Below are 67,757 nucleotides of genomic sequence, written 5' to 3' on the forward strand. Positions count from 1 at the left end.
CTGTTCATTAAATTAAATCGTATACATACTACTAGTGCAATTACAGGGTTCTAAAACTGCAATTGCTATTCAATCCCCGTGTTTTCAGTTTTTCAATGTTTATTTTTATTATGTCTGAACAGTGGTGCCTTTTTTCAATTCAAAATTCTACCCATTCGCATTGGTTTAATTTGTACTCCCTCTGATCCTAAATTCTTGACTCAAATTTGCCCAAATATGGATGTATCTATTCTTAAAAAAGCGTCTAGATACATGTAATATTTCGACAACAATTTAGGATCGGAGGGAGTAGCTTTTAAATCTGTGAATGCCCTGTCTAGGGATGTTTAACAGCTTCAATCTTATCTGTGTACAATCTTAATTTTATAATTTTTCTTTTTTCTTATTTATAGTTAATTGTGAGCAATCCTATTAAAGACCTTATATCATAGCTGGGCACTTGTAATTTTTTGTTTCTCTCTTTTGTTTTTTTTTAATATGCAGCCTTCAGTCCGTGTGCAGCCTAACCAATGTGCATGGAAAGAAAATTTGATGCAGTTTCTAACAAGCCATTGCCTGAACAGTCAGCTATGCTAGTGGCAAAAGCTTTTCAGCCAATCAAAATCATCGACTCGGTGATTTTCTTTCTTTAGTACTCCCTCCGTTCCATATTAATTGGCACGGAGGGAGCATTAGCTAGCTAATTTGATCACTCCATTTATGACTATTGATCTTTGCCTTTTATTGTTGCTAGACTGTGCAGTCAACCCCAAAGTCACCTGAAGTTGTGTACTGTGGACAAAGGGATTTTAATTCAGAATGTAATTCTTATTTCAAGCGAATATCATGAGGAAATCGACGATCTTATTGTGAGCCCCCTGGCCCTTTTCATTATGCCTACTTTTTCCACTATATCTTTTAGTAATTCTGCAGTGCGTGGTGCAAGTTATATGTTGTTAACTTTAGAACCTTTATAAAATCTGCTACTCTAGTAATCGGTGAGTGCTATTTTTTGTACTAAGTATGTAGGTGCAATTTTTGCTCACACCTCCATCTGTATACTGTAATCGATATATGCGGGTTCTAATTTCCATCTTTTTTATGTGCCCTTTCTGCAGTTAAATTTGCATTTTTGTAAACATCGCAATCACTACACGAGTCTGTTGCAATTGCTTACACACACTCATTCGATTGCTTTCTATAGCTTTGTGCAATCCCAGTAGTTATGCACTGCAATTGCAATAAATTTGTAGGCTTCTTGACTTTTCCTTCTTTTTTTAATCTGCCGGCTAGCACTAGCCTGTAGGCTATAGCAGTGCAGACTCATATTCCAGTGGTGCTTTCATTCAGTGCATGTTTCTCTTGTTCATCCGGATAGCAAGAATTAGGAAGCAAGAATAAGGGAGTGGGGCGGTGGGGGGCGGGGAGGAAGCAGGTTGTACCTTTGATGGCTGGTGATCTTGTGAGTTTTCTCACAAATTCACGTCACTGTACCTATACAAAACAATGAGTAAATTTCAGACAGCACTTCTTTATCTTTTTTCCTTTTTATGCTCTCAATTGAATTGAATTTATGCATTCCCTATTCTCTGTCAACAGGAATGACTGTGGTATATTCTGTATGAAATTTATGGAGTTGTTCGGACGTCGGGTGCTGCTGCATGGCAAGTTTTCTTATAGGGACATTATATTTTCCTGTCAAAATTGCGAACGACATGCTCTTTTCTAAGTTCAGCTTAGTTCATACAGTTAAGGAAATGATTCTTCAGTTGTCTCAATAGGTACTAGCTTCTTTATCCGGACTATATTTTTGTTTTCGCGTTATGCATGATGTCACATTTTTTATCGTTGGTGCTTATTATTGTAATTTTATCTTTTTGTAGATTGATTTGTCCAAGAGGAGACATATTTGAACAGAATCGTCTTCATTTTGCCCTTGCCTTGTTAGCTTATATAAAATTTGTTTTTAGATTGCTCCATATTTGCTCTGTGGCAATGCTTGTGAACTTTGTAAGGATAATGGATCTATGAATGGCTTGTGTGCCATGCCTCTGTGTCAAATTGCATTGTATTTGATTTTCAATTGCAGTGTCTTAGCTTTTGCAATCCCAAGATAAGCAAGCTGCTTTTCGTATCTGAAGGTCTTATTTTTACAGATTTGCAATCTGCAGTGCATTTTATTCGCACCAATTCCCACTATTCATGCCACTATTATATTTGTTATAATGTGTATCTAAGCCATGTTTATTATTCTTTTGTCGTAGCATTTATGCTTTAGTTGGTTTTGTTTGATTTGTAGGATTTGAAATCATAGATTTTTTCTTTGAACTAGTACTTCGCATGTGTTTCCATGGCTACCACCTAATTCGCCGTTTTGAATTTTGAAAAAAATTCAACATGGCATGACATTCAATTCCACTGTTTTTGAAATCATGTGAATAAAAACTGCTCTCGAAACAGTGCAAATCTCTACACCATGCCTCTCATCCTTTTAAGGACATACATCTTCGACCATGCAAACCAATGCATGTGTTTGGGACAGCTCCACCTCGACGGATTTGGTGGAGCTGGTTGTTCATAGCTTCACTTTTTCGTGGAGCTAGACCTTTGATTATTTTTGTCGCACTAGTGGCATCTGGGGTCCTACTGATGCTGGACGTGTGGGTCCCATTGGAAGAATCCCGGCCCGGAAGCTGCAAAGGTGTTGCCGGCATTTATCGGCTTCCCCCCGGCTACACTCCAGGCGAGTCACCTCGGCAACTCGCCCCGGCAACGCGCCCCCGGCAGCCCGACCTTCGAACCAATGGTGCGGTGAGCGCAGGGCGCCCCAGGGGCTCACCGGTGGCATTTAATGCACCCCCGAGGCAAGGTAGCAAGACAAGGCAGCTCGTCCAGTCCCATCAAGCACACTTGCCAGGGGCTGCATGCAAGCCAGCGAGGGGGAGCCCTTGCCACCTCACTTCCCCACCGACACGTAGTTAGCCCGCCCGCGTGTCAAGCATGTAATTAGGCCACTGTGGTATCCCCTTAAGCTATAAAAGGAGGATCAAGGCCATCGTAGAGAAGGATTCGACTCCTAAAGATTAGATCCTAGAGAAGACTCACTCAATCCGAGAGAGAGGGAGGAGAGAGAGAGAGAAACCCGGGAAGCTCAGCTTGAGCCCCCGGCAACCTGTAAGAAGTTCCACACCAAATAATACAGACAAGCAAGACATAGAGTGTTACGCTCCCGAGCGGCCCGAACCTGGGTAAAACTCTGAGCGCCGCTTCTCGATCATGCCGGTGTTCGCCGTAGGAATCCCCAACCGAACCTAAAGGGGGTGCCGAACATCCTTGGTGTCAGAGTTTAGGCGCCGACAATTTGGGAATGCAAAAAGATAAGACTATTAAACATCTTCCACTCATTCTCAGCTTCATTTGTGCCACTGGCTCCAAACCCTATCGCCTCTTGACGCCAATGAGATCAAATCCCGACTAGCTACTCCACGAAGAGCATGAAATTCGATTGAGGAGGACGAAACCACCGCCAGGGCACGATGTGTCGACAACCCTGCTTGACAAGCTGACGCTGCGCCAAGGGGCTGCCAATTGTAACGACTGCCCGTTCTGCATAGACCTCGAAGGACACCCGTGCCATTATAGAGGCGATCGATCTAGGCACACCGCCTCGGCGGCATCCGGTGGCGGCGGCGTGGAGGGTCAGATGGGAGTTTGGTGGCTAGCTCACTACTACAAAACACAACATAAGTGATGGGCTTTTCTCGACCGCCACTGATAACCCTCATCAGTGACGGGCGCACAAAACCCGTCACTGATGACCCCTCATTAGTGACGGGCTCAGGACGCCCGTTACTAATGGTCCAATGCGAAAAGTTGCAAAATTCACCAAAACACACATCAGTGGCGGGTCTTACGTCTGTGCCCGCCAGTGATGTCCCCTGAAGACCTTTGAAAATTAAAAAATCGATAACTAATTCATAAAAAATAAAAAATGTGATTCTTTTTTCTAAATTCTTATTTTTTATTGCTTAACATTGTGGAACAATAATGTCTGATGGCAACATTTGAAAATGAACTATGTAGTACAATCTTGTTTTCCCATAGTTGAACTTTAGTTTTTAAACCAAATGACCAAAGGTTTGTCCATTTCTATGCCATAGTTCTTGATAATTATCCATTTCTTGCACAAGTGTTGTCACGGAAGTAATATTGCCAAAGAGGTTTATAATGTTTTGGTTATAAAAAATGACTTTGGACTATCAAGTATATACGAATGTTTAATTATGACTTTCAAGCCAAATGATAAACTTAATATGATACATATGAAGCAGTTACAATTAATATGGTTCAAAATGGCACCTATGCAATTTTCACACAAATTAGACCACATTGATAAATTTATGAACCAATTTTGTCATATTAAGTACTTGTGTATGATAAAATCTAGTTTGGCCTCATCACTGGCGGGCTTTTTATTCATGCCCGCCAGTGATGTATTTTCTCGGCCCGGCCAAAGGCCCAACCCAATCCATTCCCTATATAACCCTTTCGCTAACCCTAAATCCGACCCTCACCCTCCCTCTATTCCCCTTGCCGCCGCCTCTCACTGCTCTCATCTCTCCCTCTCTTCTCTCTTCCCCTGCCGACCCCAACCAGCCCCTCTCCCTCCCTCCCATGGCGCATGGTGCCGCCTCTCTCCCTTCCTCTCCCATGGCGCATGGAGCAGCCTCTCTCCCTCCCTCCCATGGCGCATGGTGCAGCCCCTCTCCCTTCCTCTTCCATGCGCCGTGGAGCAGCCCCTCTCCCTTCCTCCCATGGTGCGTGGAGCAGCCCCTCTCCCTTCCTCTTCCATGCGCCGTGGAGCAGCCCCTCTCCCTTCCCCTTCCATGCGCCGTGGAGCAGCCCCTCTTCCTTCCTCCCATGGCGCATGGAGCAGCAGCAGTGGGGATGCATGGAGCAGCAGCAGCGGGGCGCGGTGCCGCCGGATTCGTCGGCCACGACCCAGCACGCCACCGAATCCGGCCACCCTCGGCCCAGCAGCGGCCGGATCCGGCCTCCCCCGCCGCCAACCGCCGATTCCGGCCAAGACCGACTTCCCCGCCGCCGGTATAGTTTCTCTCTCTCTCTCTCTCTCAGCACCTCTCGTTCTCTCTCACACCCTCTTTGTTTCTCACCGTCTTTGTTGTTGGTGTCAGGCTCGGGGAGCAAGTTTGGTGGCGGCCACGACCATCGCCGTGAGATCTGTGATTGATTGATGCAGAGACTCCTGCCTTTTTTGCAATGTGTAATCCTCGATTGATTGATCTGTGAATTGTAATCCGTAATTGATCTGTGATTTGTAATCCATGATTGATTGATTTGGAATCCGTGCTTATCTGTGATTTGGGGAAAATATTGTAGGGGTGCCGTGTGGATTTAGGGCAGGCCTGGGGCAGGTCGCTTTTTTCTTCTCCAAATTCCTATCAGTGTCGAGCGTGGGGAGTGACCGCCACTGATGATGGCATCATCACTAACGGGTGGAACAACCGTTACTGATGATGCCATCATCAGTAACAGGAAGTTAGTGGCGGGCGGGACGTCCGTTAGTGATGTACTTTTTCGACCGTTAGTGATGACGTTTTTGTAGTAGTGGCTATGGCTTTGGTCACCACCCGGGTCACAGAGCGGTAGTCGGTACGTACGTGTAAAAAAATATACCGCTCATTATGTTCCAAAATACAAGATGTTTTAACTTTGTCCTAAGTCAAAATTCCGAGACCAGGTTTATAGAACAATCTGCCTACATCTACAACCCTAAAATAGTTTTATTAAGTCCATCATCATATATATATTCATTGTATACTAGCTTATTTCAGATTTTAGATTTCAGTATATTTTTGTATATAAACTTCGTGAAATTTTAATTTTTTTGACTTAGAAAAAGCTGGAACCTACTATATATAAATATTGAGAAACAGAGATAATACTTATCAAAATTACTTGCTGTGCTTGACTTCAAAAGCCTTCGCTAGCTCAGCTAGCTAGCTATAAGTTACTATCTTTTACCTAGATTCCTAATAATAACGAAACCATGGCTGACGCTGAGATTCTTACATCTGGCACCGTGATCTTTAAAATGCCAATCGACCGTTGACTCCGTGACACTCATTTTTTCTTCTTTCCATTTTGCATTTGCAGCTATCCTTCCTTCAAAACTGGAGAGCACGGGATCGATATATATATACTGCGACTGTACACGAGCGATCAATTTGACTTGTTTCTTTTGTCTGACAGCATTTAATTTGCGAGGTCTTAAAACTAAGTCTCCGTCCAAGTCTACATTAATTTGTGAAGCATGAAGGAGATCTCAGTACGTTGGCATTGCAATTGGCATAAACTTCACCAACTAGCTACCTATCTAGGCCGCCATGTATAAACTTCATCAACTAGCTCGCTAGCGAGGGGGAGAAGCTAAGCTTGTCAAGATGCCGAATAAGAAGATCACGCAGAAGAAGAAGCCAAGCACTACGAGTAAGTGGCAGCCGGGCCGCTAGTGTCATCTGATTAAGTTTTCATTGTTTTTCCACCAAATATAGTCTCATCGATGTTTTTCAAGTTCTCCCAACTGAATTTTCTGCATGTGTATTACTAAAATAATTTACCCTTCTTCTCCTTTTGGTTTCCATCTATGCATGGGACTTCAGTTCTTTCTAGACATTATTTTTCTGGCGAATCATTTTTTTTTCACTTACAATGTACGGTTTTTGCGTCTTACAACAGTAAAAGTAAATAATGTTATATAAATATAGCACATTTTTGATTTTTGGGCCCTGTTTTCAACAAAATCTCAGGATGTGGTTTACCTGGCTATAATTTCTTGAGTGCTTTCCTCGAAAAAAAAATCTTGTATGCTTCTAGAGTTCTAATACTTTTCCTTTAAAGAGAAACTCAAATGGTTTTGTGTAAACTTGACTACCGTAGTACCCTTGTTTTTGCAACACACGCACCCTTTTGTACACATAAAAATGGAATGAAAGATATGTAACAAAAATAATATACTACTTTCTCCGTTCCTAAATACTTGTCACTATTTTAGTGCAAGTTTGAGCTAAAACAGAGACAAGTACTTAGGAACGGAGGAAGTACAATGAATTTGTTTCGTGCAATTCACTTTGGAGTACCTTATAGTGATTAGCGGAGTATCTTTGGAGTTTATAAGTTTTTTTAACATATAGTTTCTCAAATGCCTTTCAATTTATCTGAATTAACATTTTCTTTTTTGGGACTCGACGTAACTTCTTGTTTATCGAAGAAGGGGCAACGGTAGGTGGCAGCAGCAGTAATGATACGATGAGGCCGCATTCTCCTTCCACGGGCACAGGTAAGAAAGTTATAAAAGCCTTTTGTCCCGGAAGAGGTTCGTTTGATATTCTAAAACAGATATGTAAGAAGCAGATAGAGCGTGCAATTTTGATTGTAATTGTTGAAAACTTTGAAGATGCTCAGCTTATAACTATGATTGGTCCTAATTAAGTAAAAGTCAGAATGCGTGGTAACATAGATAGTACTCCCTCGGTCCCATATTAAGTGTCGATCGAAATATTACATGTATCTAGACGTATTTTAGTATATAAATACGTCAATATTTAGACAAATTTGAGTCACATAATATGGGACGGAGGTAGTACTAGCGTTTTGTCTTTCACTTTGTAGCGCACGTTTTGAACTAAATCCAAGGAGCAGATATACATCTAAATACCCTCTATCCAGATTGGATACGGATTTTATTGCTGTTATCTTTCCAAAAGAAGCTAGCTTCGACGCCTCGATGGTTAGCATAATAAACTACTCGCTTTAATTCATATTAATTGTCTCGAATTTGTCCAAATCTTTCTATGCCTAAAAAGTATCTAGATACATGTAATATTTAACATCTTCACATGTCTTTTTTCAATTTATCTGAAAAAAGCACAACACAAGGTAGTCGAAATTGTTATACTTTGTTGTCCCCTTGTAGACTGTATATTTGTCTTTTTCTTTTTCGCAAAAAGCACGCAGGTTCACCAGAACTACAAATCACCTCAAACATAATGAAAACTGCACATAGATCTCTAGATCACTGGACGACTACTACCATCGCTAAAACGAACCGATGATGTGTTGTTGTCGCCGCTCGCATACCGGAACCGTCCTGACCTTGTTGATGATAGCAGATAAGTCCTCGTGCACGTGCCCCTGAGGACCAGCGTCCCGGAGCCACAATCGCCATGTCGAACACTTGAATCGGTCTGAATAACCTGATGTACACCATATATTGCCGACATGAACGCATGCAAGAAACCCTAACCTCGCCGCCTGAGGGAACCATGCACATGAATCTACGCCAGTGCTCCGCCGATTTCATCCTAACAGACGAACTCGAGGGGAATTGGGGCCCGGAAGACCATCTCGACAACCAAATGTCACCATCCGCTGAGCGCCGCCTCCACGAGAACCATGACATCTTCCACATGCCTCCCGATGGTACGAAGCACCACCGGAACAAAGCCAAGGCGGGGAGACCTTATTCCATGTTGCCGCCGACAACCTTGTTAACATTTTCTTTTAACTCATGAAAAAGGCAGAGGTAGTTTCTCTTTGTACAAACACCATGACACAACTTATTTGTACCCACAAGGTCAAAATTAACAAAGAACTCAAATTATTTAGCTTATCATTAATCCCGGGCCCCAATTTTATCCAAGATTAACATTTGTAAGAATTTATCTATATATGCATGTGCTATGGTTGAGGAGTGATGCGTATGCAGCCAGAAGCAGCTAGTCGTCGGCAAACTAGTGCCGCACACTTGAGGCTGGCAGAGCTCTAGGTTCCTCTTTTGAATTATATATTCAGAAATGTCAACCATCTTCCTCTCCTCGCTTCCTCTCTCTCTGGCCTTATCAGGTACAGTACACAAGTACTGCGGAGCAAGACTTTTTAATACACCAGCAGAATCACCGTGTGCTGCCACGGCTCAGGCACATGATGGTCATCAAGACCACTTTGAAAGTTGGTCACATGCATCACGCCACCGAACTCCGACGCTTGGTGATCAGGACATCATTGCTTTGGCACCACAACACCACCACCATGTAGCAAAGCAAGTACATTTTGTATTTTATTACTGGTCAAGGAGAATCATGCATCATGCAACATTAGGGATTCATAACCTATGACATGCAAAAATTAAATCAATTTTCTGGATTGCATAATTAATCATCTTCTTGAATAAAAAAATCAAGGTAATACTGGTCATTCGTTTTCTTTGCCATCCAAATTTTATGAGCAATAAATGGAATTTAATCATCAGCTCTGTTTTGTGTCCGACAAAATCTTGTTGTAGACAAAGTGTATACCTTAACTAAACAAGCCAAACACATTGAAGGCAATCTATATCCTTTGTTTCGTCTGTACGTTTCAGTTTGAAAATGGCAGGCACCAAAAAAACAACCACGCTGTTGGAAACAAAATCTACAACCAGATAGTTCTTTCTCCTTCTGCATAGAGCTGATTAATATATCGATTGAATCAATACCAGATCATTCATGAAAATAAGAATTATGACCATATATTTATCTACCACAGTGATGCTTAATTTTGTGATGTTAAATTTATGCACAATGTAGTTTCCGTAATCAAATCATCAGGGACAATGATACATGATAGGTTTCAGCATTGACCTCTTGCAAAGCAACGAGCACTTCAGGGAGTCCAGCATGCATGACCCATTGCTCGAGAGAAGAAACTAGTGATCTCCTTAACCTGCAAATTCACCAACAATATAAGTTCTCAGCAAACGCTCTACACTCCAAAACATCCATAGTGGCAGAAAAATCAAGAATGATCTGGTTGGACAAAGGGTGCAAATGGGAGGTCGGTGAATTGCTGTCCAGTGCCAGCGTTGCCTGGCCGGAATCGTCTCAGCATCAACTTCTTTGGTGCAGATATCGAATAGATAATCCAGTCGATCACAAATCAAAATACTCCCTCTGTTCCTTTGAATACCAAGGAAAAGTAGTACCGATGCAAATGTACACGGCCCAGTTCGCATGAAAAAAGAGTTATAGATTTATCCCCTCAAAAAAAAATGATACGGCCGGTATGACATTCGCATGTGATTGTTTAGATGTGGAGAGGACCTGTTGGTAGCGATGGACGTCAAACGCAGAGATTTGCCTAGGTTCGGTCCCCCTTGGATTTGAGTAACAGTCTTGCTCCTGTCTTACTTATAGTCATCCCGGCCGCCGCCGCCATTAATGCCGGAGTGCGAGACGACGCCGTTGGGCCGGGGCCAGCAGCGGGTAGGTTACCTCCTTCTGACCCAATTGCCGACCTCGGAAGAGAAGCAGAGGAGGGTGATGAGCAGCGGCGGCGACGAGTAGGCCACAAGCAGCAGAGGCACAGGGATGGCAAGGAGACGGAGATGGAGATGGCGGTGGCAGACGTCGCGAGGCGAGGAGGCCGAAAGAGATGGAGTCGGAGTCGAGGAGCCCTAATAGCGATTGGGCCGCTTGGGACAAACGAGAAATACACAGAAAAAGGCCCAGATGACCGTGGGCGAGCCGAGCCCGAAGGCCGAACGAGCCTGTTTTACCAGCTCGGCCCGGCTCGAAAAACAGTTGGGCTCGCCACAGTCGCAGGCCCGCTCGCAAGCCAGAGCTCGTTAAATGCCCCCGTAGAACATCACGATTCACACGCACAGCACACGACAAGCTCATCGTTTTGCATTTTGCCCCGGAGACGTCCCTTTATTTTACTATCTAAAACCAATAAGCTTGGTACTACCCCTACTTGTACACAAAGACGACGATCGCACAATGGTCAGTGTTACTCATCTCTATCCCAGGTCGAGGGATTGATTACTCGCTTCCAAATGTCTGTCTTGCTTTAACGAAACAGGGAGGGATCTGGCGAACCGGATGGTAAAAAAACCTTGGTATTTAGGAACCACGACCACGACAAGTATTTAGAAAGAGAGAGAGTACTAGATACTCATTTCATATTTCAAAATACATATATGTACGCGAGAAGCAGATAGGAGTTTTCTGGGTGCAATTTTTATGCTCCTCCATTTTTAGTAGAAGTAGATGTGTTAGGGCTTTGAAGACGCTCAACTCATTAATTACTAGCAGTACCATTTTATTTTATTGGCTACATAAGCTCATATGATTTGCTTAAGTTTATAAAATTTTAGTCTTTCATGCCTTTTGGTTTACCTACTTTCTTTTTCTGACTTAAATGTAATTGTTTTTTTCATCCAAGCAGGGGAGAATCCGCAGCAAGATCCTCCTGAAAGTATTAACACAACGCCACAAATCACCACTGCAGTGGGTGAGCATACATAATAATGTTATAGGTTTAGTTGTCCCAGTATTGACTCGCTTGATATTCAAAACACATATATAAAGTAAGAAACAGATGCAGTTCCAGGGTGCAAATTTTATTGTAGTCACTCGTAAGTAAGAAGCAGATATATTATTGTGTTTTAGAGCTCTGAATACGCTCAACTCTGTTTGTGCTCACATTGGTGCGGTGGCCCCTGGTCAGGACCTCTGTCTGCTCCTGTCATCAATGTTGCGGCTGCGGGTGAAAGCTTTTCATCAATGTTGTCGGTGCCCGCGACGACGGTGTCCGTGGACGTCGTTTTCCTTGTTGAAGGCGTCGTTGTGCAGCTCCGACACATCCCACTTTTTGCAAACAAGGTGCCTCCGAGCGAAAACTCAGACTCGGTGTCCGGGTCGGGTAACGACGACGTCCTCGGACGCCGTATCCTCCTTAGAGGCGTTGCTTTTGGAGCTCTCTTTTGGCGGCGGAGTTTGCTCGCTGCGGTTGGCCTGGTACGAGTCCTGGTTAAGGAGGGCGACTTCGTGCTACGTGGGGTTGCTGATGCGCAAGCCGTTCCTGTCGGGGCAGCCTCTTTTGGCTGCAGTCGTCGAAGAAGCCCAGTTCTGCGTACGTTCTTCTGGCGCAAGGAGCTGCTCGGCGTCGTTGGAGCGGGAGTGGTTTCGTCTTTGCGGTAGCGGCTTGTTTATTTGACTTTGTCTTGCGTGTGCTCTTTGTCAGGGGTTTTCGCACGGCTTTCCTTCAATAAGCCATGCATTGTATCGGTTTTCAGCCCCGATTTTCTTTATAAACGGAGCCAACTCTTTCTTCTAATCGAACCGCGGTGATCGACCGTTGTGTCCTCGAAAAAAAATACGCTCAACTCATAGCTAGTAGTACCATTTTATTTTTACTTTTTTTCCGACAGAAGCTCATATGGTTTGCTTAATTAAGTACTCCCTCTGATTCTACATTCTTGACTCAAATTTATCCAAATATGATGTATCTATTCTTAAAAAGCGTTTAGATACATGTAATATTTCGACAACAATTTAGGTTCGGAGGAATACCTCTAGAAAGAAGGCCCAGGTATCAAGTGGGCTAAGAATAGTGCACCAGGGGCCCATCTGCCGACTGCAGGCCTTAGCTATAGACATTTTAAAAAAGGACTGCACCTACACGTGGATCATGTTTAAATTTTTATTTTTTTTGAGGGGAGTGGATCGTGTTTCATTGGTTGGTTGCGCGTCGACAATTTGCCGACCTTTTTGTGGCGAATAGCGAGTGCATCGCCCCGTGAGTGCAGTCCTTGGGCCTTGGCCCATTAGCCGATTAGCTGGGCCGCCTCCCGCACGGTGTACTACTGTGGACGAGGAGGAGGAGGAGGAACACCGTGTCAGTGCCTCGCCGGAGCACACAGAGCAATGAGTCAGAGCGGGTGTCGACGAACCACTGGAACCAAAAGCACACGAGCTCGTTTTGCCGTGTAGAGTTGAGTTGTCTAGGAAGTGAACATGGTCTGGATGCACATCTTGTCGACGAAGCCCCAACCAAGGTTGCCGGGGCGCAGTAGAATTGCCCTCGAAGATGGCCTTGAAGAAGTTCATTCTTCACGAATCACGTCCAGTTGATGGACGACGGGCCAGATGTACGAAGTCCACGACAGGACGGAGTACATTAACCTTGGGAGCTAGGATATTCATTTTATTCAAAAGAAGGTCCAGCTTGGCAGCTTGCATGGTGAGTTCCTTCTTCCTTGTGCTTCGCATTCGGACAAGCCAGCAATTCATCCACGTCATCGGGCTGCCTACAAAACGATCCTTGAGGATTTTCGTTCGTAGCGTTCCCTGTACCCACAGTCCTCCTGTACACGCTTCCACTTTCTCCTGCACATGTATAAGTACTTAAGTAGTGATGTACACTACCAATGCAGAATGTTGAATCTTTTCCGACACATGTATATGTTTGTTTTTGGTGTGTATCTCCAAAAGGCAGAGCACTTTGTGGAAGCTTTTCGTTTCGAAATTCAACATGCATCTGCAATAAAACTGATCACCAGTGTTGAGTTTCTTTTTTTAAACAAAGTAGAAGAAGCAGGATTGCCAGGATATATCGATCTAGTGAGAGCGAGAGCATATTGAGGAGACTAATAGACTATCAAGAGATCGATCGATGAAGGTAGTACTACGATATGTGGATATTTATAACAGCTGAATCACTGTGCTGATCTGAGTGATCGATACTACTTATGCTTGTGCATGTGGACGAGCGATATATGTGTTGTGTACGGATATGATGAATCAGCGACTGCGCATGTGTGTGTTTTCTGGTCAAGGCACAAAATAAGAATTAGACATGCATGGTTGCTTTCTGAAAAGGTTGTCACATGCAGGTAATTAAGTATCCAAAGTTCTAACCGGCCCTCACAAGTCACATGTCCCGCAATTATTAAAATGAGATAGTAGCAGAGTTCATGAAAAAGAAAATGTAGCACGCATAGATTTGTTCTTTCTGCTGGTCTAGCTGCTGTCGAGGCGTGCAAGAATTCAAATAATAATTGGTTCAACAAGTAATGTTTGCAAGTTCAAGCTTCACAAAGCAGTGAAATCATGCATGCTTACAAATCATACAGCTAGCGCATTACTCTCTCTCTCTCTATATATATAATGGCTTTTCTGACTCTTTGGAGCCCTTTATTTTTCTTTTAAAAAAATTAAAAAAATCATATTTCTGAGTTTCAAAAAATTCTGAAATTGTTTTCTACTGTAAACATAGATATATTCTCCGTATCAAAAAAATGTTAACGCGTGACGTATGCATGCAGAAAATCACAAATTTTACACTGAAAATGTAAATGCAAAAAATCACTATCTTTCGATGAAAATGTAAATGAATATAGAATAAATCTATATTTACACTGAAAATTCATTGATTTAAAGCTCTAAAATATTACTTCTGATTATTATTTTAAAATAAAGGGCTTCCTGTAGCCCGTAATCCAAAAGTCCATGTCCGCTACTTACTTCATTCTTTTTTATAAGATGTTCTAACATCATCATAATTCCAGAAATATATATAAAAAAATGTACCAACGTCTGCAACTCTAAATTAGTTATTGAATCTGTCATGATATATATCTTCGTAGTATACTTTGGATAACATTGTAGATTTTATCAGGTGAAATCCTCTATTTAGTGAAAACTTCCAATCATCGCCATTAGATCTTAAGTAAACGAATCGGACAAAAGGTGGAAACTTTAATCATTTAAACATATTTTATGAAGAAAAAACTCGTGATTAGAGGCTGGGGGGGGGGTGTCATAAAACACATTTAAGTGTGTTGTTGTTCTTGACAACTTAGAGCAAGGGGTTCCAATGCTCGATAGCACAAGCGCGGGTATAAAAGTAGGGCGTGTACGCCGGCCTTATAGCGAAGGTTGCCGTACACTTGGACAAATTGACACGTCGATATTTTTTGAATAGGTTCGGTCGACCCTGCGGGTGCGACTTAATCCTATGTTAGGAAAGGCTTCGAGGGGGTTGTTAGCCAAGGGCTTGGGCCGAGCGGATCTTCACAAGACACCTTTTAGCGAGAGATTTGTCAGGACCGCCTCGTACTTGGACTGAACGCGTCTTTCCAAGTATCGAGGTTAGGATACTCGCGGAACTCTAACCCAACTCCTTCTCCTTCGAGCCCGTGCCAACCAAGGTTAGTTCGGAGTCTCGAAACTAGAATCTCCTAGAAGGCTTCCTCGAGGCCGATCGACTTCCAGTCGAGAGTGGCACGCGAGAGCGAACCTTAGAGGGAGCACTCTAGACCTCTCCCCTTGAGTTTATTCAAGTGAGAGTGAATGGTACATGCCCCCATGGGGGGGTATTTATAACCTAGGGGTCCATGACAAAAGATCATGGCTACCCTTGAGGGAGAGAGAAAAGTGGGGGCAAAATGGTAAAAGTGGTTCCTTGGTCCATAGCTTTTGTGTGCACCATGGGGGGAAAGTGATGGTTGGTCCATGGTTCCCCATGGACCAAAAAGCCTCATCCCCACACCTTTCTTGCCCCCTACTCTAGCTCATTCCACCCTTTGACCATGGCATGAGAGGCTTGACTTGTTGACTTGTCTTCCTTTGTCATGTAGGATTAACTGCGCCGCGTGGGCGTCTTGACTCATGCTTGGGAATTGTTGACTTAGTCGTCACCACATAGGATTTACGGCCCGGCCCATATAAGGATTTTATTTTACTACAACAGTAGCCCCCTTGAGCTGGAGGCATTGAGAATGCCTTCGGGTCAATCTTCGATGCGAGACTCTTGATTCTCTTTCTTGTTTTTGTATTTATGATGGTGTCTTCGATGAATTCCCTGGCAAGCTCTTTGTGAGAAATGGAGGTACTTGGTGGTTTTCCTGCAAAGAACAGGAGCCTTGGAGGTGTTTCGGGGAAATTCCATGCCTACGGCGATTTTCTCTGCGAGAAATCGAATTTCGGGGGGTATTTTAGCAAAAACCGGCACCCTAGGAGCCTCTCTGCGAGAAATCCTGCGTCCCGGAGGACTTTTTTGCAAAAATCAGGGGCCCTGCGGGCCTCCTCGAAATTTTCGGGGCCTTATTGGCAATTTTCCCAAGATCCTGGGCTTTTTTGCAAAGTTCGCAAACCCAGCCGGCTGCATGGGCCAGTTGGGCGGGCGCCGCGCGCGCGGGCGCGAGGTGGGCCGGAACCAGGGCTGCCTTCGGGCGCACCATTTTTTTATAGGCAGGCCGCTCTTGGGACGCGGCACGTCTGGCCCGGTACCGGTTCGCAGCTTTAAGTGAGTAGATCGGACGGCGGGAGGGGGCCGATCGCCCTAGATCTGATGGATGTCGGCTTTCTTCTTCCTTGGTACGGGCTGGAAAAGGGAGGGGGTCAAACCGACCCCCTTTTTCTCCTCTGCGCAGGGCGTCGACACCACGGGTGACGGTGGAGCACTGCCCCGGTCGGGGCCGCAGGGAGGGCTCTACTCCTTCCTCTCCTCCTCCTTTTGGGAAAGATAGCTTGTCTCCCCCCCATATTTGTTGGCCTTGGGCAGTGGAGAGGATGGCGAGGTGTTGCCGCGCCGTTGGTCCGACCCGCACGCCTAGGGGCTCCGGTGGCCTATAAAATGGGGCTCCATGCGTCCCTTGAAGCTTCACACCATACTTGTTTGGCTTGCCTGGTGCCGAAGACACGTTCGGCGGCACCCGGCATTCCTTTGAGAGCTTGGTGTAACGTAGGGGCCTCGCGGGGGCATTAGCCACTCCTTAGCAGCAACGGAGGTTGCGTTGGTCGTCGGGGGACAGCCGCGGAAGCTTCACATTGTCGAGTCTTCGTGGGGTGGTGGAGCACGCCCGCGGCCGCTTGGAGAGAGGTGCCAATCGTGTCTCCACGTTTTCCCGGGGGATCTTCGTCGGCGGCCACGCCCTTCTTGCTCGTGTGAAGGTGAGGGGAGCCTCATTAACTGAGTCTTGACGCCTTTGGTCGCCGGGGAACCTTGCGGGATTTTGGTCGAACACCCTTGGTGCGTCGAGGTGCGGGAGCGGCGCCGCACGGCTCAGGCATGATACGGGCGCGCCATGGCGTGGCTCGGCCAAGGCGCGGACACGGCTCGGCAAGGCACATGCGCGGGCGCGTCACGCCACTATGCGAGCGAGGCTCGGGCGCGGGCACGGTAGGGCGTGGCGTGGCGCGGCCCGGCAAGGTTGGCGCGCAGCGCGGTGCGGGCGCGGCTTTGCACCACGTGAGCAAGGCACGGGCGCGACCAGGCATGGTGGGCGGGCAGTGCGATGCGGGCGCGACACGGCAGTATGCGAGCGAGGCACGGGCACGGCACGGCAGGGCGTGGCGTGGCGCGGGGGCGGCTCGACAAGGTGGGCGCACCGCGTGGCGGGGCGCGGCGTCGAGGCGCGCGCGCGGGCGAGGCTCGGCACGGCGGGCGCGCAGCGCAATGCAGGCGTAGCCGCGATGCGAGCGGGGCGCGGGCGCGGGCGAGGCACGGTAGGGTGCAGCGCGGGTGCGGGCACGGCAAGGCATTTCACCGAGCGCCAAGCGGGCAGGGGCGACAATCCACCTGGCTTGCCCTGCTTCCCTTTTTTTTGGCTGAGCGTAGATGGGCCGGAGGGCAGTTGGGCCGGCGACCGAGGAGCCTTGGCCCTCTCTCTCTCTTTTTTTGCTGTGGCTCCAGGGGCCGGGAGGCCCGAGGGGCTCGGCTCCTTTCGGAATTTTTTGCACTTTTCTTAATTCTTGGCGGATCTTTTTGCAGGTGCGATGGCGGGACCCGATGTTGAGGTGTCCGGCCGGTGAGCCGTCGAGGGGGTCTTCCAAGGGGTCCGCGGCGCAGCGTGCGGCGAACCGACCGTCGCGGAACAAGAAGGTCTCTGTCCGCCCTCGTGGCGGTCCTCCCCCGATCCCGACGGCGCCGGTGGACGACGGAGGTTGGGTGCACGACCACCTTCTTCCTTCTTCGATGAGCCCCGAGGACCTTGCCCAGCTGGAGGAGGCGGGATACTTCCCCAAGGGGGATGGTATCTTGCCTGATAGCGAGGAGGTTAGGCTTGACCAGCGGTGGTGTTCGGGATGCATGGTGGCATTCTCGGCTTGGTTCCACGCCGGCCTGTGTGTGCCTGTTCACCCCTTCTTGCTGGAATTCCTGGAGATGTACGGCATCGAGTTGGCCCAGCTTCACCCGTCGACGATCGTGAGGTTGAACGTTTTCAGGTGGCTGTGTGAGACGACGCTTGACGAGGAGCCTTCGATGAAGCTTTTGCTGTTCTACTTCACCGTGGAGGTGAGGGAGTTGCTCACTCCGGACGGCTTTGCTCTGAGCACCTTTGGTTTGGTGAACCTGAGGGACGACCTCCTACTGATGCCAGGGAAGAGCGCGGAGAGGTTGTCCGTCAAGTGGGAGTCCCAGTGGTTTCTCCTTCGGGCCTCGAAGACCCGTCTTCGGCACACGGGTGATCTCCCTCGGCACTCTGGGGCCGGAGGCCTCAAGGAGATGTCTCACCCCGGCGATCCTTGGTCGGCCGACCTTTGGAAGGTGGCCAAGATCAAGGAGGTGTCCGCCGAGAGGAGCTTTCGTGACCTCATGGAGGAGATTGTGATGACGGGGCGCTTCATGATGAGGAGTCGTCCGAGGTCCGAGATTGGGATCCCTCGATCTTCCCATCCTCCACAGCTTGTCACTGTGCGTGACTGTCACTCTTCTCCCCTTCGCGCTTTGATTATTTTCCCTTGTGAAGGTACTTAACAATTTTGACTCATCTTTTTCAGCGACGTTTTTCGAGGAGAGGGCGACGTTGTGGGCCATGCAGCTGATGGGTCCGTATGGCGGACCGGAGCACCGCGACTATGAGACCAAGATCAGCGGGGGGGATGGCACAACATCATCATGAAGTGCTTCGGGAAGATGGTGCCGATGCGATAGGACCAGAAGCTTGGTCAACTTCTCCGAGTGGGCGATCGCTACTCCCGCTTGGCTACACCGTCGATGTTGGCGGTGGGGTCCAAGTTGCGGGACTCTTGCAGGAAGGCGAAGGCGGGAACGACGATGTTGGGCCTGGCGGTGCCTGTCGCGCCGGTCCCCAAGATACCTTGTCCGTCGAGTGGATGCAAGAGGAAAGCTCCCCCGACTCCTTCTCGTTCTCTTGACTACGCCCCGGCGGATTCGGCGGATCCTGTCGTGGGTGAGTCGAGGTTTCCTTTGAGAGTGACTTTGGACCTGCACATGAAGGGGAAGATTGGACTTGAGCAAGTTCTTCCTCCTTCAAACCACGGGGTTGAGGCTTTCACTCGCGAGACGGGGCTTCGGCTTCAGAGCGACTTAGTGGTGGAGTTGTCGACCGGAGCCAGTGGTGCGGGCGTCCAGGTGTTCTCCATTGGTCGCGAGCAATGCTCCTACCTCGGGTGAGTGCCCTTCTCTTTTGGTCACGTCATTCTTTTTCCGAATGATTTTGACATGATCTCCTTGGTTTGTCTTCAGGTGCGAGGGTCGTGGAGCCCGGGGTTCTTGAGGGCGAGCCCCCGACTCAAGCGAGGGATGGAGCACCTCCGACGACCAAGGATGGAGCGAGAGACCCTTTCGTGACACTGGAGCTGGTGAGCATCCGTGACGTATCTCCCTTGGTCCTTCGGGTTAGTTTTGTGCTAACTCCCTCTTCTTTGTAGGTGAGGGGTTTGGTCGAGGCCGTGGGTGCCCTTCCTGCCCTCAAGACTCAGGTGGGGGCGCTTTTCGCTGCTTTGGACGTGGAGATGTCCAAATCTACCCTTGCTTTGAGCGAGTTGGCTTCGGAGAGGGTGCGGTGCGAGGCCGTGGAGGCCGAGCTTTCCCGCGTTTCGGCGGAGCTTGCGGCTGCGGAGACCAGGGCTCAACTTGCTGAGGAGCACCAGAAGGACGAGATTGCGAGGACCCGTCGAGTTGAGGAGGACTTGGTGGTGGCCAACCTTGATAGGGAGCATGCCCGTGCGGAGGCTGCCTCCCTCAAGGTGGAGTTGGTGGCAGCGGGTGATGGCCCGATGCTTGCTCCTCGTGCTCGCCCTCCTCCGGATCGTCGTCCCGAGGTGGTTTCGCTTTTACTTGCTCAGGCCACCGAGATTCGGGAGACGATGATTTGCTTGAGGAGTGTTCCCCAGCCGGATCTTCCTCCGTGTCGTACGGTGGATGAGGCGAGCAGTGTGCTTACTTCCCAGGTGGAGCTCATCGAGCGTACCGTGAAGAAGTGCCTCCTGAGTACGGGTGCCCGACTTGTTTTGCCGGCGGGTGCGGCAGTCCCGGACGGCGGTGCCGGGATGAGCGGACTTGAGGGTGAGATGTCCCACAGGGCGAAGAAGTTTCTGGCGGACCAGGGTGCTCCTCTTCGCGCTCAGGCTCGATACTTCGTGCGTTGCCTTGAGCCCGCTCTTCAGGAGGATGATGGTGAGGTGTAAGCCTCGTCACCCTCGGAGGTGGTGATGTACCTCAGCTGCTTACTTATGCGATGTTGCATATCTCCACTTGATTTAGCCTCATGGCTACCATGTTTGGGCTCTTAGTCGTAGAGGTTGTAAGGCAGCTTTTTTGTTGTGTTTAATGCTTTACTTATGTAGTCAACATTATCGGAAATGTTCACTTAGCTCAGCATGTATTTCTCATGTTTCACCATGTAGTCGACATTATCGGAAATGTTAACTTGGCTCAACATGTGTTTCTCGGAGTACTATATTTCCTTCTTGTGAAGTATTATATTTCCTCAGTTTATACAGCTCGCGATCGTTCGCTATGATTGCACTTTTGTGTTATCAATTGCTGTCGCCATTGGGATACGACTTGGCTTCGGCGCCTTAGGCCATGGTTATGAGCCATGGGTCCTAATACCCTTGTGAGGGTCGCTATTAATATGCCGGTAGTGATCTGGACATTTCGACCCGCCGTTTGGGAAATTTCATGCGAAAATTTCCCTCTTCGGACTTCACGAAGTTATGCTTTCCTGCGATTATTATGGAGTCTTAACCCGGTTACTATCATGCAGGCCCGTGCGCGACGTCTCGCATACGGGTAGCACGGTTCTCCGAGGTAAGTAAGCTCATGCATAACTCGCTATTTTACGGTTCCCCTTAAATGCGTTTTAATGAGTTTCCGGTCCTCAGGGGACTTGGTTCTACTTGATGGATGGCCTCGAGGCACGCTAGGATCCACCAAGGAACAAGTCGCTAGCAACGACCTATGTCCGTGGACATTTTTAGAGGACGCTCGGGCCAACGGAGGCCTTTCCGCGTTCCTCGGTGAGCGGCACAGGGGCAGCGGCTCTTTTACGACAATGAGTCGTGTGAGTGTCTCGTGTCACTCTTAATTTTTCCTCAAGGACTTGCTGTATTGATCCTTGCTTCCTTGTCTTAAGGTATGGCCCGATGGGCGCTTACAAGCCTTATGTAGACGTGGCCTCGTTGGTGCTTACGATCCCTCGAAGTTCGTAGGGAAAAGGGCGGTTGGGCGCTGATAGTCTCCTTTTGGGAGTGGCAAGGATTGCCCTTGAAGGTCCTCCTTAGTCGTAGAAATGCCGGAGCTTGTCGCCGTTCCAGGCATGGACAAGATTTTGCCCTTTCATATTCTCGAGGTGGTATGCACCATTTCCCAATACTGCGGCGATGCGGTATGGTCCTTCCCATTTAGGGTCGAGTTTGCGCTGGAGCTTTGGGTCGACATTCTTTTTCAGCACGAGATCTCCTTGGGAGAAGGCTCATTCCGTCACCCTTGTGTTGTAGAAGCGTGCGACGCTTTTCTCGTAGACGGCGTGCCTCATGAGGGCTTTGTCACGAGCTTCTTCCACAAGATCGACGGTCGTTTTGTGATGCTCTAAATGAAGGCGATTGGGGGTGGCTTCTTGGAGCCTTTCGACCCGAGGTGAGCGGAACTCGACCTCGGCGGGAAGAACTGCTTCGGCTCCATACACCAAAGAGAATGATGTTCGGCCCGTGGAACGGCTTACGGAGGTGCGTATGCCCCAAACCACGCTAGCGAGTTCATCTTCCCATGCTCCCCTTGCTTTGTTCACCGTGTACTCTATCCTTCGACGGAGTCCTTGGAGGATTAGTCCATTTGCCCTTTCACATGCGCCGTTGCTTTTGGGGTAGGCTACGGATGCGAAGTGCAACTTGATCTCAAGGCATTCACAGAATTTGATGAATTCCACACAGTCGAACTGTTTGCCGTTGTCCATGGTTAGCTCTCGTGGGACGCCATATCGGCATATGATGTTTTCCCGGAAAAAAATTTGGACGGCCTGTGACGTGATCTTGGCAAGCGGCGCTACTTCTATCCATTTGGAGAAGTAATCAATCGTCACCACGAGGTACTTGCAGCCCCCGTTGCATGCGGGGAAAGGCCCGAGAAGGTCCATTCCCCAGCGTGCAAATGGCCATGTTATCGGGATGGTCTTCAGGGAAGTCACGGGCGCATGGATTGACTTAGCCATTTTCTGGCAAGCTTCGCATTTCCGCAATATGGTGATTGCGTCTTGCACCATGGTGGGCTAATAGAATCCCTGGCGTAGGGCTTTTTCCGCGGTGGCTCTTGGCGCAAGATGGTGGCCGCATATTCCTGAATGGATGTCCATGAGGAGTTCGGTTCCTCGGTCAGGAGTTATGCATTTAAGCAATGCGGCAGCTCCTTTCTTGTATAGTATGCCGTCGAAGAGGACGTACATCTTGGCTTTTGCGAGCAGAGTTTTGGCGCTTGGGCCTTCTGCTTCTTTGTCCACCTCGCCTTTCAAGGCGCGGATAATCGGTGTCATCCAAGAGGATGGAGTGTCGATGACCATGCTGGCCTTTGAAACTTCATCAAGGGCGTCGGCTTCTTCCTTTGTGGATGGGGCGCAAATTACTTCGAAGAATGCATCGGGTGGCAACGGTTCTTTGGAACCAGCCGTTCGGGCTAACCTGTCGGCCCGGTGATTTTCTCCTCATGGAATGCGTCGCGCTTCCATGCCCAGGAAATACCGTTCCATCTTGCAAACTTTTTCAATATATTTCTTCATCCTTTCATCAAGGCATTGATATGACTTGTCCATTTGGTTTATCACCAGTTGGGAGTCTCCTTGGATGAGAAGGCGTCGGACTCCCATGGCTTTGGCCAGTCGAAGCCCAAGAAGTAGCGCCTCATATTCCGCCATGTTGTTGGTGGCGTTGAAGTCAAGATGGGCGGCATACTCCAAGATCTTGCCTTCGGGGCTGATGAGTATGACTCCAGCCCCGGCGCCGTTGAGGCGTTTGGAGCCATTGAACCTCATTATCCAATGTGGTTCGGGGGGCTTGATCTTGGATGTGATTTGTTCGGGCGGGATTAGTGGAGCATGCCACTCGGCCACAAAGTCAGCCAGGACTTGGGATTTTATGGCCGTTCTCGTCGTGAGTTCTAGCGAGAAAGGGGCCAATTCCGTTGCCCATTTGGCAATTTTTCCGGTGGCCTCCTTATTGTCGAAGACTTCCTTGAGTGCGAAGGTAGTTGGCACCATGAAGTAATGACGGAGTTTTTGAGAGGCCATGAGGAGGGCGTATGCGATTTTCTCGATCTGGGTGTATCGACCCTTTGCTTCTCCTAAGGCTTCGCTCACGTAAAATACTGGGCGTTGTGACCCGTCTTCTTCCTTCACGAGTGCTGCGCTTACGGCGACCGGGGTCGCGGCAAGGTACAAGAGCAAAAGCTCCCCCTGCTTTGGGCTCGTGAGAAGCGGAGGGGTCGACAAATAGGTCTTGAGCTCTTCGAAGGCCCTTTGAGCTTCGTCGGTCCACTCAAAGTTGTCGAGGCTTCTCAAGGCTTTGAAAAAAGGAAGACCCTTCTCGGCTGACCGGGCGACGAATTGCCCCAAGGCCGCCATTCTTCCCGCTAGGCGTTGCACATCTTTGACGGAGCGAGCAGGCTCCATCTCCATGCTGGCCCGAATTTTCTCCGGATTGGCCTCGATCCCTCGTTGAGAGACGAGGAAGCCCAAGAGTTTTCCTCCTCGAACTCCAAATGCGCACTTCTCCGGATTGAGCTTCACGCCATATTTGCGGAGATTGTCAAAGGTTTCTTGCAGGTCCTTGGGATGGGTCTTCGCAATTTAACTTTTGATGTCGGCGTCGTCAACGTAGACTTCGGCGTTTCTCCCCAATTGTTCTTTGAGGATGAGGCTGACGAGGCGTTGGAAAGTGTGCCCGCGTTCCTCAAACCAAAAGGCATTCTGCGATAGCAGAAGGTGCCGATGGGAGTGATGAAGCTGGTCTTTTCCTCGTCTTTCTTGGCCATGTGGACTTGGTGATACCCTGAATAGGCGTCCAAGAAGCTCAACCTTTCGCATCCCGCCGTGGAGTCGACAAGTTGGTCGATCCGAGGGAGCAGGTAGTCATCCTTGGGGCACACCTTGTTCAAGTCGGTAAAGTCGACACACATTCGCCACTTGCCGTTGGCTTTGTTTACCAAGACCGGATTGGCTAACCATTCGGGGTGCCAAACTTCTCGGATGAGACCGGCGCGGGAGAGTTTGCTGATTTCTTGCTTGATGACCTTGCTTCGCTCGGTGGAGAGCTTCCGAAGCTTTTGCTTTACGGGAGCTTTATCAGGTCTCACGGCGTGGCGATGTTCCATGACGTTGCGCGGAACTCTTCCCATGTCGGAGGGTGACCAATCGAAGAGATCGAAATTCTTTCGAAGCAGGTCGACGAGTTCTTCCTCGAGTTTACTCGAGAGGTCGGCTCCAATCTTCACCGTGCGCGTGGCGTCATCTTGGGAGACGCGTACTTCCTTGAGTTCTCCTTCGGGGAGGGACTTAGGGATGTAGCGCTCCGGGTGATTGGTTTCGGATGCTCCCACGTTCGAAATCATGTTAATACTCTTGGATGATTCTCCCTTTTCCGCGCGCTTGGTCTCATGACGGTATAGTGTCTTCCTATCAGAAGATTGCTCGCCGCGGACAGTTATCACGCCCTTCGGGCCTGGGATCTTCATGCACAAGAAGTTGTGGTGGATTGCGGCGCAAAGACGGTTTAGCGTCGTCCTCCCGAGGATGGCGTTAAAGGAGGCCTCCATATCCACCACGTCGAAGCGTATGAGCTCGGTCCGATGATTCGTGGCATCCCCAAAGGTCGTGAGGAGCTCAATTTGTCCGAACGGCCGAATGGACTTCCCTGGCACGAAGCCGGTGAGGGGATAAAGGGATGGCTGCAGCGAGCCGTTCTTGTATCCCTCTTTTGGCTCCATCAGCTTCTTCAACGTGCTCAGATAGAGGATGTCGGCAGAGCTTCCGCCATCCACAAGAATCTTCTTTAGTTCGCAATTGGCGACGATTGCCGTCAAGAAGAGGACGTCGTCGTGTGGGAAGCGTATCCCCTTGGCGTCTTCCTCGGTGAAGGCTATTGGCACGCTCGCCCACTTGGGTGGCGGTGTCGGGGTGAAAGTTCCCACAACGTTGACTTCGCGAGCATACTTCTTGCGTTGCCGCTTCGATCCACGTCCCGTGGCGGAGCCCCCGAGTGTCACTCCAACGTGATGCGCGGGTTCCTGAAATGGGAGGTTCTCCTCCTTGGGTGCTGGGTCAGCGACAAGGACGTTGGCTGTCTTCTGGTGAGTCTTGGACCTTGGCAGAAAAGGCACGTCTTGGATCTCCCACGTGAGCGGGTTGCAAGTCGGCTGATTCTTCCGGTTCCTTTGGTGGCGAGGTCCTCCCTTGTCAGAGTCGCTTTCGTCACTAGAGGGGTCGCTCGGAGAATGATCTCGGCGTTTTCTTGGGGGGTCGGAGCGTCGATGGGAATTCCTTTCGCCGCCGGCACAGGCTCCAGACTCCGCCACTTGCGCGTTCCCATGCACGCTAGGGTCCCGTTCCCCGCGAGGCGCAGCTTGAGGTGGTACCTGGTTGCCACCTTGCTCGACCCCGACGGGGGGAGCGAGGGGCGCTTGCGGGGAATCACAAAGCGAGGTTGGTGTTGAGCGTGTGCGACTTGGAGAGCGCCTTGCGGCGGAAACCCCCAATAAGGATGATACCAAGGAGCTCCTTGGGCGATCGCAGCGAGTGCCAGTGGAGGCAATCCCGGGTTGGAGGGGTCGTAGACTGGGACTCCTTGGTTTTCCGACGCAAATCCTCCTAACGCCACATTGTTTCCTCTTGTAGGTTCCGAGAGCAAGGCCACTACCGGTTGTAGGGAAGGCGGCGTGAAGCCCATCGAGCGAGGCATGCCGAGTTCCGTATCCCCTGCGGGGGCGGCAACCGTAGGCAGCTCGCCGATTCTTGCCACCACGTTGGTGAGTGTCGAGGGACTGCCTATGACAAATTCAAGCACCTCGGTTCCTTCCGGCACGGACGGTAGCGAAGGGGCGACCGCGACTTCCGTCGTAGCGACCATGCTTGTGGCGACGTCCGGATTGGTGAGGACTCCTTCTTCCTCGGAAGCCCCTGAGGCACTTGCTTTCTTCGTTTGTAACCGTGTAGACTTCGCGGCAAGTTGTGGACCCGATGAAGTAGACTTCGTCGGGGCCATTAAATTTTCAATTGCGGCGAGGGTTCCCCACGGCCGGTGCCACTGTTGTTGTTCTCAACAACAATTAGAGCAAGGGGTTCCAATGCTCGATGGCACAAGTGCGGGTATAAAAGTAGGGCGTGTATGCGGGCCTTATAGCGAAGGTTGTCGTACACTTGGACAAGTTGACACGTTGATATTTTTTGAATAGGTTCGGTCGACCCTGCGGGTGCGACTTAATCCTATGTCAGGAAAGACTTCGAGGGGGTTGTTAGCCAAGGGCTTGGGCCGAGCGGATCTTCCCAAGACACCTTTTAGCGAGAGATTCGTCGGGACCGCCTCGTACTTGGACCGAACGCGCCTTTCCAAGTATCGAGGTTAGGATACCCTCCGAACACTAACCCAACCCTTCTCCTTCGAACCCGTGCCAACCAAGGTTAGCTCGGAGTCTCGAAACTAGAATCCCCTAAAAGGTTTCCTCGAGACCGATCGACTTTCAGTCGAGAGCGGTGCGCGAGAGCAAACCTTAGAGGGAGTGCTCTAGCCCTCTCCCCTTGAGTTTATTCAAATGAGAGAATGGTACATGCCCCCATGGGGGGTATTTATAGCCTAGGGGTTCATGAAAAAAGACCATAGCTACCCTTGAGAGAGAGAGAAAAGTGTGGGCAAAATGGTAAAAGTGGTTTCTTGGTCGATAACTTTTGTGTGCACCATGAGGGGGAAAGTGAGGGTTGGTCCATGGTGCCTCATCGCCACACCTTTTTTGCCCCTACTCTAGCTCATTCCACCCTTTGACCATGGCATGAGAGGCTTGACTTGTTGACTTGTCTTTCTTTGCCACGTAGGATTGACTGCGCCACGTGGCCGTCTTGATGCTTGGGAAATGTTGACTTAGTCGTCGCCACGTAAGATTTACCACCCGGCCCATATAAAGATTTTATTTTACTACAACAAAGTGATTAGAGATTCCGCCTTTGTTCTTACCAGTTTATTTAAGACTTTAATGTTTAGGATTTACTTCCTCCATTTCACAAAGAACGGCGTCCACGCTTTTCGAGATCGAACTTTGACCAACAATTACACCAATATATGTAGGTTATATGTTACAAATTTTATATTGTTGGAATGGTTTTTGAAATATGAATCTAATGACATAATTTTTGTAACACAAAACCCTCAAATCATTAGCATAATTGTTAGTCAAAGTAAAATCTTAAAATGAGTGTGTGCCATTCTTCGTGCCCCCGCCGCCCAACCCCCTCCTTGTGGGCCGGGTGTAGTTATTACCAATGGATAGAACAGTGATGGGATTAATTTGTCTTTTGTGTTGGTTTCTGTGATTCCACATTGACTCGATCGAGCTAGCGAGTCAGTTAAAAACTATGGGGAATATATGCAGCGTAGATTTTGTCTTTTGTGTTTGGGTCTGCTTTTGCATTAAGAAAAAGCTTTTTATTTGTAAATTGATCACTTGGCCCAAATATTACTCGGGTTGGGGCACTATTTGGGGCGGATGCATGTTTTCACACAAGTACACGTACGTACTCTTAGCTAGCTATAGTGGAGTACGTACTCACCGTATAAAGGTTATCGGATGGGTGAGATCCAATCCAAGAGAGAAAACGCAAAGTACTACGAGCTACTCTCTCCGTTCCTAAATTCTTATTGTGGTTTAATTCTAACGAAGAACAGAGCATATAGAGCGTGTGTGTGAGAGAGATAGAAAGAGCTATATAGAGCAGAGCATCTATATACGTACCGGGTGTGTTATTGTGTTGGCTAGGTACGCATGCAGGAGTTCAGCAGCAAGAGCAGCTGGATATATATCCATGGATTGATCAGGTACGTACGCACGCACGCAAATGTTTGGCTAACCAACATTTTGTTACTTTTGTATGTATTTTTTTTCACGACAGATTATAAACCCAGGAGCAGTAGAGCGTTGCAGCTCTCATATGGGGTTGGCCTTGGGCCCAACATGATGCGGCCCATTTATAGCGCAGCCCACTGGAGGCCCATGTACTTTTGCGCGTCCCATCTAATGCGCTGGACCCGACCCGTGGGCCGTGGGTATTCTTCCAGCTCAACCCGTCCGGCAGCCATTGCTCGCAGTCGCCGCAGCCTCGCACGCGATTCGGACGCCATCCTCTTGATTCCGCGCCGGCGCTGGCCTTCCTCCCGGCGCCACCGCCGCTACCTGCCTCCCTCCATCCCCGCGCCGATTCCTTCTTCTCCCGTTCCCCGCTGCCCCGCAGATCCTGTGCGCCGCCGCCGTGCTCGTGCGGAGCTGCCGCGGCTCGCCCGCCTGCCTGCTCCACCGCTCCGGCCCCATACTCTCCACGGAATTCCGGCGTCCGCAGAAAAGAGTGAGAGCCTCTCCCTGCTCACTCTTTGATACGGAGTAGTTTAGTCTTCTAGTCCTACTACCTTCTGTACTCGCGGTAATCATACGCCTCGAATTTTGTTTTTAGGGTACAGTTCATTCATTCATTCGAGTATTCGACCCGATTTCATGCAATAGAAATACGTAGTACAAGGCATCCAAACACACTAGGACCTGTTTTAGGAGGGTGTAATGAATTTTAAGTCCGGTTTGTCATTGTTTTGACCGGAATCAAAACAGTGAAATTGGGATCAGTTATTTCATATTTGGGGGCCTGCATGTAGCTTTGCCCACTGAAAATTGTTATCTTCATGCTCAAAATTGTTTTTATTTAATTGGAATTGTTTGACTTGACTAAGCTGCACCAGAGATTTGTGGGTTGGGAACCTAGCTTAATTTCATGTCTTTGGCTCAGATTGGGTTTCAGCCTGTTAGCAGGCCTACCCACCTGGTTTTTTCTTTCTCTCTCAGGGCTTCTATTTTCTTAAGGCGCTGCGAGAACATATCTTCATGTGGAAAACTTGCATGCATGTAGATGTAGGTTAATCGAATTTACGGTCCTACGTGTGCAAAACATTTTGAGCTTTCTACATTTATGGCTTTCTGTTCGTTCATGTGCATTTCCGACTTTCCATATAGTTGAATTAACCGACTTGTAAATAATAGTCAACTCAAAACAGCTGGATTATTTGATTCATGAGTAATATGGTTTCTTTTGTTCATAGCACTGTGCTGATTTCAGTTGTTCGATCCCTCAAATTGTGAAATGCTTACCAAAGGGAGGAAAGTTGCTGGAAGGGCCCAAGACATCTCTGCACATTATGCATTTGGCCCACACGAGGATGATGCGATTATTAAGCACCGCCTTCTGACTAGGATCACAACTACTAGGGGTGAACCACCCCTAAAGAAGCTTCAGAAGAAGTTCATATCCTTCACCACTGAGATCGAGAAAGATGCAGACAATTCGAGCGACTGTGAGAAGCTGTACAAGGCCTTTCTACAGGAGATTAACACCTTTGAGCTGCCTCTTCTGAAAAGCAAGGCTGTGGTTGATGCAAATATTAGGGAGAAGGAGAGCTTTGATGGGCTTCAGGTGGAGATACAGCGACAGATCTTGCAAGCTCAGACTGATATTGAGGATCTCAAAAAGCAACTTGAACAAAGCAAGATTGAGAGGCAGCATAAAGAGGAGTGTGAAGCGATCAGGAAACTGATTTGCTTGCAGCCTCCACGGTCAGAAACTGAGAAACTTATTGCTGATCTTGAGAAGGAGATTGCTAATTTGGGGGCTGAAACAGCAGCATGTACAAGGACTTTGGAGCTTAGGAAGAAGCAGTTTGCTCTTCTTCTGCATGTGGTGAGTTTATGATCGACATTATTATGTGTACTTCCAAAATTTTGCTTCTCCTTGACTATATAAGATTGACCATAGGACGCCAATCTAAATAGTTGTTCTATGTAGGGTAAACTTCGATACTTTTCCAAGCTCTGTTTTCCACTATACAAAATAATCTTCAGGAAGGATCAGCCTGATTAATTAGTACATATGACAAATTTCTGAATTTTGCATCAGCACTCACCAACTTGTGGGTGTTTGATGTATTCATATGGCTGAACATTCATTTATCTGTAGCTTCAAAACTGAAAGGGTAAATCCCCGCAAAATAAGAGCAATTGAAAATTTAAAACATAAAAGTAGATTTGTTGTTCTTAATAATCAAATTGTGCACCTTACTGCCTTGCTTGAAGCCTCAACATATTTATATGGCTGAATTCCTGATCTTGCCATACATGTTACAGGTTGAGGAACTGCAAATGTCGATAGAAGATGAGCAAAGGAGCATAGCAGATGAGCTGAGAGTGGCCAACGAAGAGCCTAAGATGAGCATAGAGGAAGGCAGCGGCGGTGCTTCAGATGCTATGGCTGTAGACTGATAAACGATCCTAGCACTGGCGAGTTGCATATGGCGCCCTGCACACTCAGACATGCTTCATAATCTAGGCACCGTAGTTTCTTCTTTGTAGGAGACCACCTGTGTCATTGCTGTCGTTTCCTACAACTCTGAGCTGTAATCGACAGCGGAACTCTTTCCTTTCTTGTCTGTAAAGGAAAGGCAGAATTCATTGTGATGTAACATCTCCAGGTTTTAATTTGTAGCTGGTGATCTACTGAAACAGCGGAGTTGACGTTGTGCTGCTTTTGTCTGAACAGTGAATGCATTTTTGTTGTCTGAAATGAGGTGAAGGTGACCCATACAGATTGCCTCCTTTTGAGAAACGTGAGAATTGTAACCGGAGGCCGGCAAAGCGAGGCATAAGATTGTAGCTTCAGGGAGCGTGGATATGCTAATTTGCAATATAAAGACTTGTTTAGGGCGCATGCTCTTAGACCAATCAATGGCAAGTGCAATTCATTTAGCTAAGATGGAAGAAGCCCTTGGACAAGAGGAAGTACCTTCTTATTCCATTTAGGTAATATGGAAAGAAGCTTGTGTTTTTCGAAAAGGCCCTTGAGTCGATCAATTGATGATGAAATACCTTAGTGGTCAGTCGTATGTTTTATAATCGTTCGACGGAGGGGCGTCCGGAATGTGACTAAGTGTGGGGCACATTTGAGAATATATGAGTTAACACAAAATTGAGTCTTTCCGGCTCATTTTGCGTTCTTCTTTTAGTTATACGACTAACCAAACTCATTCCTTGGCTCATTTTGTGCGTCGAGCCATATGCTGATGCACATCAATGTGTCGTCTCGGCAAGGTGGGCATATGTGCCGAAATGGGACATGTGGTGCACCCGGAAATACCAAAGGCCCGGGGCTGAACTTCAGTATATCGTACGGAATTAGCACTCACATATGTACCACAAGATGGACCAAAGAATGGAAATGAAGTACCACATATCATCAAGAGATGTGTTTGACTTGTTTCATGAAATAAGCTGCAAATTATATGGTTTATAGATGGAATTGTGCATTAACATGAGAAATATATGGAAACAAAGAAAAATCCAAGAGACAAACAAGGTTTTCCGAAAAGGGGAATAGGAGAGCGGTGATGAGAAAAGTGAGAGAGAAAAAATAGCAAGCAGACGACCTGAAGATAGGACTCACCATCATTTCTTTCCTTATGGCCGCCACTTCGACCTCTACCGCTGACGGATTGGGCACACCGTTTCTCATCCAGCACAGGAAGCCGCACGTCCACGTGTAGGACGTGAGAAGACTACGCCCCTGCGGCGGTGGCGGCGTGGAAGGGGAGAGCGACAATGGGGGTAGAAAGTAGGGTTTTCTTCATAAACACATACTTCCGTCCATCTAAGGCACACACCGTCTTGATCCGATGGCTACTAATGGTTCAATCGGTAAAGGCATCGGGACAACGCAATATATATCGGCCTTAGAATGTGGGAGGGGTTAGGGTTTCGGCAATATACCGCGTTGAGATTGGTGTTTGCCACGTGTCTTCATCGTAGAAAGGAGCTAGCTCGGTTGCCCCCATTGCATACTCTCCCTACCGCCGCCCTCTCTCCAGTCTCCATTCCTCTTCTCATACACCGCGTCCCTCCGGCTGTCCCAGCCTTCGCCGGAGCCGCCATTCTCGATCACTCTGCTTCTTCGGTAAGCCCTAATCTACGCTCCCCCAAATCGCTCTTCTGCATCTTGGTCTCCATTTTGGTACGGCGATTCCGCGTTTGATTCAATCCAGTGGGGAAATTAACCTGCGCTTCTTGTAGGGGCCGCTGAATCGGGGCTTTCTTCGGTGGCGGCCATGGACTACACCAACGCCATCCACATCATCCCGGATGCCGCCGGCCCCGAGGCCTGGGCCAACTCGGCGGCGCCGCCGGGCGGGGATTCCGGGATATGGGCCACCGAGGACGACTACAGCCAGTGGAACGCCGACCCGGGGCTGACTGTGGGCGGATATGGCGGCGATAGGAACTCCTCGCAGCCGCGGTCGAGGGACGGCAGCGAGCAGCCGCTGGGCAAGAAGCCCCGGGGCGGCGGGCCGTCGGGCGGCGGCGGTGGCGACGCCGGCAGCACCAGCAAGTCACGGGCGATAGGGAAGATGTTCTTCAAGACCAAGCTCTGCTGCAAGTTCCGGGCGGGGACTTGCCCCTACGTGACCAACTGCAACTTTGCCCATGGGATGGAGGAGCTCCGCAAGCCGCCGCCCAACTGGCAGGAGATCGTGGCGGCGCACGAGGAGGCGACGGAGCAGAGGGAGGAGCACCAGATCCCGATCATGACGTCGTCCAGCGTTGCGGCGCCCGGTGACAGCGTCTCCGGCAGGGCGTACAAGGGCAGGCACTGCAAGAAGTTCTACACCGAGGAGGGGTGCCCCTATGGTGACGCGTGCACGTTCTTGCACGACGAGCAGTCCAAGGCGCGGGAGAGCGTGGCGATTAGCCTGTCGCCGTCGGTTGGCGGTGGCAGCTACAGCTCTCCCACCGCTGCTGCGAATGGACCTACCATTCTGAAGCCGTCGAACTGGAAGACGAGGATCTGTAACAAGTGGGAGATGACTGGATACTGCCCCTTTGGTAGCAAGTGCCACTTTGCTCATGGAGCTGCTGGTGAGAGTCTCTTCTCAACTTTAACCCCTGGCTTGATATATATTTCCTGAATTTCACTGAATGTTTATACTAATATTGGTTGCCATATGGTTAGTATATTTAGTGTGTCTGTGCAGGTAATTTGTTCATATTGGTTATATAAAACAATGAGCCCATGATATTGTCATGAACGTACTTATGCCCATTTGATCTATGACACTGTAACCCAGAACTGGATTAAAACTTGCAAAAGGGTTCATTCGTCTATTATCACACTCTGTTTTGTATACTCAGATAATTGATGTTCCTTTATAATTGCAACAATACATAGGACAGATTTCAATTTGTGTATCATTAATTTGTCTAAGACTCTGTCATGGTGACTATGTGCTTTCCAACACAGCTACTTCACTGCTAGAAAAAGTAATGTTGGGGCTATGAGCTATCTCCTGCTGCAGGAGTCCAGTCCATATCAAGTCCCAATATTTTCTCCCATCACGATTTAGGCTTTAAGATGTTTCAGAACATCTTCATCCTGCTTTTGTTTGTCTCTTTAACTTATATGACTATTCGTGAGTTTGGTGTTACTCAACTTGTATGAATATACATTAGTTTGCTCTGGACTCTGCCCCTCCCACCCACATTCTCATAGAAACTAGTCTTCTAAATTTCTGGTGAAATACACCTTGGTACCTGATGCTGTCAGGTAGCACAAAAATCCTATGTTTTCTTCCCTTAGTCATGTCATGTTCTTATAATTCCAAGCTTTGCGGTGCACAAGCACAAGGCATGTGAGTTGTGTCTAGCTCTGCACAACATTTCGGATCCAGCCCACTAGTAACCCTTTATCTGAATTGGTTATTGACTAGCATCGCTGCACGATATGAAAAATCCCTGGTAGCTTGAATCTTTATGGAGTTATGTATGGAATAGTTTCACTGGTTCTACCATACATGTTTGTGAGTCAGAACAAATTATGTTATGAAATTACTGGCTTTCACTTGTGGGATTAGGAAATATCAAGGACGATACTAGAACTGAAAACCAATTAAGCATGATTTTTTATTTTTTATTTTACAGATGTCAGGTCCTACTAGAATTTTAATGTCAATCTCACTGATGATAGATTAGCTTGTATGGTTTAGCAAAAATGACCACTCGTTATGTGATCTTTTGCTTTTTACTTGTTGGATATGGACCTGTATAATTTCTATGTTCAGAAATGATAATCATTATATGTTTAGTCAAGAATGAGGTATTTGTCTATTGCATGTTATTTAGTGGCGTATCGGCTGCTTCCCACTTACCCTGATTGTTAGAGGGTTTGCTTTGCGCTGCCTCAGGATTAGGCGTGGACGATCGATATCTGCATTGCATGTTTTATCTTGTATAATATTTGCATCTATTTCTAGGTACAGCATGAGCATTCACTAGAAAAACGAAATCATGTAGTACTAGTGTACTACTACTGGAATACTTGCCAGTTTTGCAGTCACAGTTTACATGGATATGTGGTGCATTAATTATTCATTTTTGGTAACCCCATTTTCTTAAAAGGAATATATACTAGATATGTTTTCATGCCTATTTCTTACAAGTTTATATCATTGTTGGGACTATTGGATAGACTGTTATGTACTTCAGTCTTCACCGCTATTCCTTATTCGGAGGACTATTGGATAGACTGTCTTTCAGTGTTTCATTGAAATACCAAAACATACTTCATGGAGCTTACGTCCTCAACGTTTTGTGCCGTCATTTCAGAACTACACAACTATGGTGGGGGCCTTGTCGACATTGATGGCAGGGACATTGCACCGACTCCTGACTCGAAGCAGGCTGCGTTGTCTGCAAAAGCTCCTGCTGAGACCGCTGCCGCATCCACTGCTGCACCCCCTCACGCAGACGTGTACCATCTCGGCATCCAATCACAGCGTTCCACCTTGGCCGGCCAAAGGTCGGGGCAGCTACCGAGGCCTATCCAGAAGTGGAAGGGCCCTGACAAGATCAGCAGGATCTATGGCGACTGGATAGATGAAACCGACTAGGAAGAGGAACGCCTGTGTTGCTCGTCGTCGTTACCCAGTTAATAAGTTTTAGTTGGCATTGCAAAAACCTGTTTCCGGAAGAGTCTGTGTGTGATACCGAAAAAATCTCTGTTGCCGTGACTTCTGCTGTCTCTGTTTTATGCATGGTTGAGAAGAGTTCTGGATCTTAAAGTCTGAAACATCAGCATGTACAAGGACTTTGGAGCTTAGGCATAAGCAGTTTGCTGTTCTTCTGCATATGGTGAGTTTATGATTGATATTATTATGTGCACTTCCAAAATTGTGCTTCTCCCTCACCTATATAAGAGTGACCCACAGGACGTCAATCTAAACGATTGTTCTTTGTGATGGGTTAAGCTCTGATACTTTTCCTTAATCTGTTTTCCACTATAGAGAACATATTCAAGGAAGGATCAGCCTGATTAATTATCATGTATGACTAATTTCTTAATTTTGCATCGGCGCTCACCAACATGTAGGTGTTTGGTGTGCAGCTTTCTCTCAATCAAATGATAATTAAACGTGCCTGCAAAATAATAATCAAATTGTGCACTTTACCATCATGCTTGAAAGCCTTGACATATTCCTATGGCTGAATGCCTGCTCTAATGTCATGCATGTTACAGGTGGAGGAACTGCAAATGTCGATAGAAGATGAGCACAGGAGCATATATAGCAGATGAGCTCAGGGTGGCCACTGAAGAGCGTCAGATTGGCATAGAGGAGGGCAGCGGCGGTGCTCCAGATGCCATGGCTGTGGACTGATCAATGATCCCAGCACTAGCGAGTTGCACGCTGGAACATGCTTCATAGTTTTCGGTCACTTATATCTTGTTTTGTAGTAGAACAACCTTTGGCATTGATGTAAGTTTCTTACAACTGTAAAGCTGTAATTCAGTGTCGATACTCTTACCTTTCTTGTGTGTAAAGCTGTAATTCAGTGTGGAAACTCTTACCTTTCTTGTGCGTAAAGACAAGGCAGGATACAATGCGATGCAACATCTCCAGATTAAGTTAATTTCTTGTCCGGAGCATGGACGCGGTCGAAGAGTTGGTCGCAGTTTGTAACCGAGAGCAAATTCTATGTAGCATTCAGGTTGCAGGCATTAGGGTGAGAAGAGAAAACAGGATTAGCCAAATTTTAGAAGGAGGCGCAGAAATTGAAAAGCCAGTCGCGTGCATGCGAGGAAGAAAGCAATGAATTGCATAGGAGGTGACGCGTCCACGCCCAATTTTGCCGGCTAAATCAGTCCAACTTCTCCCTAATAAATTGAATTAGCTCATGGATCAAAGGCTCTCCTCGGCATCAGTAATTTTCCCAGGACGCAGGGTATATATATATATATGTATGTGGACGGGAGGCCACCGTTTTGAGTCAAGCGGTTCCTTCCGATTCGAAAAACGAAACACTGTGAATCCAGGCTCAGGCGCTCAGCCGGCCATGGGGACGGCCGCCGCCGCCGCCGCAAGAAAGCTCAGATCAAATCGGCGACGGAGGACATCCCGGACGAGCTCCTCTGCCTGGTGTTCATGCGCCTCACCTCGCCCGTCTACCTCGTCCGCGCCGCCTCCGCCTGCAGGCGCTGGCGCCGCGTCATCGCGGCGGACGTCCTCGGCGGCTCTCAGGCTCAGCAGCACCGCGTCATCGGCCACTACCACGTGGACGAGCCCCTCGCCGTCGCCGCCACGCGTCCGCCCGGCCGCCACCCCGTCTTCCTGCCTGGGGCCGGGACCAAGGACGTCGTCGTCGTCGCCGCCGCCGCGGCGCTCGACCTCGACTTCCTCCCGCGGACGGAATTCGGCGAGCTCAACTGGGAGCTGGCCGACGTCCGGGGCGGGCTCCTGCTCCTCGCGCGCTTCAGCCACGCACAGGATCTGCTGGGTCTCGTCGCTTGCGACCCCCTGGCCCGGCGCTACAAGACGATCCCTTTCTCGGCCTGGTTCCACGGCCAACGCTGTTTCCTGGGCGCCTTCCTCCGACCCGAGGACGACGACGCAGCTGGCATCAGCCTGTCAGATTTTGGGGTCACGTGCGTGCTCTACCGTGGCGGCATTGCCAAGGCCTACGCGTTCTCGTCGTCCGCCGCCGGTGGTGGCCGTTGGACCTCTGGCGCCGCGCGTGGGCGTGGCGGCGCGGTGAATTGCCGCGACGGCTATCAGCCGGTCAGCTTTGCCGGGAGCACCGCGGGGTCCGCCTACTGGACGGTTGGGTTTGGGGCCCGTGTGGTTGTTGCTCTCGACAAAGAGACCGGCGAGCTCTCGTCGGCGTCCGTCTTGCCGGACGCGCTCCGTCCGTCTCTGGATTACGCCTACGAGTTGCCTTGGCCACCGACCATCCGAGCTTGCTTATCATAGGCTCGTCCTAGCTGCCTTGCTTCGGTTTATTGCTCTTAGTGCTGTATTTCGGTTCATCGCATTGTTCTGCTGCTGTTTTAAACATTTATCTCGTCTTAAGCCTATCTTTTGTGAAACTGAACTTGTTTGTTTTAGAGAAGCTCAGCTCACCGTCTCTCCCTCCGTCTCATATTAATTAACATTCTGTTATATGTATCTAGACAATTCTTTTGTCGTAGTTTGGGTAAATTGGAGTAATTTAATATGAAAGGGGAATATATGTGAAGTGATTTCTCTTGGACCGCGGCTTCGTGTGAGCCGTTAATAAGCGCGCTGAGATTCAAAGGTTTGGCCCACCTGCTGCTATCTCTAAACAAATTAAGCTACCGTCGCTGCTTATTTTGGTTTGTTTATTCGGTTCTCGCTTTTTTCGGGGCACTTGACTCACAAATGACAATTCCTAGTGAAAATAAAACTACACTGTGACCTGATTAGTATGAATAAAACAAAGAGCATAAAGAAAAATTTCATAAGAGATGTATAATAACTTTATCTGGACACGACGGACATACAATTCATCCAAATTAGCATGACTTCTCAGCGATCGATTACTCCCTCCATTCCCAAATAAGTGACATGAATTTGTATAAATATTTATACAAATCCACGTTCACTTATTTTGGGATGGAGGGAGTATTTGCATATCGCCCATGAAACTCATTTGTACTCCCTTCGATTCAGGTGGTGGCGTGATTTTGATAGATTCGATTTTCTTCGGGCGTGATTTTGGTTCTTGGCGATTATTATTATTTCTGCTATGTATACCAGTTGTCTGATTGTTGGTGGCGTGAATTTTGGTGAGATTTATGCAAGTGATTGCTAGTTTGCTACTCTCTCATATTCAGGTGATTTCTACTGTATATACCAGTCGTCATGTAGAACAAGTATTATTTGTTGAGCATGTAGCTTAGTTCATGTTTTCTGATTCGTTCTTACTGAGATGTTTATGTTTTCCTAGTTTTAATGCCTAATTCATGGCGTGTGCATGCAAAGCATGTTATTGGGTCTCTTGATTGTTCTTTAATTCCATTTGCGCACTGATTTTCAGTGGAAGTCACCTATACTCTTGTTCTTGGTTCTGTTCAGTGTTAATTTTGATGGGTTCGTTGTATGGAAAACAAAAAAAAATTCTACGAGAAGTGCGGAAGAAAACTCAAGATAATATCTACTAGATGTAAGTAACGAGAGGGATTATGAGCATTATACCCTCGTAGACGACGAAGCGTTACGATCACGGGATCGTTGTTGGCGTAGTGGTACTTTCAGTGAGATCGATCTCAATGCCGAACGTACGGCACCTCCTTACTATCCACACGTACGGCTTGATGTCGTCTCCTCCTTCTTGATCCAACAAGACGAGGGGGAGAGGTTGACGAGATCCCGGTAGCACGACGGCGTGGTGTAGGATATAGTGGAGAGCTTCGCGGGTAGGGCATCGCTGCGCACGGGAGAGAAGGAGAGGGGCACAGGGGAGAGAGATCCAGCTGAGAGCTTGGTGTCTTCTCCCCCCCTGCCCCTCCCCTCTATTTATATAGGGGTGGTGGTCAGGGTTTGTCCCTCCTCCAAGAAGAGGCTAGGGCCGGCTAGGGGAGTCCCGGAAGGATTCCTCCTTCTGCCCGGCCTCCCCACGCACGTGGTTCTCCACCGTGGTGGAGTCCCCACGTTTCCTCTCCCCTAATGGGCCCATTAGGAGATAATTAATTAGATTGTTCCAGTTAATTCATATAGAGGCCCAATTAAATTTTCAGGAATATTCCGGAACATTTCAGAACCTTCTGAGAACTTCCAAAACCTTCTAGAATATTCCCGGTCAATACCGAAAATACCCCGAACTTTTCCGGAACTCTGAAACAGCTTTTCCATATATAAATCTTTATCTCCGGACCATTCCGAAGCTCCTCGTGATGTCCTGGATCCCATCCGAAACTCTGAATCAATATTTGATATCACCATCTATTATCTCATAACACCCTAGCGACATTAAGCGTTAAGTGTGTGACCCTATGGGTTCGAGAACATGTGGACATGATCATATCAATAACCAACAGCGGGACCTGGATGTCCATAATGGTTCCCACATATTCCATGAAGATCTCGTCGGTTGAACCACGATGTCAAGGATTCAATTAATCCGGTATCCAATTACCTTTGTCTCGCGATATATTATTTGCCCGAGATTTGATCGTCGGTATCACCATACCTAGTTCAATCTCGTTACCGGCAAGTTCTCTTTACTCGTACCGCAATATAATATCCCTGTGACTAAACACATTAGTCACATGCTTGCAAGCTCATTAGGATGTTATATTACCGAGAGGGCCTAGAGATATCTCTCCGTCACATGGAGTGACAAATCCCAGTCTTGATCCATACAACCCAACAAGCACCTTCAGAGATACCTGAAAAACACCTTTATGATCACTCAGTTACGAGATGACGGTTGATGTCCACAAAGTATTCTTCCGGTACTAGGGAGTGGCATGATCTCATGGTCTAAGGAAATGATACTTGACATAATGAAAGCATTAGCAATTTAAACTTAAGTGACACGGTCAAAAGTTATGCTTAGGTTTGGGTCTGTCCATCACCTCATTCTCCTAATAATATGACCTCGTTATTAAATGACAACACATGTCTATGGTTAGGAAACCTTAACCATCTTTTAATCAACGAGCTAATCTAGTAGAAGCGTATTAGGGACACGGTATTTGTTTATTTATCCACACATGTATTTAGTTTCCTGTTAATGCAATAATAGCATGAATAATAAACCTTTATCAAGAAAAAAAAATATGAATAATAACAAATTTATTATTGTTTTTATGGCATATTTCCAATATTTCTTGGGCGATGGACGGCGTGGCAAGTAAAAGGCGCTTTGAATATGGTGTGCCGGCTGAGAGGGAGTTGGGCCAGAGAGCTGTTGAAGAGCCCGAGATACGGATGAATACAAGATGGGCTGGAACAATACAGGCGGAGAGGGCCCAACCGGACTGGATCCCTATGCAGAATGTGCGGAGGTGATAGCCAGCTAGCAGTAGCTCGGACCCAATTGGCATTTTCGTATTTCATATGCACTAATATCCTGTTTCTTCTGACTCCCAGTCTCTTTCTTCTCTCCGCCGCTTTTGCCTCTCCCTCGTCCTCTCGCCGATCCCGTATGCACATACCCTCCGCCTTCTCCAGGGAGACAAAACCCAGACCCGCCGGCTCTGAACAAGCAGTTCTGGCCGTTGCGTCCCACCCCATGGATTGACTGCAGCGAAGGTGTAATTTTGTGCTGATTTAGTGGGGATCTTTCTGCCGATTAGTGAGGATTTTGGTGCTGAGTGCTCTGCCTTGAGAATCGGTTCACTTGTGGGGAGCAATAGTGCTGAGTGCTTTGCCTTCAGAATCGGTGCTGAGTGCTCTGGTGCCAAGTGCTACAGGTACAAATTGTCAATGTTAATGCTGTTAACAATAGTCTTCGTACCTTCATTTTTTGTTACGGATTTTCGAAGTGCTCTGGTGCAAGTGCTACAGGTACAAATGGTTCAGTTTTCTCTACAGATTTTCCCTCGTAATCTGTCCCGTTATGGAGATTTTCTCCTCATAATTGGTTCAGCCTTTTCCTTTCATAATCTGTCCAGCTATCCATATTTTCAGGTGTTAATGAAAGGCAGATTGCTTCAGGTAATTGAAACACTGAAACTAGCGAGTATGTCCGTTTCTTTTTTTGCCTTTGTGCACTTCTGGCCGTTGGATATGGATTGAATGGCAGATGGAGGTGGTTAAGTCTCTCGGCGATGTTGCTCTGTAAGAGCATCTCTAGCAGATACCGTATACGGTTATGAACTAGCAAATAACCACCAGCTTTCGGTTTTTGGTGGAAAAAAGGGCCCCCAATAGATATTGTATATGCTGCCTTGAGACATGCGTGACGCCTCCAACCTCGCATTCGAAGAGACGATCAAGAAGATTTGGGCTGACAAGAAGGCGGGGAGGGAGAAGTTCCAACAAAAGAAGAAAGAACAAATGAACAACTATCTCGAGCTTCAAAAAAGGAAGCTCGCCATCGAGGAGGCCAATGCGGCGGCAAGGTACAACCGTACAAGGAAGCCGAGGCTGCTATCCTCGTCGAGGAGACAAGTATCAGGACGGCCGACTTGAGCCTCCTTGACTCAGAGAGGCGAACTTTGTTCGAGAACAGACGAAAGATGATACAAGATCGAGATGCGGCCTCGCCATCTAATTGATCGCCCTCATTTTGTGCCAAAGTCGGGGGTTTTTTGTCGTAATGAACTATGGTTGTCTGCCGATGAGGCCCAAACATTGAAATGTTCATTTTCTTGTTAATTTGCTTGCTAATTTGCACAGGGACGGCATTTCAAATTCGGACGTCAAATATGGATCGCCCTAAATGGATCGTCCGGGGAGTTGGCCGACACGGACGCTGGAGCGCGCCGGGCGCAGGAGAAGGAAGATATAATTATGTGAACGGTTAAAAGAAAGTGGATGGGCCAACCGGAATTAACGCAGCAATTTCGTATTGTTGCAGGCGGGCAGGCACCAAACAGATAGTCCGCTTAACGAGGCTACGGAATCACGGTAGTCCAAGGGGTCCCTAATAAATTGAATTAAGCTCATCGATCAACGGCTCTCCTCGGTATATATATGTGGACGGGACGGGAGGGCACCGTTTTGACTCAAGCCGTTCCGTTCCGCGGCTACTTCCGGATTCGAAAAACCCGGCCGGCTAGCTCAGTTGAGCCGGCCGGCCATGGGGGACGGCCGCCGCCTTCGCCAACGCAAGAAAGCTGAGAGCAAATCGGCGGCGGGGGACAAGTTTGACTCCATCCCGGACGAGAACCTCCGGCTGGTGTTCCTGGGCCTGACCTTGCCCGCCGACCTCGTCCGCGCCGTCTCCGCCTGCAGGCGCTGGCGCCGCCTCATCGCGGCGGACGTCCTCGGCTCTCAGGCTCAGCAGCGGCTCCGCGTCATCGCCCACTTCCACGTGGACGAGCCCCAGCCCCTCGCCCTCGCCGTCCGGTCTTCGTCCCCTTCCCATCACCTGGGGCCCCCGGGACCGGGACCAAGGACGTCCTCGCGCTCGACTTCCTCCCACGGAACGAACAAGCCGGCCAGTCCAACTGGGAGCTGGCGGACGTCCAGGGCGGGCTCCTGCTGCTCGCGCCCTTCAGCAAAGCAGGACGGGACGGCGACCAGCAGCTGGTGGGTCTCGTCGCTTGCGACCCCCAGGCACGGCGCTACAAGAAGATCCTTTTCTCGGCGTGGTTCCACACGGCGATCACAGTTTCCTGGGCGCCTTCCTCCGACCCGACGAGGACGACGACGCAGGTATGAAGATCAGCCTGTCAGATTTTGGGGTCACGTGCGTGCTCTATCGTCGTGACAGATTTGCCAGTGCCTACGTGTTCTCGTCGTCCGCCGCCGCCGGCGCTGGCCTTTGGACGCATTACTATGGCAGCGCGGAGATGAACCGCCGCAGCTATGAGCCGGTCAGCTTCGCAGGCAGCACCGCGAGCTGCGCCTACTGGACGGTCGGGGACCGTCGTCAGGTTGTTGCTCTCCGCAAAGAGGAGGCAGCCAAGCCCTACCTCCGGTCCACGTCCGGCTTGCCGGACGCGCTCCTGGGCAAGCGGCCATCTCTGGATTACGCCTACAAGTTGCCTTGGCCACCCACCATCCGAGCTGCCCTTACGTTTGATCAATCTGTGTACAGGTTGTGAAGCTCAAATATATTATGGGCCACATTTCTCATATTGTGAAGCTCAAATATTCTGTACAAGTTGTTGCCGATTTTTGAATACACACTCAGTACAGGTTGGGGCCAGATTTTCAGTTATTTGCAAGTCTGTCAAACTGTTGCTATCCTTTGGCAAAAACCTGTACATATGGCCCTAAAAATCCTAGATTCCCGGTTGTTTGCCAATCTGCCAAAGTTTTGCAAACCTATTGCAAGAAATCTGGACACACGTACGGCTAAAGAATATCACACAGTTATCAGTCTCAGAATTGATGTGAAAATTTCAGATTATTTGTCTCACAAGGTAAGCCTACGGATTTCAGATTTGAACCTTACAGCAAAATAGAGCATCAACTCACTTCATTTCATACAGCTTCATATATCCAAGGTCACAGCCAACATCTTTACAACAAAATAGAGTTTCAAGCTTACAGAGCAGGCTATTCATAATACCAAAGCAAAAGCTTTACAAGCACCCAGACACTTTTGGAGTTTGATAGAGGTGCAACATGGTGACCCTCAGGATAAGGGTCACCCTTTGATCCTACTTAGTTCAAACAAATAAACTAATTTTCTAAAAAATTGTGTCATTTTAAAAATTTAGTTCATTTTGTTGAACTAAAAAGGATCAAAGGTACCCTGAGAGTCACACTCTTGCAGCCCAACTACCAGAGCTGCCATAGTGCAAATAACCAAAATAACTAAGAGTTGAGAAGTTGCGTCTTCCTGAAAGCCGGTCTTTGCAGGCCATATCGTCGTCGATTGCGCAAAGACACGTTGAAACGCCACACGCACCGTCTCACACTGGCGTCGTCGTCGAAGATTGTCCGCCGAAGTAGCGACCACTGACCCGTCGTCGCTGCCTCCTGCAACGTCTTTTTTGGATCCCGTCCAAATGCATAGCTCGACAAGTCATTGTCATCACTGTGTCTAACGATCCAGAATTAAATTAGGTAAAAAGTTGCAAAATGATTTTATACAGAGACACAAATGCAAATTTTGAAAGCCTAAACAAATGTACATTTAACAACGATTTAATAATTTGTTTTAGAATTAACACGAATAGCCAACAATTTGATGCGACGTTTACCACATCTAACATGAGTTTGTCCTTTTTTTTCACCCCATGTATTCTTAAACAGTATCGTTAATTCCAGTTTAAGATGATATTCTTATGTTTCATAACTTTCTGAATTTGCTCTAAATGCATACTCTCTCGTCCCATATTAAGTACCGAAATATTACATGTACCTAGATATTTTATTTTTTAATATATATACATTTATATTTAGACAAATTCGAGTCACTTAATATTGGACCGACGAACAAATTTGAGTGTGTGTGAGTGAGGAATTACTGGCTGTGTATTTTACTCGATTCAAAAACCTCTTTACCCCTTCTGCCCCATCTCGTTGCCGACCGACTCTGTGGATCTTCTTTCTCCTTGCGCGAGCGCCGCCACCCATCCAGCTGCCGAGCGCCCGAGCCCCCTAGCTCGTCTTCCTCCTCGCGCGAGCGCCTCCACCGCAGGTTGATCTCCCCTTCGATTCTCTCGCTCCCGACCGTTTCTCCTCACATCACCCCACGAACGGATTCCGCCCTTTAGCTCCCCATTTCATAATCTTCCCCAATTCGTAACTGAGGCAAAAATCAAGGTAGGGCGGGACTGGGTCATCCGCCCTTGCTCAGGCGACTACCTCCTCCCCCGCCGTGCAGGCTATACTCGACCAACTCCTACTCGGGCCACCTGTGGTAAATCCCACCCCTCTTCTGCTTTGCTGCTCAAGGTCTTTGTTCTTTCTTTTCTTTTTCTTGCACGTTGATTGGACAGAAAGGACCTTATAGTACCAATAGAATTGTTTGAATAGCTCCATCTGTTCTGTTCATGCTTAAATTTTTTTGGCGAATGGATAGTGCATCACTACGGATTCACTTCAGACGAGTAATTGTTAAAATTGGTATGACGATGTCTCAAGACAGTCAGGCTACTCTATTTCTGGGAGACACTGTTGATGAATGATCAAACTATTTCTATCATGTGATGCCTTTGATGAGTAATATTTGCTGTTGTTGGGAGATTGTTATCCTTGATATATTTATGTTATGTGATGCCTTCTGCTATGGATAAACGCGAGGAACTTTTGCCAAAAAGAATGTCCATATACTGTGAAAAAAAACTTGGGTTCAGCTCACCACCAAATGCTTCGCGCTATTATGCATGTTCATGTTACAACTAGTATGTATCTATCTCCAAACTGTATGTACACATTACAGTCCTTGTATGTCTTTCCAAACAGCTCCTGCTAGGGGAATGAAGCTACCCTTGTATTTCTTCTGACAATTATATTACAAGGATAAACAAATACAGGTGCAAGATTATACTCCACAAAGCTTCCAAGCAGGGCCTAATTAATCTGTGCATCTTGTAGGTGTCACTGAATCAGGGGTTTTGGCCATGGACTACAGCAACGCCATCCATATCATCCCGGATGCCGCCGGTCCCGAGGCCTGGGTCAACTCGGCAGTGCTTCCTGGCGGGGACTCCGGGATTTGGGCCACCGAGGATGACTACAGCCAGTGGAACGCTGAGCCAGGGCTGACTGGGGGCGGATACGGCGGCGACAGGAACTCATCACAGCCACAGTCGAGGTCTGGCAGCGAGCAGCCACCGCCAGGCAAGAAGCCCCGTGGCGGGCCGTCAGGCGGTGGTGGGGGAGACGCGGGCAGCATGAGCAAGTCACGGGCGATCGGGAAGATGTTCTTCAAGACCAAGCTCTGCTGCAAGTTCCGGGCAGGGACTTGCCCCTACGTGACCAACTGCAACTTCGCCCATGGGATGGAGGAGCTCCGCAAGCCACCGCCCAACTGGCAAGAGATCGTGGCGGCGCACGAGGAGGCGACGGAGCAGAGGGAGGAGCACCAGATCCCAATCATGACGTCGTCCAGCGTGGCGCCCAGTGAAAGCGTGTCCGGCAGGGCATACAAGGGCAGGCACTGCAAGAAGTTCTACACCGAGGAGGGGTGCCCCTATGGCGACGCGTGCACGTTCTTGCACGACGAGCAGTCCAAGGCGCGGGAGAGCGTGGCGATTAGCCTGTCGCCGTCGGTTGGCGGTGGCAGCTACAACTCTCCCACCGCTGCTGCGAATGGACCTACCATTCTGAAGCCGTCGAACTGGAAGACGAGGATCTGTAACAAGTGGGAGATGACTGGATACTGCCCCTTTGGTAGCAAGTGCCACTTTGCTCATGGAGCTGCTGGTGAGAGGCTCTTCCCATAATTGATTTTAATCCCTGGCTGGTTACACATTCCCTGAATTTTACAGATAGTTTATGCAACTGTTGTTTAACATATGGTTGAATGTATTTAGTGCATCTGTGCAGGTAGTTTGTTCATATTGGATATATAAAACAATGAGCACATAATATGTGATGAACATACTCATGTCCATTTGATCTGTGACACCGTAACCTGAAATTGGATTTGAACTTGCAATAGGGCTCATTCATCTATTATCACACTCTTTTTTATCTATACTCAGAATATTGATGCTCTTCTATAATAAAATATATCATAGGACTGATTTCATATTGTGTTTCATTAATTTATTAAAATGCTATCATGGGGAGCATCTTCCTTCCTACACATCTACTGCACTTCTAGAAAAAATAATCTTGGGGCTATGAGTTGTCTCCTGCTCCAGGAGTCCAGTCGATATGAAGCCTTAATATTTTCTCTCAGCATTAGGCTGTAAAAATTTTCAGAACAGCTTCATTCCGCCTTTCTTTTTTGTCTCTTCAGCCTATGTGAATATTCATTAGTTTGGTGTTTATTCAACTTGTATCGATATACATTAGTTTGCTCTGGAGTCTGCCATCCAGTGCCCATTCTTAAGAAACAAGGGAATTGACAAAAGGTACTGGTACTTCAGAATCTGGGGCTTGCTTTTGACTATTTAGTTGAACAGACTGTGGGTGCTGCAGCCTTTCATTTCCCTTCACATAAAAACGAGTCTTCTAAATTGCTGGTGAAATACACCTTGGTATGTTATTACGTTCTTCTGCCCTTAGTCCATGCCATGTTCTAATAATTTCCAAACTTGTGATGCACAAGGCATGTGAGTTGTGTCTAGCTTTGCACACTGCGATCCAGCCTACTAGTAAAGGCGCCTCCCTTTATCAGAATTGGCTATTGACTAGCAATCTAGCATCGCTGCGAGATACTCAAAATTCCCTGATAGCTTCAATCTTGATCCGGATTTACTCATGAAGGCTTTATAGGGTTATGTGTGGAATAGTTTCACTAGTGCTACCGTAAATGTTTGTAAGTCACAACAAATTATACCAGCTCCTACTAGGATTTGATTATCCAAATCACTGTTCATAGATTAGCTTGTACGGTTTAGAAATATGACCACTTTTTATATGATTTTTTGCACTTTACATCTTGGATGTGAATCTGTATAAGTTCTGCTTTCAGAAACGAAAATCATTCTTTTGCCACTTGCTGGCGTTGTTCTTGCCGTCTCAGCATTGTACTACCCTTCTTTCTCTTCTTTAATCGATGATGCACCCACTGGGTTGCATTTTTCTAGAAAAAGGAGAAATGAAAATCAATGTAGGTTTTGTCAAGAATAATGATTGGTCTATGGATGTTATTTCGTGTCCGTATCGGTTGCTTCCCACTTACCCGGGTTGTTAGGGGGTTCGCTTTTGGGCTGCTTCAGGATTGGCGGTGGACAATTGATATCTTGTTTTATCTTGCATAATATTTGCATCTATTTCTATGTACAGCATGGGGATTCGCTAGAAAAACTAATGATGTAGTACTACTACTGGAATACTTGCCAGTTTTGCAGTCACGGTCCACATGGATATCTGGTGCATAATTAGTCATTTTTTGTGACCCCATTTTTTCTTAAAAGGAATATATACTAGATATATTTTCTTCATGCCTCTTTCTTACAAGTTTATATCACTTTTGGGACTATTGGATAGACTGTTCTGTACTTCAGCCCTATTCAGAGGAGATTGTTTTTCAGTGTTCCGTTGAAATACCAAGGCCTACTTCATGGAGCTTACGTTCTCAAAACTTTCTACTGTCATTGCAGAACTCCACAAGTATGGTGGGGGACTTGTCGATGTTGAGGGCAGGGACATTGCATCGACTCCGGACTCGAAGCAGGCTGCGTTGTCCGCAAAAGCTCCAGCTGAGACCACCCCTGCATCCACCGCTGCGCCCCCTCACTCAGACGTGTACCATCTAGGCATCCAGTCACAGCGTTCCACCATGACCAGCCAAAGGTCGGGGCAGCTACCAAGGCCTATCCAGAAGTGGAAAGGCCCGGACAAGATCAGCAGGATCTATGGCGACTGGATAGACGAAACCGACTAGGAGGAGCACCAGTGTTTCTCGTCGCCTTACCCAGTTAATAAGTTTTAGTTGGCATTGCAAAAAAACCTGTTGCCAGAAGTGTCTGTTGTGGTACCGGAAAAAAAATCTGTGTTTCCGTGACTTCAGCTATCTCTGCTGTATGCATTGTTGAGAAGAGTTCTGGATATCTGAAACTAGCTGAAGCATATTACCGTGCCATGCTGGCATGTTTCTCTTTCTTTCTCTCCCACCTTTGAAGTCTGAAGTTTTTACTTTAGGGGCTTTGAAGTCTCAAATTCTAGTTTTCTAAATTCGAACTGTGCTGCGATCTGTTGCGTGTTGTGCTTTGCTGGCGCAGGTTCTCGAGGTCGGGTGTGGCAACTCGCGGCTCGGGGAGGAGCTCCTGTGGGCGGGCGTTGCCTGCGGCGTCACCTGCATCGACCTCTCGACTGTTGCTGTCCAGAGAATGTGCGACAGCCTGGCAGAGCTGGGCACAAGTGGTAAGCTCACAGATTTGGTTGACAAAGCCGTTCCTTACCAAATGTAGTAATGCACTTCTGCATGTTCCTTACCAACGGCGCCTCCGTTTGAGTGAGAAATTGCCTTCTGCTTCCTGAAGGTGTGGTTGTGATGGTGGCGGACATGCTTGACCTGCCGTTTGATAGCGAGAGCTTCGATCTCCGAGAAAGAGACCATGGTACGTGTTTTGCTTCCTTACCTTACCAGTGGAGATTAGACAAGTAAATTTTGGATTTCATGAATGCCGGTTCAAGATATCTGAACATTTTAAGTTGAGAACATGACTCAGTGGCTATATCACTCCTTAAACAGTTAAACTTGAAGATGTTCTCCCGGAAACCCACCTTTTTAGTCTGGAGTTTGTTCTTTAGGGGCTCTGAAGTCTCGAGTTCTGTATCTTATACCCCAGCTGCCTTCATCTGCTGTATACCCGGTTCAGATAGGGCCTGGATAATTTAGCTAAAATTTTACATCTGAAATTCTTTGTGCCTATATCGTCTGGGCCTCAAAAGCTCTAGCCGAACTCTAAATGCGTGTTTCTTTTTTCAGAAAAGAAGAAAAAATCTTTTTGGTCGGAGGAATCTCGTGATGCCATTTTTTAGCATGGAATTTTACAGTACGTGACAAAAATATTGATTGACTACTGAAGTTAGCATAATAGCTTTAGTTATGAGCACAAATATGTACTCCCTCCGTACTGAAATAAGTGACGTGGATTTTGGATTTTTGACCAGAATCCAGCAAATTAACTTTTGTCGTCCAGGCAGGCCAGGCATTGCACTAAAGAAATGATTGAACGAACATTTCTTGCACTTGACACACATGCCAAACATAGGTAGTAACGAGAGAATACTAGTTACCGTACCCACCAATCTCTGCAAACTGAAAAGGCGTTTCTATTCATAAATCATTTCACAGAGATGAAGGTTGAAATAAACACCGAATGCAATCCTTGTTTTTCAGCATAGATTCTTACATATATGCAAGCAATAATGCTTGATTATCATGTATTGTTTGGCCGGCGAATATCTAGGTCATATTCCATTTCCATGCATACTTATTGATCAGGTCTGGTTTGAGATTGAAATGATTGGCTAGTGGACCTTTTTGTCCTTTCCAGTTTAAAGTATAGCTGCATTTGTACTTGTTCTGGAAGCGCCATGCCCTATAGGAACATCACGCATCATCTATGGAATCTCCAAGACGTGTGTTGCTTGTTTGTGCTATTTGAACGGTAGGTCCAGCAGAAGTACACCCGTTTTCAGAATTACAGTCGTGGAGTCTTGAGATTAACGAAATTACGCCTGATGATTCCAGTTTCGCAGCCAGAATACATTTTCCGGCGGTAATTGCACCTTCTTTAGTCTCAAGTTCTGGGCATGAGTTTCAGTTCAAGCAGCCATGGCTGGTGGGTATGGCATTTCATAAAACCTGTGGCGCGCGCTGCTGCTGACGGTATAAATATTGAACCGCGATGAACACTGGTCATGGAGAGGTAACAAGATGGAGCATCAAGCATACCAGTGACAACGCTCCCATTTCTGTGTTAGTAATTAGGGACAGGTGCTCCTGATCAGGAGCCCTTAAATAAATTTGTAGACACATGCTTATCTAGACAAAGTTGCGAACACTTTACATGAAAAAATAATAATCAAGAGAGGCGGTTCTCAGAAACTAAACTAAACTAAAGAGTGTTTGTTTGAGCTCGTGCTTCTGTAAAGCAAGAAGCATCAAAATCTGAAACAAATGTTCCTAAAACAGGTCTTACAGCCAAAGGGTGCTCTCTAATTTTTGTGCCGGCCTGACTGACCTAGAGATCGACTTGCGCAGTCAACCAAACAAGACTGAATCGTGCGCCGGGCATCTGGTCGTGCGAAACTGCCTTGCGTACGATCAAATCGTGTACGATCCGCGTACGAGCAGACTGAGAAGCAATGTCTCCAGACGGCCCCACATGCTGACCGTGAACTAATTCGAGTCTAATCATCCCAGGCAGAGCTAGCACGGCGGCATGGCAGCCGCGGGTGGTGCCTAGTTAAGCCGCTGCACACGCACGTGCACGTGGTGTGGAAGCTAGGGAAACAGCAGCTGCTGGCAGCTGGCTAGCTCTATCGAGTTATTTTTTCCGTTTCATAACTCTTGTCAGAAATTTATATGTATCTAACCATTTTAAAAACATAGATATATCCATTTTGATAAATTTGAGACAAATTATGTAACTATAAGCTACGAAGTGCAATTAACCAGCTGCCGGCGACAGGTCACAGGTGCATGTATGAATGAATGAGCTGCCGATATCTCTCACTCTCTCACTCTCAGAAGAGACTCGAGTATGTGCTTTGACCGGCCGGCCGGTGGTGATGGGCGGAGCCCGGGATCTGCGGGGGGAGCTGTTGACCACATTAATTAGCTTAGCTACCAGGACCAGGGATCTGAGCGTGCGTGCGCGTGTGCGCAAGTACCAAGGAAAGCAAAATGCACCGGTTCCGATCGAGCTAGCTAGCTGGCCCTCGTGGCCGACACGTCCAAATTAACGTGCACGCACGCACGTACCACCACCCCCCGGCTGCGCCCATACACTCTAAATCGCCCGCACGTGTGCAAGCAAGAGTACCCAAAGCTTCAAGATGGACAAATTGATTATTTTTTCTTCTCATTTTTCCAGAATTTTTTTTGGACTGAAAAATGAACATGTCATTTATGCAAAAACCATCTTTTGACTGGACGAGGAATTTAAATGGTATGGCATGGTTGGAGGTTATGTTCTAACCGGCATTGTATTTCAGGGAGTAATTAATAGTCTTGTAATATGGATTTATCTTGTATTTTACTATACCTCACACATAGAGGGAAAAAACCTTCAACTTCTCGAGGCGGCTCGATTTGAGACATATCACGCCGGTCATCAAGATGATTAGATACCATTAGCACGATACCCGTGCTTAATTTGTATATATTTTAGATCATATAATCCATATATGTTCCCCAATTCAACGAATGATGTAGTATGAAAATGTGACGGGTTTCTGTCACCGATTAATTTTTAATGAGTAAACATATGGAGGCATGCATAAACAGACATGCACCATTAATTTTTTTTAGAGAAAGAAGACATGCCCCCGATTTCATCAAGGAAATCAAACTACAAGGATCGGTCTGATAGGTTCCCAAAAAACAAAAAAACAAAACAGATGCAAATACAGCCCAGGCCTGTGACCTGACTGGACTCCAACTATTACAGAACATAACATAAAACCAGACCATATATAACTATGGAACTGGGGCAAGTCCTCTAAGCCATCAACCATACGCACCTCTTCTTTTTTTCCGAAAAGGCGTATAAGCCCCAAGGACTGATGCACGCGGCCATTAGTTGACACCATACTTTTGGTGAACTAAAGTCAAAACACCGAGATACTAAGGATAGTGACTCAACGATACATGTGCGTTTCCAATAGTGCTCTAATTATTCAATACTCAAGTGTGAGCTAAGTTTGAAAACAAAGTGGGCTGCCACTACAACAAGTATGTGCATTCCTCTTTCCTGCCGTTGATGTAAGCGCATGAAATAAAGATAAAAGGAAATCACGCCAACATATATATTGACCCTGACCAAGCTCACTAATTTATCATACGCAAATCAATCTTGTCACGACATGGCAAGTGCACATATATATAACTTGAATATGTATGGTGAAAATGACATGATCTATACAAAACTACGACCAACAACTCGTGAATATAATTATAATATTCTTTTCTATATGGCGTTAGGTACTCCAGGAGTAGCTAGCTAGCAGGGGCATGCAGTTGGTCAACTTGGGAAAATTGATCAGTGGTGTTAATTTGCTTTAAGACAAGCTCAATTATGATAACTGCAAGTGTATGTTTTATATATGCATATCCACGAACCCAGCCAGTATTTTTTGTATGGATTTAACTTGGTAAAAAATAATCAGGATCTGTAATAAGGAATTTTGGTCTCCTTTAAAATATCGTATATATGCTGTTATGCACACATACCTATCGCTTCTCTCTTTTAATGCAATCATTTCAGCGTGAGCAGGTAATCAGTTGTAGCTAGCTAGCTAATTAGCTGCGAATTGAGACATTGCTCATCGTATGACTTGTGGCCGTGCGACCTCCAAAAACCGGTTCAACCTTGGGACGCGACAGTGCTGGTGCACCTTCAAATGGTAAACCGTTCATGTACAAATGATAAGGTTGCTCTAGATATACTCTCTCCGTCCCAAATTAACTGACGTGGATTTATATAGATTCTTATACAAATCCACATCAGTTAATTCAGGACGGAGCGAGTGGCATGTATTTCATTAGGACACACATGTTTGCATAATTATGCATGCATGGGTGTAGCGTGGTGTGCTAAAAAGAAGCTAGCAGGATGTGCATGGCCACACGTTAGCGCTAGAAATTTCCTTTTGATATATCTATGTAGGAAAACGAATACATTTTTCTGATTTTGTCCGTCAATTATAATCACCGAATTTTGATTTCATCCCTAAACTACAAATTAACCTCGTCAAGTTTTTTCCTTGTCACTTCACGAGCTCATATCGGTGTTGCAGGCTAGCTTGCTAGGGTTGGGGATTTCGGAAAGAACAAGGAATTATGAAAGATCAGTGGGGAAATATAGATGGAAGGAGGCTGGTTATTTGGAAATTTTGAGGCGCCAAGTTTGCTGAAGCCCCCCCTCTGATCCCCGTCCGGACTTCTGCAAGTCAATTGCCCCGTGGCAAATTTGAGCTCTAAAATGGGATTTGGACTCAAAAGTGTTCGCATCCACCATGCTTAAGCAATTGAGTGCATGGCTTACAAGTTTATGACTATAGTGTTTCCACTTGCAAGTTTATGGACCTTACGTGCGATTTCCATCTAACTTGGCTGTGTCTAATTTGTGTGACAAGATTATGTGATTTTAGGGATGAATATTATCTCGGTCAATTTACGGGGGATAATTAAAATTTGATTTCTCCCTACGCAAAATACAGTAGATCAGTCCAGACATCAACTTAAACAGTTACTAACAGAGTGGACAACGTTGTTGTTTTTTAGCAGTTAGCAATAGATTTAACAGTGTGACCTCAAGGTGAATGGATCATAATTTTACAGTTTCATTATTATTTAGATAAACAAAGAGTTATATCACCATCGATCGGCCTTTGTCTTGGTTTGATCGATTTCTTTGTACATATATAGGAACCGATAACTCTCATACAAATATAACTACGTTGAAAATCTGCAGTACGTCACTGATGAGATATTAATATGTTCATGAAACGAGTGTTCTAAATTAGCTAGCGGATGCCTGTAAGTGAAGCTAAAACATGGGAGAGAGATTATATATCACACAAACGCACTGGAGTTGTACACTTGTGCTATCCGATCCAAAGTTACTTTATTTGACCAAAATGTTTTGTTTAATGGTCACGGAAATTGGTTCCAGCTGTGGCTAGATATAAAATATTTTCGATATTAACAAAGACCTGATTGAGAAACTTTTGGGCAAAAGGTTCCTGATACTGCTGTAGATGATCAATCAGTGATTTGAACAATTGCGTCAATACAAAAATGAAGCTGCAGGTTGTTGAATATTCATCATTCCATCTCAAGTGCTGACAAAATTGTACATTGGTTAACGAAGTACCCGGAAAACATATGTAGTAAAACACTGTTTTCAGTCTTTGGTATTAATAAAGACTACTTGTAGACAAAGCTTCAGTTCACCCTGTTCAACACTGTTCGAGAGAGACTAATATTTTCTAAATTACAAGTGGTCTCTTTTTCAGAAAAATTTGCAAGCAGTAGCCATGTATGTATATAAAATCTTATTTTCCAGACGCACAAGTAGAGGATATCTGAATTATAACTTCGCAATTTGAACTTGATCGAGTAGCAGGATTCGGTTGTCGGTTCAACGACACAGTACTCTCCTTAGCAGTAAGAATAGTGGTGTGATCTCTCTCTGACCAAGCCTGTTTAATTGCCTTGAAATTTTTGGCTTCATATAAAATTATGTTTTCTTTAATGTGTGCTGTCAGTCGAAGAGCTAATCAACTATATCGATCGACACAGATCCAATGTGCGAAGATAATTTTCAATGCATGTAGCAACGTGTCACTGCAATTATAATATAATTAGACTGCATACACTAAGAAAAGAAAATGAGATTATGCATACTTGCATGCAGGAGCATGCATTTTGGAGTATTGATGACTAGTTTAATTAATCCAAAGACTATACACAGAATTACAGAGTACTACTCACTAGCTGTTGAGCTTGTATATATGCACGATAGGATTACTAGACAAGTGTATGAAGTAGCTATACCGATCAAGCTATATGTGCTCGCAGATGCTACTTTTGACCTTTGGTTAATCAAAAGAGTTGCATAAACTTCATCTTTATGCATGTTCCACTTACTGCGCATGCATTGCAAGGCATTAATTGATGAGGAAGAGATCGAATCATAGGGTACTTTACTGTACTGGTCAAGATGCATGGCCCTTCATACTCTACTAACCAACAAGAAAACACAAGAATGCAAAAGGGCTAAGCTAGCTAGGGAACCCTAACCCACCTAATCCCCATTCTAGTTGGCACTAATATCATGGATCGAGGTGGCTAGCAAAGCAAAGCAAAGCAAAGCCAAGCCAAACCGAATTCCAACCTGGACTCTAGCTAGACATGATCAGTGGCACCTTTGAATAGTTTAATCAAGCCACACTTAAATGAACACATAGAGGCCGGGGCTCTTTTTCCTTTTGGAAAAAAAAATTACATGAACACATGCATACACATGTAGCGTTTCTTGGTGCATATGTCAATGGAGACGGAGGGGGAGAACCATTTGAGTAGTCCCACATGCCACCCACTTAAACCGAAGTTGTCCCAATGCACAAACCCAGCACTTTAGTCTAGGGCTAATATAATAAGCAACAACTTGCACCATTAAACTAATGGCACCCACTTGCGTGCATAAGCATCAACGTACTATCATCCTTGTGTCCAAAGAAAAGCACTCTCTTGTACCACTTCCACGTATGGAACATATGTAACAGACATGTGGGCCCTCATAACTACTAGACCCCATTTGTCATTGAGATATACAAATTAAACAATTCTATGCTGCCTATCAGAGACTCTGACCAGAGCTCCTGTTTTATATTTCCTCCTTCCATCACCTCCAAAGACCACTAACCTATCGCTTTCTCATCTTCCTTTGCCATCACTTCCTCTCTCCTTCCATCTCCTCCTCCAAATTCCCCCCTACACACCTCCATTGTCCCAATCCATTGCCTTTCTGGCCTCCCTAAAATATTAGTTAGCCGACAAATATGTCCACACATAAGATAATTACACCATCAACAGGTTAAGGATAAACAACCACACAACCAAAAAAAATCACCAGAGACTCTCCTCCCCTCCTCTCTCTCTCTCTCTCTCTGAGAGCTCCTTTTTCTTCTCACTCCGGCCACACCCATCTCAAAAAGCCAAACCCCCCAAACCATTCTTTAGTCCCCCTCCAAGAAAACAAGCACCACAAACCCTAAACAAACACACACAAACACACACTCTTTCTCTAGTCTTCTTCTTCCTCCTCCTATTGCTGCTCATCATCATCATCACAGGCCACTCCTTCCTCCTGCATCTCCCAATTCTTAATATTATCGGTACTGTTATGTTTTTACCCTTTTTAATTGCTAGTACTATACTACTATACTCCTGCTTATTACTCACTTATAATCTCCTACCCTAGCCAGAGAAATGGCCGGCCTTGATTTGGGCACCGTCTCCTACCTCCACCATCACCAGCAGCAGCAGCTTCACCTCCTGCAGGGCCATGACGACGGTGGCGGCTCCGACGGCGGCGGCCAGGACGAGCTCTCCCCTGGGAGCGGCGGCGCTGCCGCGCCAGGAGGCGGCGGGATCGGCGGCGTCGGGGGGGAGGTGGTCGGGCGGCGGCCCCGCGGGCGGCCGCCGGGGTCGAAGAACAAGCCGAAGCCGCCGGTGATCATCACGAGGGAGAGCGCCAACGCGCTGCGGGCGCACATCCTCGAGGTCGCCGCCGGCTGCGACGTCTTCGAGGCGCTCACCGCCTACGCGCGCCGCCGCCAGCGCGGGGTCTGCGTGCTCTCCGCCGCGGGCGCCGTCGCCAACGTCACCATCCGTCAGCAGCCCTCAAATTCCTCTTCTTCTTCGTCTCCGGTGGTGGCCACGCTGCAGGGGAGGTTCGAGATCCTGTCTCTGGCCGGGTCCTTCCTCCCACCACCGGCGCCGCCGGGGGCCACCAGCCTGGCGGCGTTCCTGGCCGGCGGGCAGGGGCAGGTGGTCGGTGGCAGCGTGGCCGGCCCGCTCGTGGCGGCGGGCCCCGTCGTCGTCGTCGCCGCGTCCTTCAGCAACGTGGCTTACGAGAGGCTGCCCCTCGAGGACGACGCTGACGAGGTGGCCCCGCCGCCGCCGTCCGCCATGGATCCCTTCGGAGCTAGCGCTGATCCGTCCACGGGCGGCGGCGGCGGCCATGGCGGCGGGCTGCCGTTCTTCAACCAGCTGCCGCCGGGGTTGGGCATGCCGCCGCCGCCAATGGCGATGGACGGCCACAACGGCTGGCCCGCCGGCGTCGGGAGGCCGCCCTTCTCGTGACGATCGAGTCAACTACAAGTAGCCTCTGTGTCTTATCCACTGTGTCCAATTCCAATTGCTCTTAATTGTTCTTTGTGATGGATCTCGATCTCTTCTGATGTTCTTGTTTTTGCTGTCGTTTGTTGTGTTGACCTGTTTGAGAGACTTGATATTGGTGGTAATTGTTGATCGATCTGTCTTCGCTTAATTGGGATATATATGTTCTGAGGACATGCACTCATAAATTGATCAAATTTAGTTAGTCTTGTTGTGGAGTTAGTATACCCCTGTTACTGAATACTGGCTGATTTATCTCTGAGTTGATTTTAATTAATTAGCATCATGTTGCACAGCACATGAATGAAGTCGCAAATGGAAGCTCGATATTCTAATCATTTGCCAAGTTCAGCTAATTTCCCTGAATATACAAGGGACAAGCTAGATACTTTCATGTGCAATTGTCAAGCGTTTGGCTTGTTTTCTTTGCTTAATTAATTTCTTGTTAGTATTTATTACTAATTGATACGATTGCTTGCATCTAGATATGTCCGATATGGAGAATGATCTCAGGTGTTTCGACATTAATGGACCCCAGCTTGTTTTATACAAGTATACATAGGAGTATTGATTTGCCTCATTTGTTCATATCCCAGTTGTTTTTCTGTGTTTTATATAATCTTCTTTTTTATGTCTTCATGTTTCTGGTCTGTTCCCTATATATTGAGCCAGTTTATAAATTAATATTACAACTTACATACATGCATGCTTGAATAAACCTGAATGTACATGTGATAGAATTACTAATGTGATGGAGTGTGTAGGAAGCAAAAGCAAGATTTGTTCTTAGTAATGCAAGCTTTTGCTTAAATCGGGGAAAGAGGACCAGGGAAGAACATTGCTTCTTTTTCCTGCACTTTAAAAACTGGATTTGGGTCAAAAAGAAATGTAAGGTAGAAGCAAGAAGATTTATTCCATGCAAGTCTTTGTGTCTAAACATGTACACTGCTAAGAAAATAAGATATCCAATTAATGGAACAAGCAAATGGAAAGACAGGATGATAACTAATATGCACTTAATTAATTATGGTTAGTTAGAACTTTTTACCCCGTAAAACTACATTACTGTATATAGTCTGGTTCCGGCCGTTAACAATTCAGTGAAGGAACATGGTTAGAGAACTTATAAAACACAGATGAGTGAATCGCTGTGCAATTTGATTACATTAATATATCACGTAACAGTTAATCTGGCTCAAAGAACACAATTAATAGCTAGCTAGGCAGTTTCAATTTTTCTTTGATTGGTGCTCTAGATCTCGGCTTTGGCATGCACTATGCTGGTACATGGAAGTCGTTGCATAAGTATATAGTAATAGAATTAATGCACACAGTAGTATTACTGTGTATACATATTTATATACACATTGGCTTTTCTAGTAGTTAGACTCACACGTGTGCATGGAAGTAGCCTACTCTGTGTACATCCCTAGGTATCCATACTCCTAAATGGCCATAGTTGCATGCAGCCATCTTTTAAGATGAACTGATCACTGGTTTTTATAAATGTCTGAACTGATGTCAAAGCTTCCTTTCTGAAGGCATGCAGCATGCATATAAGAGATGACTGTTTTGGAATCTTTGCCTTGCACCTCTCCTCTCCCCAAATGGAATGCATGCCCGGCCAGAAACGAGCAAAACTATGCGTGCTTTCGTGTGTACACATGTACTCCATGCCATGTTAGTAGGAACATTGTCGTCTCCTCTCTCTCACACACAACAGTCTCACGCTTCACTTCAATTCATTGGTGTCATTTCATGAGCTACATGTGTCCTACATTCCTTCGCTGTCCTTTTCGTGCGTGTCCGATCCATCCATCCATCGAGTCTGTTAAATTATTGCCAGGGCCTTTCTTTCTAGCTGGCTAGCTTTTCAATCTCTGGCATGAATCATCGATACATGTGTTTTAATTGTACTACTTTTAATTTGGGAGACCAGATAATTATTCGATTATTGGTGTGAAAGGATTGTGAATTTCTGAGTGTTTTTCTTGTGTTGTCGGTCAAGTATATATGTGCGCCCAATTAAATCACGGAGAGCTAATTGAAATTATCATTCCATGCATGTTGCATATGAACAGAGAGAACATGTAGATTTGCTTCTAGCTTTTTTTTTTTGCGCAAAGGGGATTTGCTTCTAGCTATCGGTACATACTTACTGGAGTAGATTGCTGATGATATCTATCCTAATAATAAAAGCAGGGAGGTTTCCTTCGTCGTTGTCCGCCGTGCATCAATTTCCGTGCATGTTCTGATTTTCCATGTCTCCTTACACTCCATCGAACTTTCTTTTTTCTATTCCCACAGCGCTGCCTTCCCGGGCAGCCGCCGCCGACTCAACTGCCCGCGCAGCACCTCCCTGCGGTGACCGCTCTCAATACGCGTCGGCGCCGGATTAGATTATCGTGCAAGAGACGAGCAAAAGGGTCCAGGGCTGATCGGCGCTATCCACCGTTCCTCGTGCACTGCACCACCGCGTGCTCTGACGCCAGCCACGGCCGGTGGGCGGTGTGGACTAGGTGCCATGTCCGTGGCCGCGGCTGCTAGCATCGGCTCCGAGATCATTTTGATGAATGTCCAATTATATTGTTATGTTTTGTATAAACATGAATTTTCGTGTGCACATGTTTAAAAGACCGTGACAACGCACGGGCACTGTACTAGTATATATTGACGTATATATGATTGATGCTTAGTGTGCAACAGCTCGTGATGTGTTGATCTGCATAGATTATGCAGAAATCTGTCAGTCCTTATAACCTGACTGTAACCTCTAGTAATTAGTTAATAATTTTGTGCTTTAGCAGACAAGGAAAGTTAAATTGGTGCAAATGTCACGTCAGGTATCGCTTTGGGAATTCATCGAGACAAGGAGAGCTATAGCTCTACCTCCTTGTTGTATGTGCGTGCAGTGTGCTTTGCCTACTGATTAGTGGACAAGCAACGCTGTACTTAAATGCAAAATAAAGTGCTCTCTTAGTCTCTTACACTGATATGCTATGCCTACACGAACATGCTATATGAAGAGCTACGGGGACATGTACAACTGTTAATATGTAGGCATTCTAGAAAAGGAACTGTTAATGTAGCCATGTAGGCAGATTATTCCTTCCACTAAGCATGCGTGCATGCATGTGTACTGTATGTACTCGTTGTGACTAATTAATTTCTGGACTATTTGCATGTTTTCTGATTGATAACAAAAATATTAAAGTCTTCCAGAGTTGGTTTATAGAATTATATATAGTACTCATGCATCTCAAAGAAATCCGCTTGCAGTATAACATTTGGACATATATATAGTACTCCATCCAATAATATTCAAATTTCCAAATTAAAATGTTGAAGTTTTCTTGAATCATATATATATGGTTTTTGAAACTATCTTTCCAGAACAATCTTCTGGCTTGGTTGACTCGATTAATTTAATAATACTCCGACAACAAAAGATTGTTGACGAAACTAAAAGTTACATCAAGATTTTTCAAAGCCAGAATCTCTAAATCCGTCATTCAGATCTTATTATTCAATGTACTTGATGATGAACTGCAAAAGACCAATTCTTTTTTTTTTGCGGGAAAAAGGATATTATATATTAAATAGTGGCATTACATTCTTTCAAAGTGATCGCCAAGATGGCATCCGGAGCACTACGCAGCCAGAAATCAGTACAGCGTTCCGAGCGGCCTAAGGCCGCTAGCCCATGGCTAGCACCGTTCTGATCGCGGGGAGCTCTCGGAACACTAATATCCCTATCTCCAGATAACAAACTCCTAATCTCCAAAACTTGGTATCTAAGCGTGGACTTGACTTCTGCTTTGGACTGTATCAGATTGACAGCTTCCAAGCAATCCGATTCCAGAATGATCGGCAACTCAGACCATTCGATGGCCAAGGCGAGCCCTTCCTCACATGCCGCGAGCTCCGCCTCCAACGGCCCACTGCTGGAAGGCAGATACCGACAGGCTGCAAAGATGACCTCACCAGTTGAGTCCCGAAGAATCATCCCAGCACCCGCACTGCCATTCTCGTGGACAAAGGACCCATCGACATTGAGTTTGACAGCCCCCTCATCCGGTGGCCGCCAGGGGCGCTCGACATCCAGATGAGCTTGGTTGACGAGCTGTTTCCCTTTACCAATCGAGCAGCTTGCAATCATCTTCCCCTTCAAAATGTCAGTATCTGTACCTTGCTTGATTGCCAGAAGAGAATCCACGTAACTACACAGGAATTGTTTAGATCCCTCAAGTGACGATGGCGGCTTATCATGTGTCAGATCATTGTGGACGTGCCAGTTCCTCCACAGTAACATGACAGTTAGCATTCGCTGCGTCTCATTCAGATCTGCAAGAAGCTGGAGCAACCATTCTGTGCCGGTATTTCTGACCTTGTCCTCCCAGGGAGATCCCAACATTGGCGCATCTCATACCACAAGTGACGCGAGTGGGTACAGCGAACCAGAGCATGAAAAGAGTCTTCATCTTCAGCCCCACAAATCTTGCAAGTGGCCAACAGTTCCATGCCTCTTCTTTTCATGTTCTGTTGAGTAGCAAGGCTGTTTGAAGCAGCATTCCAGGCAAAAACCTTCACTTTTGCTGGCACGTTACACTGCCATATAGCTTTCCACTCCATTCTCTCCCCGCCAGGTCTGCTGCTCATAGCACCCACCCCCTGATCATCCATGGTCATAGCATGGGCTAGCTGATAGGCACTCTTCACCGAAAACATGCCCCTCTTATCCGGTTGCCAGGCAAGCACATCATCATCAAATCTTCTGGACGGCTTGATCTTGCAAATATCCCTCACATCCATCTGTTGGATGGTAGAATTAAGCAATTGAACATTCCACTCTCCAGCTGGCGTTAGCAGGTCGGCCACCCAGCGAAGTCGACACCGACCCCGAGGTGTAATTGGCTGGTAAACCCTATTTCTAGGGATCCATGGGTCACGCCAGATACGCACCTTTGCCCCATTGCCGATTTGCTAGATAACACCTTTTTTCAGCAATTCGAGCCCATATTCAATCGCTTGCCATGTTGATGAAGTGTTACCAGAAAAGACCGTGTCAATAAGTATACCATTTGGATAGTACTTTGCTCGGAGAACACGGGCACACAAGCTATCCGGCCATTGGATAAGTCGCCAGGCTTGCTTGCCGAGCAAGCAAGGCTTGGTTAAACAGTCTCATGTCACGGAAGCCCATACCGCCACGAGTTTTAGGCCGCATCAGTCTATCCCACGACGCCCAGTGAGTCTTCCGTTTACCTTGCTTCGCTCCCCACCAAAAGTTGCGTGTCAATTGAGTCAGGTCCTCACAGACGCTAGCAGGCAGCTTGAAGACACCCATAACATATGTGGGGAGAGCCTGCGCCACAGGTTTTATCATCACCTCTTTGCCGCCTTTAGACAAGTTATTGTCGCCCCATTGCAATAGCCTCTTCGCAAGCTTCTCCTGAAGAGATTGAAACTTGCCTTTATTCATCCGGCCCTCGGGAGTTGGCAAGCCCAAGTACTTCGCATCGAAGGTAGTGTGATCAACACGCAAAATATGCCTCACTTCATCCTGTATAGCTTGGGGACACAGCTCACCAAACATCAGAGAACATTTATCAGGATTGATCAGTTGGCCTGTACCTCGCGCATAAGTATTCAGAACATCCTTCACCCGACCAGCTTGTTGTCCATCAGCTTGGAAGAACAACAGAGTGTCATCAGCAAACAACATATGAGAAATCCCGGGAGCTCTCCGACTAACCTGAATAGGGACAATAGTTTGGTCCCTGACCTCCTTTTGCAGAAGTGCGGATAGACCATCAGCCACAAACAAAAAGAGGAACGGAGAAAGAGGGTCGCCTTGCCGAAGACCACGTGTAGGCATGAACGATGACAATAAGGTTCCATTAAATTTAACTGAGAAACTCACAGAGGTCACACAAGACATTATCCACTCGACCCATCGATGAGCAAAACCCAATTGTAGCATCGCTTTCTTCAGAAAGTTCCAATCTACCCGATCATAAGCTTTGGACAGATCTAACTTGTAGGCACAGAAATTCTTGTTTGGGTTCTTATTATGTTCCATGAAGTGAAAACATTCAAACGCCACCAATGCATTATCTGTAATCATTCTTCCTGGCACGAAAGCACTCTGATTTTCAGAAATGATGTCCCTAGAATTGGTCTCATTCTGTTCACAAGACACTTTGCCACAATCTTGTATAAGACAGTACAAAGACTAATCGGCCGGAAGTTTTTCAGTTCCTGCGGCTGATCAACTTTTGGAATGAGGACAATGGTTGTATGATTAACATTAGTGGGCATAACACCAGTCTCAAAGAACTTCTTCACGGCCGCGATGATCTGCTCCTTCATAATGCCCCAGTTTCTCTGATAAAAGCGTGCCGGAAAACCATCAGAACCCGGCGCTTTGAGGGGACCAATCTGAAACAACGCGTCAGATATTTCTTCATCAGTAAACTCCTTACACAACTCTTCATTCATCACTGCATTGACCTTTTCAGGAATTAGCTCAATTATTTGGTCTGGCTGCAATGTATCATCACAAGTGTACAAATTCTGGAAGAATTGTGTGGCCATTTGCTCCAACTGCTGCACGCTAGAAACCCAGTTACCATGCTGATCTTTTAGCTTCTTGATTCTATTCTTTTTTGCTCGCCACTTGGCTTTATTATGGAAAAACCTAGTGTTACGATCACCTTCACGGAGCCAGGCAATGCGGGACCTCTGCAGCCAGAGCATCCCCTCTCTATAAAGCAGTTCATTCATATGATCAGTCACCTTTCTAATTTCCCTGGCATCGGCTTGAGCTTCAGTCAACAGAGCGAGTTCCCCTCGCGCTGTCTCCAGTTCTTTGAGAACATTGCCAAATTTCCTCTTACTCCAACCCTGCAAAGAGATCATCATCCCATCTAGGCTCTTACGTATTTCATCTAAGTTACCTTTTTCACCTGAATTATTCCAAGCTTGAGCAATGATTTCCGGTAGCTCCGTCGCTCGCTCCCATAAGATCTCATACTGCCTGTGAATGTTTCTCCTGTCCGCCCGAGGCTCATGAACAAGAGAAAGAACAATCGGGCTATGGTCAGAGCATGGCGACACCAGATGAGCAACATCAGCTCCAGAGAAGATGTCTCTCCAACTGTCATTAGCAACAGCTCTATCCAGTCTAACACGAACATTCTTCTGCCCGCTCCTTTTATTATCATAAGTGAACGGTGCCCCCGAGAAGCCCAGAGCCACCAACTTACAGATACTTAGCACATCTCTAAACGCTGCCATCTGATTCACTGCACGAGGGTGTCCTGAAAGGTGCTCCTGTTGCCAGAGAGCCTCATTAAAGTCACCAATGACAACCCACGGCAGATCAGAAGAAGCTCTCAAGTCGCGCAGGGCAGTCCACATTACATGACGATTCTCCACCCGTGGTTCTCCATACACACAAGTCAAATGCCACAAAGGTTCATCAGGGGAGAGACGGACATAAGCATCAATATATCTTTCATTACCAACACACTCAAACATCCCTAAACGATGACAAAGACTCCTAACTTTCTCCACACTTTGCCTAGTTTCACAAAGAAAAACAAACGACGGATGATACTTTTGGGAGAGAGACACAAGCTCTCGAACTTTTTGAGGGCTCCCAATCCCTCGGCAGTTCCAACTGAAACAACTCATTGCTGCTGACGGGCTGCATCATGCAGTCCCGACAGTTGACCGGTAGCCCCAAGGCCGGTTGCTTCCAGTTTACCTCTCTCCCCTGGTGCCTTCTGCCCCGCGCCGCCACCTGCTGGGATGATCATCCGATTGGGATCAACTGGTGGTGCATCCTGTTCCTCCGCCGTACGCTTCCCCAATATTGAGCTGTCCATGGTCGAATCCTCAGAGGTCTCCACAACTAAGTTCAGATGCCTAATGGGTGAGATCATCTATGAACTATTAAGCTGCTGCCCTGCGCTCTTATTCATATGCACGTTAATACTCTTCATGCGCCTTGCCAGCTCCGCATCATCTGCCGGCGACCCACCCTTGTCATTGTCTTCATCCGCATTCACTAAATCTGCATGTTCTGCCGGTGTTGTTGCACGACCTCTCCCGCGACCTGCAGACGAACTTGCACTTCCCGCCGGCCTGAACAGCTCGCGTTTCGCTGAAAAACCATCAACTCTAACTGTACCTGCTTGGTGATCCGACTGGCGGAACGGCGAGCACCTGATGTCTCTATGGCTGAGGTTCAAGGATTCAAGGCCTGACATCTCACGTTCACATTCATCTTTCCTATGCCCAGCCAAACCACAGTGCTTACAAAAGAAGGGTGCTCTTCATACTTGAGTTCATATTTGCGGATCCCTTTACCTTTTCCCCTTGTTTCAATTTGCAATTGGAAGGGTTTTGTCACAGGCCATTCCATACGCACACGCAAGAATTTTTGCCTGCTACGCCCATCTACATCAACGTCAACCTCTCTGACTTTTCCCAACAGACCACCAAGAGCTCTTCCAACTTTCTCCGTCTGCAACCCGAATTCAAGATTAAAGATGCGCACCCATATAGGGAAGGAATTCAGAGGAACATCCGACATACGAGCATCATTCTCCATCGCAGCAACAAGCATCACATCAATTCTATGCAGCCATGGACCTCCCCTCAGAACGTTCTGGTAATCCCCCTCTGAGCCGAAGGAGAAGAGGAAGAGGCGATCTTCAATCTGCTGGAACTTCACATCTGTACGGAGCATCCACATCGACTTCAGATCGTCTAACATCTCACGGATGATCGGAATACGTGTAGAATAGTAACGTGCCAACACTGACCACGAAGTAGTATCTTCCTCCTTCAGATCGTCAAGGTCAAGGTCAAAAACACCACCGGCGGATTAGGGTTTCCACCATGAACCTGATCTTCAGGATCAACGTGATTCTCCAGATTACTTCCACCTGAGCCGCCGACCTCCATACCCTGGCAGTGAGCAATCAGAGCCAGAGAACTAACTTGTTCCCCATAGCCAACTCCGCCACCTCTCCTGCCGCCACCATCGCCGCCGCCGTTTGCCGATCAGATTCAATCCCAGCCGTGTTCTGCAGATCCGCGAGTACGATCTCGCCAGAAGGCTTCGGGTGGGTAGCCCCCTCACCGGGGACCCCTTGTTCACCCCCACCAATTGCCGATGCCATAGATCGCGGATAGAGAGAAAGATGTGAATCGCCGGGATCAAAGACAGCCGAAGAACCGATCTTGAAAGTTTGTGCCAAATCCAGAACCCTACCCCCCAATTTAAAGGGGGACGGCTGGATCTCTGGAACGCGTGCGTCGGGGGCGATCCGGACTCCAGGAACCGCCTTCGGGCGAACATGGAATCCCCCAGGACTCATAGCCGGATCAGAGACGTGCTCCATCCAATCCTCCATAGCCAACGAACGTCAATCTAGGGAAATCGCCGCCAGGTCACCTTGACGCCGCCAAACCCTAACCGAAAACCTTTCGATCTCACACGAGCTGAACTAACCTCGTAGGTTTTGAAGCATGAGTTGATAATCCATTAATCCAGCGAGGAAGAAGAACCGGCGAGGCAAAGACCGGAAGGATAGTTCTCAGCGATCTTTATTCCGCATGATGCCTCCTTTACAAACTAATTATCAGCGTTACGGTATGGTTTTTCTAGGAGCGAAATTGTATGGTTTCTAGCCAAAGCCGCTCCATCTACTCGGCCCGTCAAC

General features: G+C 47.2%; 5 protein-coding genes and 1 long non-coding RNA gene across 19 annotated transcripts in view; all 6 read left to right on the forward strand.

The window, feature by feature from the left end:
• Positions 1-2,113, forward strand: part of LOC104583557 — a 3,686-nt gene extending 1,573 nt beyond the window's left edge. For 3 of the 11 annotated variants that reach the window (XR_002965645.1, XR_002965651.1, XR_002965650.1), the window contains 3 exons: positions 484-1,489; positions 1,579-1,760; positions 1,863-2,113. This is a non-coding gene — a long non-coding RNA (uncharacterized LOC104583557). The remainder of the gene's footprint in view (positions 1-483; positions 1,490-1,578; positions 1,761-1,862) is intronic. The other 8 variants (XR_001406714.2, XR_001406716.2, XR_001406715.2 and 5 more) reach the window with 8 other exon arrangements.
• Positions 2,114-28,384: 26,271 nt separating this feature from the next.
• Positions 28,385-30,919, forward strand: LOC100834629 (THO complex subunit 7B). 3 transcript variants are annotated; one of them, XM_010236072.3, is made up of 3 exons: positions 28,385-28,663; positions 29,423-30,040; positions 30,484-30,919. In XM_010236072.3, the coding sequence occupies exons 2-3, from the start codon at positions 29,447-29,449 to the stop codon at positions 30,616-30,618; spliced, it is 729 nt and encodes a 242-aa protein (XP_010234374.1). In that variant the 5' UTR covers positions 28,385-28,663; positions 29,423-29,446; the 3' UTR covers positions 30,619-30,919. The 3 variants fall into 3 exon arrangements, with proteins under 3 accessions (XP_010234374.1, XP_010234373.1, XP_003573456.1); XM_010236071.3 differs by having other exon boundaries at positions 28,386-28,738; positions 29,406-30,040; XM_003573408.4 differs by having other exon boundaries at positions 28,386-28,663; positions 29,406-30,040.
• A 1,230-nt stretch (positions 30,920-32,149) lies between these two features.
• LOC100834329 (zinc finger CCCH domain-containing protein 56) lies at positions 32,150-36,306 on the forward strand. Its single transcript, XM_003573407.4, has 4 exons — positions 32,150-32,302; positions 32,419-33,261; positions 35,005-35,529; positions 35,915-36,306. Exons 2-3 carry the CDS (start codon positions 32,454-32,456, stop codon positions 35,286-35,288), a joined length of 1,092 nt encoding a protein of 363 aa, XP_003573455.1. The 5' UTR covers positions 32,150-32,302; positions 32,419-32,453; the 3' UTR covers positions 35,289-35,529; positions 35,915-36,306.
• Positions 36,307-36,570: 264 nt separating this feature from the next.
• On the forward strand, positions 36,571-37,793 carry LOC106866363. Its single transcript, XM_024461367.1, has 2 exons — positions 36,571-36,618; positions 36,669-37,793. The coding sequence occupies exons 1-2, from the start codon at positions 36,571-36,573 to the stop codon at positions 37,641-37,643; spliced, it is 1,023 nt and encodes a 340-aa protein (XP_024317135.1). The 3' UTR covers positions 37,644-37,793.
• A 7,023-nt stretch (positions 37,794-44,816) lies between these two features.
• LOC100835128 (zinc finger CCCH domain-containing protein 56) lies at positions 44,817-49,498 on the forward strand. The gene is made up of 4 exons (XM_003573410.4): positions 44,817-45,180; positions 45,858-46,688; positions 48,539-49,301; positions 49,421-49,498. Exons 2-3 carry the CDS (start codon positions 45,884-45,886, stop codon positions 48,820-48,822), a joined length of 1,089 nt encoding a protein of 362 aa, XP_003573458.1. The 5' UTR covers positions 44,817-45,180; positions 45,858-45,883; the 3' UTR covers positions 48,823-49,301; positions 49,421-49,498.
• Positions 49,499-56,529: 7,031 nt separating this feature from the next.
• On the forward strand, positions 56,530-58,242 carry LOC100835436 (AT-hook motif nuclear-localized protein 23). 2 transcript variants are annotated; one of them, XM_003573411.4, is made up of 2 exons: positions 56,530-57,014; positions 57,105-58,242. In XM_003573411.4, exon 2 carries the CDS (start codon positions 57,109-57,111, stop codon positions 57,982-57,984), a length of 876 nt encoding a protein of 291 aa, XP_003573459.1. In that variant the 5' UTR covers positions 56,530-57,014; positions 57,105-57,108; the 3' UTR covers positions 57,985-58,242. The 2 variants fall into 2 exon arrangements, with proteins under 2 accessions (XP_003573459.1, XP_014756139.1); XM_014900653.2 differs by having other exon boundaries at positions 56,531-57,014; positions 57,101-58,242.
• The last annotated feature ends 9,515 nt before the right edge of the window (positions 58,243-67,757 follow it).

The sequence above is a fragment of the Brachypodium distachyon genome, chromosome 3 (assembly GCF_000005505.3).
Source record: "Brachypodium distachyon strain Bd21 chromosome 3, Brachypodium_distachyon_v3.0, whole genome shotgun sequence".
NCBI lineage: Eukaryota > Viridiplantae > Streptophyta > Magnoliopsida > Poales > Poaceae > Brachypodium > Brachypodium distachyon.

Bases quoted from the DNA above. Each gene is read 5' to 3' on its own strand.
- LOC100834629 (XM_010236072.3), top strand. From the start codon at position 29,447: ATGCTTACCAAAGGGAGGAAAGTTGCTGGAAGGGCCCAAGACATCTCT. The intron at 30,041-30,483 runs GTGAGTTTATGA...TACATGTTACAG, and splicing joins TTGCTCTTCTTCTGCATGTG to GTTGAGGAACTGCAAATGTC.
- LOC100834329 (XM_003573407.4), top strand. From the start codon at position 32,454: ATGGACTACACCAACGCCATCCACATCATCCCGGATGCCGCCGGCCCC. The intron at 33,262-35,004 runs GTGAGAGTCTCT...CCGTCATTTCAG, and splicing joins CTTTGCTCATGGAGCTGCTG to AACTACACAACTATGGTGGG.
- LOC106866363 (XM_024461367.1), top strand. From the start codon at position 36,571: ATGGATCAAAGGCTCTCCTCGGCATCAGTAATTTTCCCAGGACGCAGG. The intron at 36,619-36,668 runs GTATATATATAT...TTTTGAGTCAAG, and splicing joins TAATTTTCCCAGGACGCAGG to CGGTTCCTTCCGATTCGAAA.
- LOC100835128 (XM_003573410.4), top strand. From the start codon at position 45,884: ATGGACTACAGCAACGCCATCCATATCATCCCGGATGCCGCCGGTCCC. The intron at 46,689-48,538 runs GTGAGAGGCTCT...CTGTCATTGCAG, and splicing joins CTTTGCTCATGGAGCTGCTG to AACTCCACAAGTATGGTGGG.
- LOC100835436 (XM_003573411.4), top strand. From the start codon at position 57,109: ATGGCCGGCCTTGATTTGGGCACCGTCTCCTACCTCCACCATCACCAG.